Source organism: Furipterus horrens, unplaced genomic scaffold (genome assembly GCF_987537825.1).
Source record: "Furipterus horrens unplaced genomic scaffold, mFurHor1.1.pri manual_scaffold_4, whole genome shotgun sequence".
Lineage (NCBI taxonomy): Eukaryota > Metazoa > Chordata > Mammalia > Chiroptera > Furipteridae > Furipterus > Furipterus horrens.
The window spans coordinates 47,900,015-47,972,103 of record NW_028327174.1 but is presented as its reverse complement, the minus strand read 5'-3'; the positions used below and the strand labels follow the sequence as shown (position 1 = coordinate 47,972,103).

At 38.2% G+C, this 72,089-nt stretch overlaps 1 long non-coding RNA gene and 1 pseudogene across 2 annotated transcripts; one reads left to right on the top strand and one right to left on the bottom strand.

Moving 5' to 3' along the window:
- Window positions 1–16,280: 16,280 nt before the first annotated feature.
- Window positions 16,281–17,024, top strand: LOC150011646 (protein NipSnap homolog 3A pseudogene; annotated as a pseudogene).
- A 17,033-nt stretch (window positions 17,025–34,057) lies between these two features.
- LOC150011645 (uncharacterized) lies at window positions 34,058–60,243 on the bottom strand. Of its 2 annotated transcripts, none has more exons than XR_016510669.1 (4): window positions 59,872–60,243; window positions 51,584–51,718; window positions 35,912–35,944; window positions 34,058–34,267 (listed from the first exon to the last, which is right to left on the bottom strand). It is a non-coding gene; the product is annotated as an uncharacterized LOC150011645 (long non-coding RNA). The 2 variants fall into 2 exon arrangements; XR_016510668.1 differs by having other exon boundaries at window positions 51,584–51,694.
- Between the last annotated feature and the right edge of the window lie 11,846 nt (window positions 60,244–72,089).

Here is a 72,089-nt window from a genome sequence, read left to right as displayed (position 1 = left end):
AACCTAAGGGAAAAGAGGTATTGCATGTTTTAAAAATTCTTGCGGCACACTGGTTGAAAATTGGATTAGAGTCCAAAATATAGAATCCTGAAGTTCTCTAAACATAAATTCTGGCTAAATATAAATTTCTGGTCACAGAAAACACACAGGCAGCAGCCAATAGCCCCACTGCTCCTGTTAAGCAAAATTGAACAATTCAAGTATCCTATGCATGGGTCAAAGAAGCTTTCTTGCCAGACACCATTATGTGACTCTGGCTTAGCTCCAATATTAGCTGAAAGTTAATTTTTTAATAACATGTATTGATATGATTATAAAAATTAAAACTATCAAAGAAAAAATCCTAAATTGTCCCGAGTCAATCCTAGAGGAGCATGTGCTCTGACCACACCCAAAGAGAAGCCAAAATGGCCCCTGAGTTAAATTTGAGTCTAATTAAAACCTCGTTCCCAAAACTACTTAGGGCCCATGGTGGACTGCTTGTCACCAGAGAAATCTAGCTCATTATGTAGAAGAGAAGGATTAATGTGATTCCCAAGCATAGCTAACATTGAAATTCAACCACAGTTACTCAAGTTGATGAATGACCTGGAGCCCAGCACACTGCTGTAAAACACAGTTAACTGTTTAGAAGATAGGAAAGCAATTTCCTTTCTTAAATGTTCTCCTTCAGCATTTCTGGGAAGTTACATTAGGAAGTGGCTGTTTCCCCTGGCAGCCGAGCTCCATATACTACCACTGGCTATGCAGTTCCCTGTGGGACAATCATCTGGAGAGCTTGCTCATATATATAAACCCCTACTTCATAAAAAAAGATTAAAGAACTTACTGTAGACTATGAATTAAGCATGTGTTAATCATTATGAGAAAGGCACAAGTAGAATAGAAGTAGGCTGATGAACTTAAATCCAAACTTTGATGAAGTTTGGTACCTTGGACTCCAGGTCTTGTGCTAACAATGAAGCTATGGGCCCAGCCCCCAGCACACACATGAATGTTAGGAACTTTCTGTTTCCATTATAATTCTAATAATTTATCTGGCTCTGCTAGATTGGACATATTTTCTCTGCTTCCTCATCTAAAATAGTAAGCCTGGCTTACCAATATTAGGGTTGTAGTGAAATTCAGTTGACTGTGCCTAGCACCAAATAAGTTCTGGTGGGAATAGCTCATAAATTAAATACCTTTTTTAAAAAATTATAGGCAAAAATGAGAAAATGGAAGACATGTAGTCTTATCATAAACTTCTATAGCTATAAAAAATCACCTATTCAACTATACCCGCAAATACATGTGTATAAAGTTTTTCTAATTTGCTTGCACATTTTCATTCTTCTCTAACACAAAACAGAAAAAAAAATTATCTCTGGATACTTTCCAAATGTGATGTATTTTTTTTTCTTGCCTGGGCATACAGCCAATAAAGATTAAACTAGGGAGAGAATTGATATGACGTTGGGCAAGCACATTAACCCCTCAGGATGCCAGTTTCCTCCTCTGTAAAAAAGAGAACTGGTCAAATAAGTGCTTCCCAAACTATAGGGTATTTTGGATCACTTGGGGAGCAGGGGTCTTGGCCAATGGAGTAGAGCCTACACATCCATGTTTTTTTAAACAAAATCCCCAAGAGATTCTGATACACACCATGTAGAGAGTATCTAAATCCAATGATCTCTAAAGTTGTTTCCAGCTCTAACAATCATTAATCTTTTTTTAAACATACCTTCTCTGTTTAAATAGATAATTTCATAAAAATGCAAAACTGCAGTGATATACATGCTTTGGGTTTTTTTTTCTCTTTCCTTTTCTTTGTGTGCATGTGTGTGCATGTGCACGTGTGCGTGGGCACTCACGTGTGTGCATGTGGATGCGTGTGTGCGTGTGCACATGTGCATGTGTGTGTGTGTGTGTGTGTGGTTTTTCCATCTGCTACTCATCCTTTTCTACCAACAAGTCACCCCCTCCCACAGGACACCACGTGAACACCCTACCAGTGATCTTCATAAAGCAAGCTGAGGCCTGCCTAGTCTCTTATTCTAGATTTGGGATACTAAATCCCAAACCTCAAATGTACTTCTTAAAAAATTTAACTCAAAATAAGTTATGTACAGATTTTCTGTCTCCTCTCATTGTGTCTCTTTGCTACCATCCAAATGACCTCATGTAAACAGCAATTGCTCCTGCACAATCACAGCTGTTTTTGCCTCTCCATCTCCAGGTTTTAGCTCAATGCTTAGCGAGCACTTGGTATTGTTTGTTGACTGACTAACTGGGTTTGGAAAAGAAGAATGTCAATGTTTGCCTCTGATTGCTTTGTGACTCTTAGTGAGCCATTCCCTTTACTGAACAAATGGGAGTAAGAATGTCAGAGATGAATGAAGGCTGCAAAGGATCCAGAAAGCCAAAACCAGAGTCTTCCATAATTCCAATTCACAGGCAAAAAACCTCTGAAATAGACATGTGTGTATATAAAAATATGAAAAAGAAATAATAGCTCCCTTCAAAATAGGTAAATAGAGTCCTGTAAGAGTTTGTACCCAAGTTTACATAAATACCACGTAGAATCTCAAAGAAGTTTTTTTACACTGGTTCACTTGATTATATTCTGTTAAATTTTTACTTTTGGCAAGAAGTCAATAACTATTTTACTGATAGATGGAAATCTTCATGAAACTGAAATTATATTAAGTTTTCTTACAGGACCAAAACCTTCCTTTGGCAAATCTCTATGGATGAGAAGTTGATACATGGTTTGCCACCCATCTTCTTCACAATGCAACTCCCCGAAGTGGTCCCTCTCCATGTTCTACTTTGTGTCTACACAAATCACCCTGATTTATAACAAGGCACAAGAGCAGATGTAAAATGCATTGCCCATCTCTGAGATGCCAGGAAGGACTGTGCCAAAACCATCAGGAAAATGGATCACGCTGCCTACCTTGGCAACATGAACCCATATATAATAGCTCTCCAGGTCAGGTCACTGTCATAGTGCTGTTAATGTGTACTGAAACTTTAATTAAGAACCCAGCAAAAGACCCAAAGGTCAAAAGAGTGTAACTTGTCACACCCTCAAATCCCTAAAAAATCAATACTCAGCCCAAACATTGACCTATTCTTAAGGACACTTCCGATGTTGAAACATGTGCTAGATATCTCTCCACAGAAAAGACTTTGATCTTCAGGGTTGTAAGGAAAATCTCCTTACACAAGCAGTGCAATAATATTAATACACCTTGGCACCACAAAGTCAGATCTTTGAACAAGCTTGGCACATAATCCAGAATCCCTCAGAACCACACTTTCATACTATGGCCTTCCCATCTCTGTCATGAGCAGTAGTGACCACATCCAGAACTGCGGTGAGAAGCGTCAGTGGAGGCGTCACAGGAAGTGGACTCTTCTATAGCCCTGTCTTAGGTTCCTTCGGTTTGTGTCCATTTCTGCTCCTATTCTTGAGATTCTTCGCATAAAATAGCAAACAATTAGTCACACTTCAGTAATTGTCAGCTTCAGAACTCATCGCACCCTGTACTTATCGCATTTTGACAAGAAAAAAGTTTCAGCACTTGACACTTGCTCGGCACTCGGCACCCCTCTCTTGCAATGAAACAGAGGTCAGTGTGTCTGTCTCACGGTAGCCTGCGAACAGCTCAGTGCTCATCGGTTTCAGCACTCGCACAAGTTCCAGAATGAATTAATGATGAGTACTTACGTACCACTGTACCTTTTTTTTTTTCCACATTGAACCACACTACTCTCAAAACCTAATGTAAATGGTGTGTGTTCACTCCCCACTCCTTTAAGAGGGGCAGAACTTACTGAGAAGTGCAAATTTTGGAAAGTAAGTATGTCTGGAATGTTCCGTATGGCTAACCCATATTGTTTAGGCAAATTTTCCATAGAGTTTTTCAGTTAATGTAAAAGTGCGAACTTGATCTGAGACAAAGCAAGGAACTCAAGCAGTTACTGCATGTGAGATCTGAAGATAAACAGCTAGATTCTATTCTTACTTGCCTCCTGTTGTGGAGGAATAAATCTAATGTAAACTAAAGTCCACCTGTTTTTTAAAGTTTCATAAGAGACATAAATATCTGAAATTGCAAAAAATATATATATTAATTTTTAAAATAAATATTAGTTATAATGTGCTCTATTAACATACATTTTTATGTATGATCTCTAATACTTCCATCAAATCACCCTTTATTCTGTTGCTCAAACCCAAAACTTAATAGTGTCCTTGGTTCCTTGCTTTCTCTCAACCCCACATCCAATCCATTATTAGCTCTAACATAAATTATATTCTATATTTCTACACCTCTCCCAGTTCTCTGGTCACCACTCTAGTCTGAGCCAAAATCATCTCCCTCCTGTGCCACTGCAATACTGCCAAAATTTGTTTCTCTGCCTCTCATCCTGACCCACTCAAAGCCATTCTCCAAGAGCAATAAGGCCAATCATTACAAGTTAAACTTCTCAGGGCTTTCCTTGGCACACAGGACAAAATCCAGACTCCCCAGCCTGGTCTTTCACAGTCAGGCCCATGTCTATATCTCCAACTCCATTTCTCATCACCCTCCCCTCTCTCTCAGCACCCTCCAGCTGCTTAGGCTTTCACTCTGACCCTTCACCCCACCACACTCACTTCTACCCCACTCACTTCCATCAGCTCCCAGAGGGGCTAGGTCCTGCCCATCATTCACTTTTTTTAGGTCTCAATTCAATGTGAGACCATTTCTTGACCCCTTTTCCTAAGGCAGCACTTCTTGAGCACTCTTTCTAAAGTCTCTAAAACCCATTGTCACAACACCCTGGTTATTTCCGCCATAGCAGTAGTCGTTCCTTTGGCTTGGCTGGAGAGAGCCGTCTAACCCAAGGCTACACCTGCTTCTTGAGGTAAGTTTGTATACACTCATTGGTCCATGCTACAGTATAAAGGAGAGCCCATTCTCCACAATGAGAGCATCTCTGAAAAGTCATTACAGTTCCAGAGCTCCCTTGGAGTCAGCTGAGACCTTCCCTGAGACCACACTGCAGCCCAGCTTCCCTCTCTGCCCCATCCTGTTTCTGCCACTTCCCATTTATGGATGGGTGATCCAGAGAGCACTCTCTAATAACTTCCTACCCATTAATGGCTTTCTGCATCAGCTTCCTAGGATCCCAACCTACAATAGGATTGGCCTAAATATGGCTTGAAGGTAGGACCAACAGGATTTGTCAATGGATATGATGTAGGGTATGTGAAAAAGAGGGGAGGCAGAGATAACAACAAGCTTTTTATCTTAGACAACTGAAAGAATCAAGCTGTCATTGAGTACCAGGGGTAATTCTGCAGGAAGAACATGTTGGGGTGGCATTGGACTTGCAGTTTGGTTCTGTGGCAGTTACGATGCCTGTAAGTCACCCAAGAAGAGCTTTGAGTAAACACTTAGATATATGAGCCTGAAGCTCAGGGGACAGGTCAGGGCACAGAGAAATGTGGGAGTTGTTAGCCGGTGGATGGTGAAGGCTTGCAGCTAGATGAAAACACCTTTAGATCAAAAAGCATACCCATTACAATTTGACCAGCCTCCCCAAAGTAGGCTTTTGCATTATTATTACAGTATTTTAATTTCGAAATTTGTTGTGAGATTTACTTTGTCACTAATCATCTATTCTACCTTAAATAAGTCATTTAATTAATTTATTGGGCTCTGGGTTTCTTCATCTGACAGGTAGAGATAAACAGTAATTATAAACTCCAAATTCAGGGATTAATCTAAGAGCCAAATGAGAAGATAAATAGAAAGGCACTTAGAAGAGTTAAAACATTATCCTAATGAGACATTTTTTTCTATTAGTTTTTTTACAGAACTATAGTTTCATTGTTATTAGGAATGAAAATGAGAAAAGAATTAAATTAAACATCCATTGAACTTCATATGAAGAAAATAACAGAAGAATCATCCAAAGGAAAATAAAAGCGAAAGAACGTTAACAAAAATGAAAATAATCACATTATAAAACATTAAAATTCTAGAGCACATAAAACTCAGCTTCTTAATAAGCTAAAACACATTTTAAAAACACTAGCAAATTAATGAAAAACAAAAGATGAGCTTACACTATAAATAACAATTGAATAAAATATAAAATATTTTTTAATAAAAGTGAATATCAAAAATACATGTTAACATATTCATAACTTTCATTAAAATAATTCTTTTTATTCTTAAACAGAAAATTGCAACAAACTAGTTAATCCCAGAAATTAACTGGAGTTCCTGCATACCTAAACAAGATATCATCCTGTGTTGTCATTTTTGTCCCACAAGAATACTTTATTTATTTTTATGTTTATTTTCAGAGAGAGGGGGAGGGAGGGAGAAAGAAAGGGAGAGGAACATCCACATGTGGTTGCCTTTCGTGTGTCCCCAACTGGGACCTGGCCTGCAACCCAGGCATGTGCCCTGACTGGCGATCGAACCGGCGAACTTTCGGTTCGCAGGCCGGTCCACTGAGCTACACCAGCCAGGACCACACCACTACTTTTTAAACTAGGGGATAGAATTTCAATTGTTTATGCAAATATCTTTTTAAAAGTATTTTAAAATGGGGAAATCTCAAAAGAATAACAAAATATAGGGCAGACCCATCTTTCTGATTCCCCATTTCAATCACGCTCATTTTGCTCCACGCACTACTGCATCCTTGCTGGGGTGAAGGCTCCATAGAAACTGTTTTTACTGGTTATGTTGAGGGACATCCAGGCTCTCTCCCAGTGGGAACTACGATCCTGAGGATTGAGCAAGCAGAGGACTTAGGTACAGATATTGTTTTGCTTTTAACATATTAAGATATCAGAGTTGACCAGGGCCATTTCATTCTGAAACACTGCACTGTCTTTGCCGTGACAAGTTGGAAAGAAAGAAGATTTTGGTCATCATCAGTGGTCCTTCAAAAAGTGGAAAGTCTCTTGGATGAAAACCTTCAGATACCTCTTTCCTGACAGTGTCTGTTTCTCCAGACTTGCCTCTCAATCTTGGTGTATCCCTCTAGGACTGGTCTTTTCCTTCCTCCTTTTACACACTCTAGTCCGCGTCTCTCAGAACTGCACTTAGCTCCTGTGTTGAGAGAGTATCACTTATCCTACCGGCTCATGGAGGAAAGTCAGGGCTCACAGAGGCTCTGTCCTAACGCACTGCCATGGGGGAGAAACAATACTGAACTATGTACTAGCACAGGCTACCAGAAAATACCATAGACAGAGTGGCTTAAACAACAGACATTCATTTTCTTACAGTTCTGGAAGCTGGAAGTCCAACAACAGGGTACCAGCATAGTTAGCTACTGGTGAGAGCTCTCTTCTGGCAGCTGCCATTTCACTGTAGGCTCTCATGATCTACTCTTTTTGCTTGTGCAAGAAGAGACAGACAAACAGATGAACTGGGAGAGCACTCTGGTGTTTCTTCTTAAAGGAACGCTAATCCTATCATGTTGGAGCCCCACCTCCTTCAATCTTAATTATCTCCTTATAGCTCTATCTCCAAATACAATCTCAGTTAGGAGTTAGGGCTTCAGCATAAGAATGGGCAACGGGAGTCTGGGAGAGACACAATTCAGTCCATAGTAGACTATGAAAAACTGTAAAGCTAATCTCAGAAACAAGTGTTCTGAGGTTTTATTTAATCCAATATAAATTTACTTTTAATTTCTATTCTTTCCTCCATCTATAGGGATTTTCTCACTAAAATGGGATGAAGTTATGCAGTATTCTCTTCTCAAAAATCAGTAGTATTTTAGAAATAGAATGACTTTCAAATTCAGAGAGAGATATCTACTAAACTATAAACAATGATTATTTCCCAGGTAGAATTGGTAAAAAGATGCAAATGGAGAGAAGGGGCAAATGTGACATTTCTTATTCTAAAAACTTCATGTGTTTCTTAATATTATGAGAATAAATACGTATTCTTTTGCAATTAATATATATAAATCTAAAAAAATAAGTTAAACTAGAAAGCTGAGATATAAGGATATTTTTATGACTATCAAGGCTAAGGAAAAAATGTTGCCTGCTTTTCAGCATATTTTTAAAGCAGCTTTGAAGCAAATTTCTAAAGTTTCCTGTTTGTTTCCCCTTTTAACTTTTTGTCTGATTTTAAAGCTGGAAATGTATTCCTTAAAATTTAAACAAACTATTATTTATTCATAAATAAAACATTTAAAATTTTTAGAAACAAGCTTGCTTTATTTTTTTATTGCATTGCCCGTCTCTTTTGGTATTTGTTTAAAGAATCTCATCATCCTTGGCTGGTGTGGCTCAGTTGATTGAATACTGGCCTGAGAACCAAAGGGTCACTGGTTCAATTCCCAGTCAGGGCAGATACCTGGGTTGTGGGCCAGGTCCCCAGCTGGGGGCATGCAAGAGGAAACCACACATTGCTGTCTCTCTCCTGCTTTTTCTCCCTTCCTTCCCCTCTCTCTAAAAATAAGTAAATAAAATATATTTTTTTTTTAAAGATGAGGTTTCTTTAAAAAAAAAAGAATTTCATCAAACCTGTATCTTTTTAGGGACTCTGTAAAACATATTAAGAATACCTATTTAAAAGAATATTTTAGGTCCATAAGTAGTTTACATTATTCCAAATTATGTAAGCCTGATGTGAAAATGACTCAGGAAGAAGGAACAGGCTGGTTAATACTTCATGTGGCTTGTTCATGGAACTGCAACCAAGTGATTCTTGCCGTAACCACAGGTAACTCATTTTTTCTAGTCAGGTGATCCTTGCCGTAACCACGGGTAATTCATTTTTTTTTTCTCGCTGGAAAGCAGTCATTTTCCACATCTGCAACATGAGGACTAAAAGCGTTCAGGAAAATTTATCCTCGATAAGGTATATACTTTAAAAACTTTGCTCAGGAGAGCCCCACACATAGTAGGCATTCAGTAAATATTCAGTAAATAAATCAACTTGGTAAAATTATTGACAAAACTCACCAACATGTGACATCTTTAGGAATTAAATTTCTAAAACCCATAACAGTTCAAAGATACTAATTCAGAAAGCCACACTTATTGTGAATTGTACTTTTGTCACCAAATTCAAGGATTAGGAGAATAGAAACTAACTCTTAGATTATCAGAATAGAAGTAAAAGAATCAGGAACATCTTAATAGAAAGCAAATTCAATAACTACTTTAAAAAAAAAAAAACTTCACCTGAGGACATTTTTTCATTGCTTTTAGAGAGAAGTGGGAAGAGGGGAGGAGGGAGAGAGGGGGAAGGGGAGAGAGAGAGAGAAGCTTCAATGAAAGAAAGGAACATCAATTGGTTGCCTCCCATATGCTCCCTCATCGGGGTGGAACCTGCCACCCAGGCTTGTACCCTGACTGTGAATTGAACCCACAAGCTTTTGATTGCATAGGCTGACACTCCAACCAACTGGGCCAATAACTGCTTTTTTAAATTGAAGCAAAGAGTCTGGAAGTTGTTTGGATGGCTTAATATCTTTTAATATTCCACAGTTAGATACTGAATGAACAAAATCCAGCTTGTGCTTAGAAAGAAAAGGTTGCTCCTTCCTTGTGAACTCAGCCTACTTTCTCCCAGTATATGTTTATACTGCACAGGAAACACTCAAGACTAATAAAGTAGGAGTGTGACTGACCTTTCACCTGTAATGATATCAGTAACACTGACATTTGCCATGCTAGATAACAAAATGACTTCATTTGACCTGATATCTATCCTGGCAGTTTTGCAATGTCCTATAATTATTTCAGACACCATTGACTTTAAAACAGGACTACCACACTTAATATTTATCACCTACTCTTTTTAAAAAGAAACAATAAGAATGCTATCATAGTTTTGTTATCCTTTATGGAAGATCCAAACAGATTAATGAATCACAATCTAGCAAGCTTGTCCCCAGCATATACACCTAGACCATTCTCCATGCATTGATGCAATACCTCCCTGTGCAAGATATCTTATTAGGATAACCTGAGTAAAATATCTAAATCATCCAGAAAACAACCAACATGTTGGTCACTATTAGGTAACAGTGCCCCATAATTATGCTCTCAAAGTCTTTTACACACAGCCATTAAATAACTGTTGCATATCTTTGGATGCAATTCATAGAAAATGTTGTATTATATCTGCTTCCTTCATAATTGTAAGCCAACAGAAGATGATATCATCTTCCTTTTCTCTTATTTAATTATATGAATCAGAATCAGGCTTTTAATTCACACCAAGTAATAAGGATCCAAATGTGCTGACAGAATTTTGCATATATTAACTGAAATACACAAACTCATTTTATTACCCTAAAATTCCCCAGAGAGGATTCTGGGGTAGCAATCACCAAGTTTTACTGAGGACACCTCCCAAAATGCTTCTCTCTCTTCCCAGTGCCACTACTCCAGTGGTCCAACCTGCTCTTGTCGCTCAGCTGAATTACTCCAACTGCCCACTAACTGCTGTCTCACCCTCCTCTAATGCATTCTCTTTTGCACCAGAGAGAGCTTCCTGAAAAGCAAGTCTGACAATGCCTCTCCCAACATAAAATCCTTCAGTAGATTCCCATTGGTCTAATACAGAATGCTGACTCTTGAAGGTGGTCTAAAAAAATGATTGGATTCCTACTACCTTCTCCAGCCTTTTGTCTCACCCTGTTGTCAAACCATGGAGTGTTCTCATTTTTGGGAGCATTTACTAAAGAAAATTTATGTCGGGTAGTAGCTAGCTTTTGTAATAATAGAGGACAACTTATATACTATTGGGTTGGCCAAAAAAGTTCATTCGGGTTTTTCTGTAAGATGGCTCTAGTTGTCTTTTACTTCCTTCCAAACAATTTTGTTAGATTGTATTGTGACAGCTGTCATATCAGCATGCATTTTTTAAAAAGTATCAAAATTGGTGAATTTTTGTGTAGCCATTTTAATATTGAAGATGAAAGAAAATAAGCAACATTTTCAGCATACTATGCTTTATTATTTCAAGAAAAGTAAAAGCCCAACTGAAATGCCAAAAAGATTCGTGCAATGTATGGAGAAGGTGCTCTGACTGATTGAACACGTCAAAAGTGGTTTGTGAAGTTTCATGCTGAAGATTTCTCGCTGGACGATGCTCCACAGTCGGGTAGACCAGTTGAAGTTGATAGCGATCAAATCAAGACATTTACTGAGAACAATCAATGTTATACCATATGGGAAATAGCCAACATACTCAAAATATCCAAATCAAGCATTAAAAACCATTTGCACCAGCTTGGTTAAGTCAATCACTTTGATGTTTGGGCTCCACATAAGCAAAAAAAAAAAACCTTCTTGACCGTATTTCCATATGCCATTCTCTACTTAAACATAATAAAAAACATTCCATTTTTAACACAAAGTGCGATGGGCAATGAAAAGTGGATACTTTACAGTAATGTGGAATGGAAGAGATCATGGAGCAAGTGAAATAAACTACCACCAACCACACCAAGGGCTGGTCCTCACCCAAAGAAGGTGATGTGTATATGGTGGGATTGGGATTGGAAGGGAGTTGTCCTCTATTATAAGCCCCTTCCAGAAAACCAAACAGTTAATTCCAACAAATACTGCTCCCAATTAGACCAACTGAAAGCAGCACTTGAGGAAAGGCATCTGGAATTAGTCAACAGAAAACACGAAATCTTCCATCAGGATAACACAAGACAGCATGTTTCTTTGGACTAGGCAAAAACTATTATAGGTTGGCTGGGAAGTTCTGATTTATCCACTGTAGTCATCAGACATTGCTGTAAGAATGGAGTCACTCAGATGACCATTAAGAAGCAGTGAGTGGAGAAGCAGAGGTTTACTGGGGAAATCAACAAGTGGGGAGGGAGCCCTGCCATGGGTGGTCAGGACTCTGACCTTCTGGGGGAGAAGGGGGTTGCTTTTATAGGGGGAGAGTGAAGAGGGCAATTTTTTTATGAGCCTTGTTAGCCATCTGGCCTTCTGTCAGCTGTGGGTATGACAGGCCGATCAAGACAGGATGTGGTTTCAGCTTGATACATCCTGTTATCTCACAGACAGCTGCAGGCGGGGTAAGGAGCCATGGCATCTCAGGGTCTGGGGATGTCAATTGCACCTTCAGCTTTCCATTTATTTCGGTCTTTACAAAGTTATCTTAATGGAAAAAAATTTCAATTCCCTGGAAGACTGCAAAAGCACCTGGAAAAGTTCTTTGTTCAAGAAGATAAAAAGTTTTGGGAGGATAGAATTATGAAGTTGCCTGAAAGATGGCAGAAGGCAGTAGAAAAAAATAGTAAATATGTAGTTTAATAAAGTTATTAGTGCAAATGAAAAATGTGTCTTTTATTTGTACTTTAAAACTGAACTATTTAGCCAACCCAATGTTATACAAAAAAAGCCGTCTTAATCAAGTTTATCAATCCCTACCCATTTTGGAGAAAGGTAATGAATGTGGCAAACAGGTATGAAATTTTGAGTAACTAGATGACTTTATAACAGCTACTTTTATTTTATATATATATATATATATATATATATATATATATATATATATATGCTTCAGATATATTAAATTTCATCTAATTCTCCCACTAGCCCTTTAAGGTAGGTAACATACCATTCCATTCTAGAGATGAGATAACTGAGTGCAAAGACTGGATTTGCTCACTCAATGTCCATTCATTCTCATTGCAGAGGCTCCAGAGACAAAACTACATCTCCCAGACTCCCTCACAGCTAGCATTCGGGAAGCAAATTGGGTTCTAAAAGGTAGATACACACAGTGAGACATGGAGATATAGAAAACAGAGATGTTTTTATCCCTTCTTAACTATTTCTGCTGGCAAGTAAGTTAGAACTCCTTAGCATCATGATCCAGGGTCCATTCTATAGTTGATGTCTTGGTGTCCAGAGGCTGTGGCAGCAATAGTAGTAGCAACAAGTTCCTGATTCTGGCAGAGTTCACCTGCTAGCCTCAAAGGTAGTATCTCTCTGGTGAGTCAGTTTTGCAAAGTTTTGTGGTCATTCCTGAACAAATTTAAAACCACCTAAAACCTACTCCTTCAACCTTTCTAATGCTTTTGTAAGGGCCTAATCCTCTGTATTAAATCCCTTCCTTTTTAAAATAAAGTGGTTTTGGACCTCTGACAAAGATGGAGGCATAGGTAGACACGCTTTGCCTCCTTCTACAGCCATAAGAAGGATTACATTCACCTCAAAAACAAACAAACGAACAAAAAAACAACCAGAACTACCAGAAAATAGAACTGCACAGAAGTCCAACAAACAAAGATATAAAGAAGTAATACTCATCTGGACAGGTAGGAGGGAAGGAGATAAGGAACTGGGGTGGAGAAGATGCAGTGTGGTGGCGGCAGTGGCAGCAAGGCAGTGGCCTGCAGCCAGCATATGGAAAGAGCAGCCACACATTATAAAAGCCAGGAGGGACACCTTGGGAGTGATCCTAGTCCCAGAACAGACCACACAGCTCACAGTTCCAGTGCTGGGGAAATAAAGCCTCATTGCTTCTGGCTGTGAAAACCAGTGAGGATTGGGGCAGTGGAAGAAACTTCCTATTCCTGAGGAGAGTACATTTAGAGGGTCCCCACAGTCCTAGAATGAATGCAAGCCCACCCACTCTGTGAACCATCACCAGGGCAACAGGTAGAGGGGTGCCAGTCACTTTCAGGAAGCAGGTGAAGTGACTGGAAAAGGAAGGAGTGCTGAGCAAGCAGCATTGTTTCCTCTCTGACCCATCCCCAACATATAGTGTCATAAGGTGGTGAAAGAAGTCACCCAGCACTGATGAATATGTAAGGGTCTGAAACAGTTCTTCCTAAGACACAGAAGCAAACACAGAAGGTTGTCAAGTTGAGGAGACATAGTATGGCCCAAAAGAGGGAGCAGATCAAGGCTCCAGTGGGAGAACTAAGCAAGGAGGAGATAGCCAACCTAACAGGTACATAGTTCAAAACACTAGTGATAAAGATGTTCACAGACATGATTGAGTATGGCAAACCCATAAAGGAAAAAATGAAAGCTATACTAAGAGAAATGAAGAATAATCCACATGAAACCAATAGTGAAAGAAAAGAAGTCGGGGTTCAAATCAATGATTTAAAACACAAGGAAGAAATAAACAGTCAACCAGTACAGAATGAAGAAACAAGAATTGGTAAAAATGAGGAGAGGATTAGGAACCTCTGGGACAACTTTAAACATGCCAACATCCAAATCACAGGGGTGCCAGAATGAGAAGAGGAAGAGCAAGAAATTGAAAACTTATTTGAAAAAAAAAAAAAAAAGAAAACTTCCCTAATTTGGTGAAAGAAATAGACATACAAGTCCAGGAAGCACAGAGAGTCCCTAACAAACTAGACACAAAGAGGACCACACCAGGACACATCATAATTAAAATGTCAAAAGTTAAAGATAAAGAGAGAATTTTGAAAGCAACAAGAGAAAAGAAGAGTGTTACCTACAAAGGAGTTCCCATAAGGCTGTCAGCTGATTTCTTAAAAGAAACTTTGCCAGCAAGAAGGGACTGGCAAGAAGTATTCAAAGAGATAAAAAGCAAGGACCTACAACCTAGATTACTCTATCCAGCAAAGCTGTCATTTAGAATGGAAGGACATAGTGCTTCCCAGGCAAGGTAAAGCTCAAGGAGTTCATCGTCACCAAGTCATTGTTATATGAAATGTTAAAGGGACACATTTAAGAAAAAGATCAAAATTATGAACATTAAAATAACAACAAATTTACAACTATCAACAACTGAATCTTAAAAAAACAAAAACAAACTAAGCAAACAACTAGAACAGGAACAGAACCATAGATATGGAGATCATATGGAGGGTTATCAGTGGGAGGAGAAAGGAGGAAGATGGGGGAAAAGGTGCAAGGATCAAGAAGCATAACTGGTAGGTATAAAGTAGACAGGGGCATGTTAAGAATAGTAAAGTAAGTGGAGAAGCCAAAGAACTTACATGCATGACCCATGGAATGAACTAAATGGGGGGATTGCTGCAGAGAAGGGAGGTACCAGGCAGAAGGGAGCAAAGGAGGAAAAAATGGGACAACTGTAATAGCATAAATAATAAAATATACTTCAAAAAAGGGAAAAAATAAAGTGATTTCTGTTTTCTGGTATTGAAACTGACAGTGTGCAAAAGCATATGTGTTCATTAGACTACAGGTTAAGACACTTAGTGTTGTTCTTCACTCTGATGGTACATATTCTCCAGAATAAGAAAGCTGACACTTTGTTTCTTATCTTGTTTTAACTTCATCATTCATTTATTCATTTGTTCTAGTAGCCATCATTTACTGAATACTACCACATGCCAGACACTTAGAGAGTAGGAATACAAAGATAACTAAGACAGAATTATCTGGACTCTTTATTCAAGATTTCCTATTTATTTGGATTAGTTACTTAGAAAATTCATCTTCTCTTCTGAACATACCATAAAACCAAAAATGTTTTAAAAAGTAGAGTCAAGCTAAGTACATTTCATTTTCCACTTTCCTCAGTTTTGTAATATTTATATCAATTGGCCTAAGTAACATTTTCAATTTAATGTAAAATGAATCACTTAAGGTACAAAAATCTTGGCAATAAAGATTTTACACTCAATTACATCTACACACTAATTACACCTACTAATCAACTGCTATACTGATACCAGCTTGTCATGAAAAATGAAACTGCAATATGCAAAAGACTTTTTCTTCACTTAGGACCCCCCAATTTGAAATCCTTCTTCTTGTGAATCTAAGAAAACATCAAAACATTCCCCCAAATAAGTGAGACACAAATGAGTATGTACTGTTTTATTACATTTATACCTAAAGTACAAAAACAAAAGAAAGCTAATCTATGCTGTTAGAAGTAAGATAGAGGTAACACTTGCTGGGGGCATGCAGGGTGCTCTGGAATGAAGAAAATGTTCTGCGTCTGGTTCAGGATGCTGATGTCATTGTGTTCAGTGTGGAAATGTCGCTCAACACTCTACACCTTTTTCACCATTCATATAATTTGCAAGGTACCCAAAGAGCTTTATGGGGCGCAAAGCACTGTACCAGCCACTGTGGAGGTTTCCAAGAACATGTAACACATGGTGCTGTGATGGGGGAAAAGATGGGGGATCAGGAACTCTGGCCCTGTGTGTCCAGGCTGATATTCACTTGTCTGAGCAACAATTTTCTGGGCTAAGCTGTAGGAAGAGGAATCTAGTAAAGAATACCAGCTGGCTGTTCTTCTCAGTGCCCCAAGCCATGCGCCATGCTTGTTCTCTGAGGTGGCCTGACTAGGGCTCTTGTCATGTGGATGTTGATGCCACAGGTGTGCTCATCTTTTGCTACAGGACCTAGACAATACGATGGAACATCCTACAAATATTATACCTAATATCGTAAGTCTTCAAAGATAAATGAGTTTCTGGAAAATTTTAAGAAAAAATACATCTTCGGACAGCTCACTCTGAATTGATTGGATACTGGAGTGTAGAACTTGGAGGCAGCATGAATAAAGCATTTCATATTTAGAAGTATGATAATTAATGCTCACTGAACTAAAGCTTGGAAAACCTTGGCTAAAGATAAGGAATGGCAAGAACGATTTCTCATTCCAAATTTGGCTCTTATTGATAAACAAGAGAGTGAGCTTACTTATCTGGTACCATGGTGTAAATTAGAAAAGCCTCCAAAAAAAGGAGTCTATGAACTGATTACTTTTCAGATGAAACCAGGTGGAACAGCTCTGTGGGGTGACGCATTTAAAAGGGCAATTAAAGTCCATGTCAAGCTAGGCTACTCAAAACTAGTTGGAGTTCTCCACATAGAATATGAAGCACTCAACAGAGTTCGTGTTCCTTGGTGGAACAAGAATGCAGACAGTCGTGCAGCTGGGAGACACCAGTCTCGTGAGGATCCCAGAGTCGTGGCAGCTGTTGGGGAAAGTTTCCATTACCTAGTGTCTCAGCAGAATGTGCTCCTGATTCCTACATCATTTTCACCATTGAAATAATTTGCCACCAAAGTACAAAGCATTTCATTAACTGTCTTAAGATGTGTCTGCTCATAGTGCTGCAGTTCCCCCAAGCGAATCTCACTTGTATCTGAAGAAGGTGGTAAGTTAGTTCACTATGTCTCTGCATTTCTAAAGCCATCTCTGCTTTTTGCCATTACCACCTCAGAAAATAGTTCCATTCCTTTTCCCCACGGCATTTCAGTAGCTATTATACAATAGAAATAGTTGGCACCATTCATGATCCTGAGTTTTCCTTACTTGCAAAATATTTCTTATCCTCTATTCTGGTGATTCTTTGCTTTATAGCATTTTCTTGTAGTTCAGTGATGTTTTTACATTTTTGTGCCTGACAATATTTTAAAATTATGTACATGCGATGTCTGTATTTTCAATATGTCTCTTTTTCTGAGATTTAAAATAATTTTTTGCCCAGTTAAGTTTATTTTGTCATATAAGAATATTAGATCAAATATATTTATTTACCCTGTGAAAGTACAGTAACAACTGTGTCAATCTGTACCAATTATGGTTTTCACAATAATTATTAGTCAATTAGGTCTCAATGTTAAAAAAAAACAAAAAAACTTCAGAAGACTTTCATATGCTGAAGTGTGTTCATTTATAGTTAACTTTATTAACTTCTGTTCATTTTGGATCGCTAACAAAGACACTCGAGACATCTATTTGTTTTTAAAGGGATTTTATGCTTATGGAAATGCTTGCCCTAATAAAAGCCTACATAGTCGAAATATTTTTTTTCTGGGCTATATCTGAACCCTAAGGTTCTCAGTTCTGTAAGTCTCTCTTGGTCAAATAGTCATGGCTGTCATTTTCTTCTTTTGATCTAAAGCAGCTTTTTTTGACACTCAGTATGTCAAATTAGGTGACACTGAAAAAAGATGATTGTGTCATAACATATCTACATAGGTCTTTACCAAAGGCAGGACAGAATGGTTGGACATGTCTGGGACCAGGCACCCCTGATTCCTGGTGTACGGCCAAGGCCCAATCACTAGCGTGCTGCATGACCTTAAGCAAAGCCTTGCATTTTTCTGCATCTCAATTTTATCATTTGTGAATCAAGGGACTGGACAGGATCAGCCCCCCAAATCCTTTGGGGCTGAGGTTTCGTTTCTGAGTTAACTTGTTCGAAGCTAAGTAGCAGCAGGACTGAGAGGCTGGTTTTATGACTCAAGCCCAGTATTCTCTCCACCAGTATGAATGTAGAAAAAGCAAACTAAGTTCAGATTTTAAAATTCTTGTTGCCCAGTAGATACTGGACACTGACATCAACAATGTGAGATAGATATGTAGATATGTTGTCCTGCTTTCCAGGTGAGAAAACTGCCCATCAGAAAGTCAGGTGACTGAGCCAGCATGTGTGTCTGGTTGGAGCAGAGGCAGGTGGGAAGCCTGGGCCTGCAGATCCAGGGCCTTCCTCTCCCCATGAGGGCTTGTAACATGACCCAAAATCAACAAATAATCCAAAAATAAATCTCATCCCAAAGCAAAAATAGTCTTTCTTTTTCTAGTTTCCTCTACTTGAGAAAGAAAAACAAGAATTAGGGATTTCATTAGTAAGGATAAAATTTCGTGTCATTTGTTAAAATGATAAAACTATATATAATTACATAAGGTCTCACAATGGCTCCAGAGTCCCAGTATGTTTTAATATGTGATAGATATGGCTTTTTATACTGCAGCTCACATTTATCTGCAAGATATAAATTCTTCTAGGTATAAAAAATATTATGAACCCAGAGTCAAAGACCAAGAAGGATTTTTTTTTCTTTTTTTAAAAATTTTCTTCCCAAAGTAGAAAAGCTTCCAGGTAGACCACTCAACCTGATGTGACATCACTGTCAGGTGTCAGGTACACTAGGAGGGGGTGGCCTCTTGGAAAACAACTCCAGGATGCAAAGGAAAAAAACTCTGGGATGAGGATCTATGGACAATGTTCTTAGTAAACTCACAAATATTTTTCATGGTGTTTCAACCTGGCTGGTGATTGTTTTATGACAAGTCTCCAGTCGTGGCCTGGAACTTGATCTGCAGAATTCCTTAAAAGACACGGGGCCCAGCAGACAGTAATATATCACACGCCTGGGAAGATACGAAATATCCTGAACATTACATAATTCTCAAGGAGTTGTTGGAGTTTACTTAAGTATTTCTAAAAATATGTCCAGATAGTTTCCCGGGCTTGTTTCCTTTAGACACAGATCATCAATCAATAGGCGAGAAACAGCTACTATAAGATAGTTTTGAGGGAAAAAAAAGTACAATATTTAATGAGTCCTTATTGTGTGATTTATCTGTGCTGAATTTCACATTCAATTTTTATCCCCAAATTCTACCCTAAACTGAACACTGAGGTTTTGGGTTAACATTACTCTAATAGGACTATTTTCTAAATCAGGCATTATGAGTTTGCCTATTTCTTTTTTCCTGTACTCGTAAATGTATGAGTATGTTCCCATTAAAGCTGTTTACTCATGTATCCCCCACTTCATTCCCCACCAGCACCGTGACCTTAATGAGTGCCAGGATAGCGACTCTTGGAAACTGCTTACGTCCCATAGCACTTTCTAGTGTTCCATGTATCATTTGTGAAACATATTTTTAGAATCTGTTATGCCAGAGGCCAGGAGTTACAGATATAGCATTAAACACATTGGACACAGTCCTGTCCCCATGGAACTGACTGCCAAGAATGGATATGGCAGGAACCCTGGGGCACCAACTGGGAGAGTAATAGAGGGTCCAGTGAAAACTTTCTGGAACGAGTTCTACCTAGGCTGAGACTGAAAGGGCAAGTAGGAATTCACCAACTGAAGGAGGAGCACAGGAGAAACAGAACCTTCCTGGCAGGAGAGACCGTGTGGCCTGGCTGAGCTTTCAGCACGTCCCAATGCCCCTTTGCCAGTGACAGCCTTGGCTAAGTTATTAATTATGTCTGTAGTAAATGCGTGGAGGCCCACTGTGCTGGGAAAGACTCGCATGTTGCCGCACCTCAAAGAGTGCTCCCCCATAAACAGGAACCTAAATTCTACTTAGTACTCTTGATTTCTTATCAGCATGTGCTGTTCACACTTTTGTTTGGGGTCCCCATAGAGGGAGGGGTGTCTTTACAGCCTGCTCATAGGCAAGCTTGCATTTGGGGAGCACTCACAATGCAGCAGGCCGTCTGATATGTGTTATAAATAGTAAAATCCAACCCTGAGCCAGGTACTAACCTAAGCCTTTTACATATATTTGTGGATTTTTTTTCTTTTAATTCTTACAACCTTTCTCTGAGGCAGTATACACTATGACCCCTAGTCTACAGAGGAAACTGAACCATTGAGAGGCTGAGTAATTTATCCATGGTCACAAAGTTAGTTACTGAGAAGCAGCATTCAAACTCTGACAGCCCAGCTCCAGCCTGAGCTCTTAGCCCTACTCTCTATACCTCTCTGCTCAGCACCAGGATGAGCACCCCTAAGCCCCTCCGCCCTCCAGGAGCTTTTGCTGCACTGAGGAAGGTAGAGATAAACACCTACTCAGGGAATAGGGGCTCTGCTACACACAGGAGTCACATGACTGCAACTTAAAAAACAAACTTCAGGAGGCAAAATCCACAACGTTTACCTATACAAAACAATATATTCTGCCTAAGAAAAATAGCCTCCCTTAGTGAGTGCCACTCAAGCACCTGGCCCTTCATTTAAGTTATCCCATTGCCTTTCTCATCACAATTACACAAGCGAGCTAGCGTTGCCTTGTCATATAAAGAGGAACCTGAGGCTAAATTGTGTCACCAGGTGCAGCTGGTGAAGCAGAGGTCCTTTCTCTACTCGTGTGACCTCCTTAAAACACAGTGTTTTGTCCTTGCTCCTAAAAGTTGACATCTATTTCAGTTAACTTCTCTTTGACGTAGAGAGTTAAGAGGAAGTTTCAGCTCAGGCAGTTACCAGATTCACTTCCCAGACTCTGCAACAGGAAGCTTGTGCAAACACACCAAAACACGGAGCTCACAGCTATCTGCTTAGATAAAACCCTCCAGCTCCAAAGAACTTCACCCGACGCTGACAGGAGCACCTGGCAGGGCACTGTAAGGTCAAAGGGCACCATGTTGGAGTTCTAGATCCACTGGGCCAGGGGAGAAGGTGTTTGAAGAGCATTAAAAATCAGAAAAGGAGAAAAGAAAATTAGGAGAGAATGAATCAGACATAACAGCACAATTAAAGCTTTAATCCTTCCCTCAAGATCTTCCTTCAACAACAAAGAGTTCCTAACCTATGCTGACCAATCCAACCTCTGCTTTGGCAGCAAAGTGTCCTGGAAAAGAAAAGAGAAGGATGGGGCAGAGTTTGTATTCAACATTTTAGCCCTGAAGTACGAGATACATTACTTTGAAGAATAGGAAAAAGATAAAAAATATAGCTTTGTTTTAAAATATATACTAGAATTTTATAACACTTCCTTCCCTCCCTCAACCCCCCAGCCATGTAAAGTAATACCAATTGTGCTAATAAAATCTACAGTCATAGAACCTGAGATGAGTTGATACTAGGTTTTGCTCTTCGTAGGGAACAAAAAAAAAGAGACAACATATTAGACTTTCCCATGAGCAGGGAAAAAAAGAACATAGAGGAGAGGTAAATAAAACTAACCCAGTATTTGAGTACCAATAGTAGCAATGGTTCAGATAAGAGTATGTATAACAAAGAAAGGGATGTGTGACTGAGTCAAAAATATCTTGACTCTTGTGAAAAACAAAGGGAAGTGAATCTTGCCCCTTCTGGCCAGTGAGTGCAGACAGCATGCATGGAGCCTGGAGGCAGCCTGCTTTCCCTTGGGGCTACTTGGGGGGATTAGGTAAATATAAACGTCTTCAAATAACCCAAATGTGAGAAATTGAAAGCATAGCAAGCTGGAATAGTTATCAGATGATATATTTAGGAGAGCTTATTTTGCAAGCTAGAATTACAGAACATCAAGATGTGGTCAATTCAAAGTATTTAAGGATGAGTTTCTACAACTGGGAGTTGCAATCTAAGACAAAGAACCAGAAGAGACCACCATTCTCCAAATATCAGAGGATGAATTTAATAAACTGGCTCGTTCACCATTGCCCTAACAGCCAGTTTCTACATTAAGACTAGTTCAAGATTTCAACAAAAGGAAGTGCTTTACAAAAGAATTACCAAGAACCCACAGTGTTTAATAGGAGGGGGAAAAAACTACACAAGGAAAAGCTTACTCTGTATACTATTTAGGCTACACAAGCTTTTCAAGTGCAGCAGTGAGTTGCTAGCAAAGCGTAGGACATTTAAAAACAGACACTGCTGCAAAATCCTTGTACTCACAGAATTCTTTATAGTCTTTTAAAAAATATTTATTAATATTAGAGAGAAAGGGAGAAAGAGAGAAATAAACATCGATTGGTTAATACACGCCCCAACTGGGGATCGAACCTGCAACATAGGTGTGTGCGCTGACTAGGAATCAAACCCGTAGACTTTTGGTGTATGGGCCAATGCTCCAACCAACTAGCCACACCAGCCAGGGCAAATCCTTTACAGAATTCAGGCACTATCAAATCTACTGGAGCCTCATGGATACCTACTCAGGTTGAGTAAGAATTACGTTCATTCTATAGAGAAGGAAACTGAGGCTCAGGAAGGTTAAATATGTTGCACACAGCTAATAAGTGCAGGACTGAGATATGAACCCAATCTGAATTCAAAGCCCATGCTTTTGTTTCAGTCTAAAGTGATGAATACATCTCTTTCCATATCCTGTCAGGTTTTGCTATTTAATCTTTCTTCTGTATATGACTTGCCTTATCCATCTGACTGGATGCTTTTGGGTGGAAGAACCATACATGAGTTCCTTTCTTTGGGCCACCTGTCTTCCCCCACAATGCCAGGAGCTGTGCTCAACACACAGAAGACACTCACTAAATACATACTGATTTGCAAAGAATTAGTTATTCTATGACTGGTTCTATTCTTCTATGATAAATTGTTTATTGGCATTTAATAATTTGAGCACTGCAATAATTTGTACGATATGCTGTAGGAAATTTATTAATTTCATAAAATATATTTCAGTTGCATGAGGTTCATGCTGCTGACTTTGCTTTAATCAAAAATTTTACCTTAATTTAATTTGCTATTTTACCAGCCTTTGCTTCTCTCATGGGGAACAGTGAAAATAGTTATACTAAGCAATTCTGAAAATAATAGCCAATATTTATTAAATGTCTATAGAGTTCCAAGCACCTGCTAAATTATTTATATTCATTATTTCATTTAATCCTCATAATCACTCTCCTCAATTTATAAATGAAAAAATTGAAGCACAGAGAAGTGAAGCAACTTGCCCAAGGCCACACAGCTAGTAGGTGGCTGATTTAAAATTGCCCCCAGAAGCCACATTTTGAATGTAATTTGATCCAGTTCCAAAAACAATTATTTTGTAGTGTTTTTCTTTAATGGTATTGAGATATAACCATGACTTTACATGACTTTTCTACAGTAATTTTCACAAAAGTAATTTGAGGTTTGTAATATTGTTCCTCTAGGTCCAGCATTTTAATAAACTCAGTAACTTTTTAGAACATTACTGATGCTGAGGCCCCCTGCCTCAGTTATGTCCTCTCTAAAATGAGAACATGAATGGTTATTGTGAGGATAAAACTCTTTTATTCATGGAAAATACTTGTAATTAGCACCAAGTGCCCATGCCAGGGTTCTATTAGTGTAAGCTATTGTCATTGTTGCTGTCATTGGTGGCCAGCCTTCCCAGCATGGTTGAAATCCTAAGTTACAAACATTCATTTATTACATACGAAGGCATATTCATGTCTCTCCTTGTTCAATATGTGCCTTAAAATAAATTGTTTTGCCAAATATAAAAGAAACATGCCTAAATGAAAATCCATGCCTTTATAAAATCTAAATGCACTTAGGATGGTGAATGGCACATATTATGAGGTAATTGATCATTGAATAAATGAATAAATAAGTGAATGGGCTTTTGATAAATAATCAAAAGCTCAAACGAGAAAGTGAGTAATTAATAAACAAAATTATAAAGTCTAAATTCATATTCACAACCTGGGAATAAATGAATCCAAAGAGGAATAAAATGGAAAGCATATTTTATATTTTCCAAGAACTGCATTTCATTTAATTCACTGTAAGCCATGTCTACATTAAAATGCAATTAACTATTTTCCAAAAATAAGTAGTATGAAGTCACATAAAAAGGTAATGAAGTCCACATCCAATTATGAGAGAAACTTATTTAGATTGCTCCCAAGAGTGAGGAAGGAAGTCTATGGTCAGGTTTTTATTTCATCCTAACTTCCCACACTTTTCAAAGAGCCATATTATAACTCTTTCTCAAATATTTGCAAGGAAGTACTGTGATTGTGAAAATAGATACTCCAAATACCTAAGCTAAATATTTACATTCTGCATTTTTAGTTAAACAATTGACTTTGTTCTTTAGCATTTAGGTCAAAATGCCTAAATGTTTTAAAACATCAAACAAGAGGATATGGTTTTTCAGCAGTCTAAACTTACTGTTTTTAGCAAAAGGTTCACAAAAAGGAATTGGGCAATTAAAAAACAGTAATGCACACACACCCTGAAAATAAGAAAAATAGGGGAGAGGATGTTGGCCATTTATTCTTTTTAACACAAAAACACATCTCTTCCACTTCCCAATGTTTATGTAGCTAAGACTTGCTGAGCATTTATATCCACTTACATCACTGTAACAATAACCTCAATTTACTGCCTGTACTTAGGATTTACTTCAAAGGAGTTCTTAAGTTGTCATGCATTGGTCTATTCATTTTTCATAGCATCCCTGTAGATAAGCATGTGACTAGCTATCTTTATCATACAAACTTAAAACTGGAGCTACTCAGGAGATGAAATGACTTGCCCAAATGAGACAGTCTCATAACTATTAATTTATGAAACTTGGCTTAGAACTCGTGTCTTTTTTTAATACAGTAGGGTGTCTTCCCACTGGATTATTCTTCTTTCCATAAATTTAAGCAGTCACAGTGGACAGCTGGGCAGGAGAGACTGACTACCTGGACCAATTCCAAGAGTTCTGGAGGTTGGGTTAACCTGACCCAGCGGTGGCTCTGAGACTGGGAAGAAGGAGAAGCAAGGCTGAGAGAACTGCATGTGTACTTTGTGATATGCAGTGAGTAGCATGTAAATAAATGACTGTTAACAGATAAGCTAAGTGAAGTTTTATAAGAAAAGGTAATAAACAGGAGGGCTTTATAACAAACTTCTTTCTTCATTGGTTTCACTTGACACTCCCACTGCTCTAGCACTGAGTTTTCTGTCTGCCTCTTCATGCCAATCCCCAGTCAGAGCCGACTCGGGCAGATGGCTTTGTGTGCAGAGGCTGCAGAGGGGTATGTCCAGGTGTGCTGATGCAGTCACATTTATGACATTGAAATGTTACAGTGTTCAGAAATGAAGACATTCATAGACCCTTTGCTGCAAAAGTCACAAGGAGGCATTTAGACTCCCATGGTCACCTCTTGCAACTTGGCTTGAGCTGCCAGGACTGAGTCACTTTCTTTTCACAGCGGGTCACATTACTCATAGCAGGTTCCACCTGTTTCAATATTTGGTTGATGACAAAGCGACCCTTGAGAACTGAGTGACAGAGGCAGCTGAACAGGTTTCCAAACCAATTGTTGGAGAGACTAAGATAACCTGTCTCCTACAAAAGGAAATATGAAGACAACTAGGCCAAAAGAGGGTTTTCTTGGGTTAACCAGTGTTGAGTGAGGGGTCATCCTAAATAGTTTAAATTACAATAGAATGGGTGTCAGTCACATATATTAAAGAACTTCTGAACATCTGAGAGCTAACAAGGGAAGAGAAAGAATAGATATGTAGATCTCTAAGGTAGACACCTAGAAGAAGGATCCATTACAAGTCTTTGTAATACAGTTGACCCTTGATCAACAGAGGTTTGAACTTCATTGGTCCATTTATAAGCAGATTGTTTTTCAATAAATACATATAGTACTATAACTGTATTTTCTATTCCTTATGCTTTCCTTTGTAACATTTATTTTCTTTAGCTTCCTCTATTGTAAGAATAGAGTATATAACACACATAACATACAAAATATGTTAATTGACTTTTTATGCTACCAGCAAGGTATTCTGTCAACAGGAGGCTATTAGTAGTTCAGTTTTGGGAATTTAAAAGTTATATGCCACCCAAACTCAGCATTTCCCTGGTTGAGGAAGATGTTATAGCTGGGTTTTTATTAGATGATATTTATGGACTTTTTATAGTCATTAAGCGTCATCATAATATTTTTACTAAATTTTCACCTATAAAACTTTGAGGATGATAACAGCAATGATGGATGCATGCCTTGCTATATCTCCTTGTCAAGTGAAAGAAATAGCATGGGAAAATGAACACATTTACCATAAATCACAAATACATGTTTCTGAGATAAAAAGAGTGAGCAGAATTCCTGCACCCCAGGCATGGACAAAATGACTCCACCTCCACCCTTTCACTGTGACACCCACACCCACAGGGGGACCTAGGGGCCTTTTCCCCATGCCTCACAGGAATCAGCATTAGAGAGGTCACACTGGCCCTTAGCCCCTTGTATTTTACAGTTAACCCCCTGAGACCCAGAGAGTTTAAATGACTGTCCAAGACCACATAGCTAAGCTAAGCTGCAGGTATGAGCCAAATTCTTATCTTTAAAAAAAAAATGTTAGATTCTTCCCTTCCTCCCAGTGGGACGGAAAAAAGATCAAACATCAAAATGAACAGGGACAGAAGTGAGAACAAGCCTTAGAACACAGGCTTTAAAGGTTAGATAGACTCTCCCCTTTACTAATTCTGTGACCTTGGGCTTCTGTATCCTCTGTGTAAAACTGTGAAAAGTCCTCAGAGGTATTTTATGAGGATTAAGTGAGATTGTGTTTATATATTTTTAATTAACATAGTGTCTGGACATAGTAAGGAGCCCACTAAATGGTAGCAATTACCACTACTACTGACTGAATTGGGCTAAGAATGGGAAAAGTACTTATAGTCCCTTTTTCTTCATTCCTCCATCAGACAGCCTCAGAGTGGTCACCTCAGGCCATTTGTAGCACATCAATAGGGAGGAGTATTGGTAAGTTACAAGCGGCCTTTCAAGGTCTCAGTAGGTTCCATCTGCAGGACTTTCTAAACCCCTTTCTCTCTCTCTCTCTCTCTCTCTCTCTCTCTCTCTCTCTCTCTCTCTCTCTCTCTCTCAGGCTGACTTTCTCAGTAAACCATGGCTTTTAAATTCCTTAGAGTTTATGAGTCATCCACCAGTCCAAACTTGTGCACATTCCTGCAAGAAAAAATGCAGAACCTTGCCTCGTAAGTATTTAATAATAAGATATCAGACTAAGATGAGAATTATGTATTGAGAGCTTTCCCCAACACACCCTTTATTCATTGTCTCTATAATTCATTTAATATGGGGTATTACATGGAAAGAAACATGGGGTCTCTATCCCCAAGAACTCCCCTGGAGGAGATAGGGTAAATACCAGTCAACGCCAAGTGACAGACATGGAAACACAAAAGCAGATCAGGCTATATAAAGACAGGCACGTCAGTGTTCGGGAAGGAGAACATCCGTAAGATGCAGGGCTTAGCAGAATGACCATCACAAGTGAAACAAGACAGCACCTGTTTGAAAAGGCTTCCAGGAAAAGAGTTCTGAAGGGCAGTGATGGGCAGACTTCAGAGTTGACAAGACAGAGCAAAGCAAAGATGGTAGGAGATAGAAGAGGGACGAGCACAAGAATGAAGGAATTTGCAGACTTCTCCAGAACACTTTGGAAGCCACACAGTCAAAGGGAGCCGGAGAACAAATGTAAATTAGGTTGCATACTTCTCCCTCTCATGTTTGTCTGTACTAATGAGGTCAGGAATCAGCTTCCTACTTACAATGATCACAAATGGGGATATGAATGCCCTCCACACAAAGCCAAACACTAACTTCACAACCACAGAAGTGAATCATTGGTCTCATACAGATCACTGAAAGGTAGAAACATTTAGGAGCAATGGCAGAACTATTTCTTACTCGTAAAAGTTGCAAGAGGAACTAAAGAACTACAAAACTACTTATATTTTTTAAAAATTGTAATGTTTTTGTTAATGTGTCTTGCCATATATGATTCAAGTTTTTCATGAGTAGAAGGTTTATATTTTTGCTTTTTGGACAATGATATTCAATATAGCAGCCCCGTGTTGTCAGTGGATACTTTTTTTATAAATACTTGTTGACTAAGCCAGTCGTGCTCCTTACTCATGTCATAAGACTCACATGCATATCCCTTTTGAGAAACCTTGATTCAATCCTCCACAAAGGCCATGTGGCTGACAATTTATAGAGGTAAATAATAATTCTCCCTTAATGAGGACATTCGATGGGACAGGCAATATTCTAGTGTTTTACTCATCATTTCCAATCCTTGATGAATAAGGAATCTCACTCCATGATCAAACAGATAGCATTACAGATGAGAAAACAGGAGCTCAGAGGAAATAAAAAAGCAATGTTCCCAAGCCACATAATTAGTAAGTTGCTGAAAGAAGACAATAGTCCAGCTCAGCTCTATCTAACTCTACACTGTGGTCGAGGAGGTCTTTCTCAAGTATCAGACTACACAAAGATCCTCTTAAATCTGTACCTTAACTTATTAAAAAACAACAACAACACTATCTTTGTAGACCTTTAAGTAGTTTTTCAAATAGAAACTTAAATAAACCTCAAGAGTGACCACAGAAGATTGTAACCACATTCTTAAGCCAACAAGAGCTCTTTCCCCAAGAAGCAGTGAGAAAAGGAGGTCAGATTTCTTCAAGCTTCCCAAACACCTCCATCCAAGTGCCAGGAGTTCAGCTGTTGAAGTCTAATACCATCCAGGTTGAAAATAATTGCAAGCTGAGGTCTCATTTCATTGCCACGAACAGGCAAAATAAATCTTGCTAGGAAGATAATCTCATAGGAAACAATCCACGATGTCCTGTGGACAATTGCCACACAGAAAGATGGCTCTTGCACAGCCATCGCCCTGCCCACCCTCAGGCCCGGGCTCCGCTTGCCATGGGAAGTGCCTGTGGGTGGAGAGGAGCCGCCAACTTCAACACCAGCCCGGACTCCTGCAGTACACTGGCTCCATGTTCCTGGGGAGGGTGCCCTGGCTGAGGTGCAGGAATAACATCAGCCTCTACAGAGGCAGTGGGGGAAAGGCCAGGGTGTTCAAACTGTTGTTTCTGGAGCAGTTAGCAAGCTGGGGCTCGGGAAGCATGAGGCCACGCGAGGACTGACAGAGGCCCTTGTTGAAACGGAGCTGCCTCCCTTCTATCCTGCACGACTTTGAGCGTGATGCCCAGGGCTCTGGCGCCCCACTCGTCGTCTTATATGAGCCCCAGGAAAACACCCTGAGAATCCGCTGTGACAACATCACCCTGGAAATAACATTTTCAGCTCAACTGGACACTCAAAGAAACCGGTTAAACACTAAAGTGTAGGTAAGGGAGGGAGTGAGGTGTGAAATGCTACAGAAATGTGACTTCATTACTTGAGAGAGATAAGAGACTGACCAGATTATTTTTTATATGAACAATGAAGACAAAACCATAGTGATGTTCATCACAATAGAAAGGAAGAAATTAAAAATCTAGAAGCAAGGAGAAAAGAAATCATCTCACCCTTCTTAAAGAAGGTACAGCTGTGGAACTCAAATAAATTATACTTTCCAATCCAGAAAATGTTTATCAGACTGCAAATTTATTTGGGGCTCCAATATAGTTTCATTCTTCAGCCCCTCTTTCTACATACCCTTCTTCTATTACTGGATTATTAGATTTGTTAATATTAATAACTTGTGTTTCTGAATCTCTCCCTCTCTCCCAGCTTGAATCCTCAGGAAGGAGAATAAGAATAAGAATAAGAATGAGGAGGCGGAGGAAGAAATGGAGAAGAAGGAGATGGAGAAGAAGAAGAAAGAACAATTTTTAAAAAGGCAGAGGACCTGAAATATCTTTACCTCTGAATTCTGATTTCAGACTTCCCTTTTGAGTACATTTCTTCCTAAAGTGCCTTCATGAACACATGCTCAGTAATGCCTTAATGATCCCTTTGGTTATGGAACACGCTGATTTTCACGACCCACAAGCCTCCCCTCTCTGCTCCACTGGCATTGCTTTGGTTGAATACCCAGTCACTTTTTGCTTCTCTGAAGGAGCTGGCAGCTACTGCTCTCCCTGCCTCCCAGCTCACCCTCTCCAAGCCACCCTCCACTCTGCTACCCACATAGCATTCTAAATGTTAAATCTCTTCGTGTTCTCCTTAAAATCTTTCAGTGGCTACCCATTGCCTAGACAGAGGTTCTTAATGGTTTTTGGACATGTGATTAGATCTTTGAAAGTGAATCCCCATGAATAATAAATCCTTGGTCTCCAAAGGGGTGTGCATGCATTCCAGGGTACATCATGCTATTCATGGTGGTACAGAAAAAGCAATGTTAGCACTTCTGTTTTTATACAAGGTGGGGGAAAACTTGGGTTTACAGTTGTGAGTATGCAAAACACAGTTTGTTCTTGTATTATTATTTATTAATTATTTTATTATTTTCCGGAAAAACAACTGTAAGCCTGCTCTTGCCCAGCCTCATATATTCTTAATAATTTTAAACAAAACTAAAATGAATATAACTAGAAAGTAATTTAAATGTACTGATATTGAATGTACAAAGTGATACCGGTGCCCTCACCTAGTCTGCCCTTCACCTAACCACCGCAAGCTTCTCTAAAGGAAAACAGGGAGCTCCACACTCCAGGGGCCATGTTGGCATCCTCACTTATTTCTTTATCTTCAGTTATATTGGAATGAACTGCATTGTACATGCCAAAGAATGCGACCAATCATAAATGTTATAAAAATTAAGTCTTTCACAAAGCAAATCATTACAACTATTTTAAGTTAGATGAAAAACTTTACACCCATATCAGTTTACTAGTTATTTTGTGTCCAAATACTTCAAAGAATTGTCTAACTAAAAAATGATTTCCACATTTTTTCACTTAGAAAGACAGGACTCCAAAGCTGTCTGACCTCTCCTATGATGACTAATGGCTGCCAGGATTATACAGGTATTTTCAGAAAAATAAATATGCTTAATATGTCTCTTCAAGATAAAGATGATATTTTAATGGTAGGTGAGAAAGTAACTGCTTTTCTAAATTAATTTGTTATTTTGAAAATGGGTGTGTGGTAGGCAGCCTCTGAGATGGCTGTCCCACTCCCCTGACCCTCGCCCCATCCCATTTTCTCTCTCTGGTACCCGTGCTCTTGTATAATCCCCCCCACCCAGCTGAGGTGCACTAGAGTCAGGATTCTCTCCTAACAAATAGAATAGAGCAAAAGCTACTTCTGAGATTATGTTCAAAAAGACTAATTTCAATTTTATTCACCCCCTCTCACTCTCTGTGGAGAAGTCCACTGACAAGAAACGACTGTCTCTGGCCAACAGCCATGGAGGACCTGAGACCTGCCAAGAGGCGTGTGCATGTACTTCATGGCAGCTGCTCTCCAAAGCACCTTGAGCGGACTGGATGACTGGCCCACACCTCAGCTGTAGCTCTGAGACAAAAGAACTAAGCTAAGCCACTCCTAGATTCCTGACCCCCAGAAACTATGAGATAATAAATGCTTGTTGTTTTAGGCCACTAATTTTGGGGTAATTTGTTACAAAGCAAGAAATAGCTCATATGAGGAAATGTTTCCCCATCATTAATGAGTTGATGGTTGAAAATAATGTGAATGTGTATCATTAAAAAAATAAATCTCTCATCTGAACGTTAAAGTATATCAGAAACAGATTTTCCTAGGCTGTTTTTACATATCCATATAAAGACTATCCATGGGTCTGAACCAACTGCTAACAATACAAAAATGCAACACCTTCCAAACAGTTTACAAGAATGATTGAAATCAGGGAAGACGGAAAGCTATTCACTAAATTTCAAGAAAAAACTAAGGATAGTGCTTGAGACTGAAAAAAATAAAATCATGATTTGATTAATTCTGCCAACAAACTTGATCTCTTTGTGAAGTATATTCCTTTCATTAAAACTAGAAATCAAAATAAACTGAACTTAGAACCAACCCTTTAAGTTACCCTATCACAAAGTATTAAACCAAAGTTTTCACAACTATATAACATTTTTAAACACATTCCTCATTCTAATATTTAATAATAATTTTGTGGGATTGTCTATTATATAGACAACCTTTAAATATTATCTATATAATCTATGTGCATTTTGTAAAAGATATTATAGACTATTATTACAGTATATGTATATAAATAAATAATTGTATAAATTATTAAATAACTACATATTTGATGAGTCCATGTCCAAGTTGTTCTTACTGTTAGGTGTATACCACTAAAAATGTTTACATAATCCTGACCTCAAAGATAAGTCCAAATGCTCTTCCTTAGTTTACCCAGTTTCCACCTATCTTTCTAGTCCTGCACTTAGGGCCTCTTGCAATTCTCAAAACACTCTTGAGTGCACTTAGAAGCAGATCCTCCCCAGAAGGCCTTTCTTCCAGCACCACCCCTGGCCTTCCAGCCCCCAAATTCATCCCCAAAGTGTCCACTGAAGAATTCCTACTCATATTTCAATTCTCAGCTTACTTGTAAACCATTTCATGACCTTTCTCACCCTCCTTCCCCTCTCTCTTCCCCTCAGTGCTCTCATAGTATTTGTTTTTTTGTTTGTTTATCTTTACCAAACTGAGGGCTTTCTACAACATTTTCTCAGTAGCATATGATCAGTAAATAACTGTTGAATGGCTAGAAGTATAACAACTTGAGAAGGGAATTTCCCTTCATCTCATCCTGGTCTGATATCTGTATACCACACCACCAAGATTGAATGCAATTTTTTTTTTCAAAAATACTTTAAAATTGATTTAAGTACCAGATTCAGCATTTCTGAGCAGACGTTTCTGTTACAATACTGTATAAGCAGCATTGTTCAGAGGTGAGGAGCCAGACTGCCTCAAGTTAAATCCACCCCTGCCCCTTGCACACATTAATATCCTCATTGCATCTCAGTTTCCTCATCTGATAAATGAGGAAAATAATAACTGATGCCTCTGGGTGTGACACAGAGTAAAGGTCCAATAAATGTTGATTATTTGTGAGGAACCACTCCTTGTGGCTTCGGGAATTGTAGCTCCTTCCGTGAGCCTGACTTGCCGCCCCCCCACCCCACCCCAGCTGTGCTTGTCTTTAAGTCTCAACATAAGGCTGCGTGGGAGACATAACCGAAAGCCACTCAGAGGGTTTCCATGGGAATTGGATTTAAAGAATGCTTATTATGCTTTAGAACTTGCTCTGCTTAGCTTATCTCTTAGTTAAGTATAAACAATCTCTAGCAAGGAATGTATGAAACCTTGCACCTAATGCTAGTGTGGCATCAAGATGTTTAATAGACCCTGACACAGACTGGTCACTGTGCCCTCTGTACTGGTACATGTAATCTGTTATTGTCAACGGTAATCCAAGCGCCTAAAAGCTATTGATGATTCATGAATTTTGACCTTCTATCTCCTGTGTTTATCCTTCTCAATAAAAGGCATGAGGGAAGAAGGTCTAATTGTTGTTCTCCACTAGAGAGAGCAGCCACCTCCCTACCGCCCAGACATAATATAGTGTCCTGGATAGATTTGTTCCACTGTGGTGGTGAAACCTCTGCTGGACAGAGCAGTTTCCAAACGAGCCTAGGGTGTTGGAGGCAACTCCGCCTCAGTTTTTGTCCTGTTACCTTGTACAGAGATACTAAGCACATCAGTAATAAGTGCTAAACAAACTCCCAGACTCAGCCCCCACCCAGCACCTGCAGTGAATACTCACAAGCACCCAGAGAGAAACACCTTAAGGGCAGGGGCTTTGCCCACTTTTATTATCAGTGAACAGCCAAAGTACCTGGTCTATAGTAGGTGCTAAATATATGTTGATTTATTTCAAAATTCCCCATCCATCCCTGCCTTGTACAGATTTGAATTCACATTGTGGTTCAGACCACCCTTTTGAAAGCATTTTCAGGGTAGCTGTTGTAAAAAGCAGGATGTGGGAAAACAGTTCACGTAGCTGATGCTGCAGGAAAAGCTGAGAAAGAGACATGGGAGGAAATTAAAGTTTAATAGGGACCACAGATCTATGGGCAATTTAACTAGAAATGATTCACAAGTGCAGGATTTACACACAAGTACAAAATGTTCCAGTGAACTTCCAAAAGAAGTAAAGCAGATTTACAAGCATTTAAAAACAAACAAGTAACAACCTTGGCAAATTCCAATATAGAATAAAAACTTTAAAAAAATTAAATCAATTCTATTTTCAATTTTTTCAATGGCAAGTGACTAACAAGAGGTCTACTAGTATATGAAGGAATTTTGTGGGGTCACATAAATGGCAAATGTAGAAGTTTATCTACATTGTCATCAGGTGGGTTCATCCATCCATCCATCCATCTCTCTGACTCCTGATCTATCTCTCTAACTTTTGGTTATCTCTTACTGCAGGCAAGTTTTCAACATTTGGCAGAGGGAAAGACAAAAAGCACACAGCCAGTAAAAATCCAGGAACACATCATCTCAGTTCATCAGCTACTAATGGAGTTTCTTTGTTCTCTTGGGTCTATACAGAGTGGGAAGGGATACTGGGTAAGCCAAACAGTCATCTTATCAACCGCATCCAAAAAGGAAAGAACATGCTGAAAACATTCCAAATTCTCCTAGTGCAGCACACAAACCACTTTCCGTCCTCACACCCCACCCTGCCAGTGCTAATGAATAACTTTTATATAGTGTTCTGGCACATACTTTTCATTTGACATTTTGTCATAAGCATTTTACCTGTTGCTACATAGACTTCATAATAATCGCTTTTAAGTGTCTGTATAACATTTAATTATGTCATTAGTCATTATGCAATAACTTATTTAGCATTTTCCTAACAATTAATATTTTGAAATTTCCAAATGTTGCTATAATTTAAAAATATAGCAGTAATTATTTTCTTTTTACCTATAGCATGTCACTTTTAAAAAAAAGTATTTCCTTAAGATAATTCCCAGAAATTGGGTTAATGAGTAAAATGACAAGATCATTTACTTAGATATAGTTCTTAAGATATATAAGCAAATCTGTATTCAAAAAGTTGTACCAATGAATAACAGTTACCAAAGGGGAGTGGGTGGGAAGACAAATAGGGTAAAGGAGATCAAATATACGATGATGGAAGAAAGCTAGACTTTGGGTGGTGAGTACACAATGGAGTATACAGATGTATTATAAAGTTGTACACCTGAAATTTATATAATGTGATTAGCCAGTGCTACCCCAATAAATTTAATTTTTAGAAAAGTTGTACTAATTTTCAGTGTCTCCAGTAATATATACATGTCTTCACGAGCACTCAGTATTATGTGCAGATAAACTTTTCTTAACTCATGGTCCCTAAACATTCTCACCAGTTCATAATGTCTTCATTAATCCTATTACATTTATAGCCTAACCCTCTTACCTGAGAAACCATCTATGAGATTACTTAGCACAGTTCCTAGCACATAATAGGCACTCACTAAAAATTAAGCCAATCTGCAAGTGAATCTATTATGTTCAGATCACCTTCTGAAATGTTGATTTCGCTCATACAAAATATAGAACAAAAATAAGCAAAAATATATCTGTGGGGTCAGTTCTACAAAAACAAACAAACAAAAAAACACTATACAGAAGAAGGACTTACCTGTTTATCTGTCTACTCCCTTGAGCTTCTCACCTGTTTGGGCAAACAAATATATCTGAAGGAATTATTCTCACAGAAGTATAATGCAATTATTATTGGTCCTCTTCAAAAAGTTATTTTTTTAAAGATAACCAAGCCCACCGTTGTTCAACAATGTGGGTCAAAACCCTGGATGGCTGTCAGAATGACCTGCAGAAGGTTTTTAATATCGAGATGTCTCGATCCCATCCCAAATCCTCCAGCTTAGAATCCCCACAGGTAGAGCCAGGTATTGGTAACTTTTTAAATCTCCACAGGTGATTCTGACTCAAGAGTCAGGATTTGGGAACCATATAAATCAACCAGTAATGAGGCATTAGTAGCATTAATGTCAGTTTTTCTTATTCATCCAATTTAAATTGAAAACAAACTTTATTAGAATTTTTTCTTATACCTTTCCCCTATCTCTGGCATCCATGTGGGGAAGTCTCCATGGCAGGTATGCTCCCCACCTGCCTGCCCCGCACTGCCTCTCTGTCCACCCTCTGCGGGCAGCCCCCTGCACCATTCTGCTCTCCCACCAGAGGACTGTGGTCCATTAGGCTGCCTGTGGCTGCAACTGGGGACATCTGGCCCTTGCTGATTGAAGAACTACCAGGTGCCTTGGACTAACAGATTCATGCCACATTTTCCGGAATCCAGGGATACCTGGGACCCTCTCTCAACCTCCTGGTTCCCAACTCAGCCAGGAAAAGGGGTGCTATTTCTTGGGCTCCCTCAAAGCCCACAAGTATTGTCCATCTATCGAATCTTCCTTCGAAGAGCACGTACTTGTTGCAGGCAAGTTCTCACATCTCCCTCTATGGTTCGTAAGGCGTGGAGCTCGGCACCTAACTGACATCAGATAGGCATGTGATGAGCAGAGAGTGAGGGGAGAATGGGCATCCACTCCACACCTACCCTGTGCCAAACTCTTATGTAAAGTCTTTAGTTACGTTACCTCCTGCTACCCACATCACACCCCTGTGAGGTAGGATTTAACATTCCCAGTTTGCAGGCAAGAATAGAAATTATCATCAGATAAAGTTCATTCTGTCAGAGACTGTTTATAGGCAGGAACATTAAAAAGTGAGAATTTATTCCCTCTTTTCTACCTGCTGCCTAGATATTTTTATTGTACGCACACAGTTAAAAGTCCACAGATCCCTTATATGACAGACATAGAATTATCTAGAGATCTGTCCTTGGAAATTATCAAATTGATGAGGTCTAACCCAGACAAGTGCCCTTTCTCTTTCTACATTGTACATTATCATGAGATCTTGGTATTTCAAATAGGATTATGCCATTTGGGCTGGGCACTTAACATTTCCCTAAGGGCCAAGGCTGAGTAATTTTCAGGTAATGAGCTTTAATGTCCAAGGAAGGAGACATCCTGAATCACCTTCTGAACCTGTGCCACGGATCTGTTGTAATACTCAGTATCAATAATTTTAGAACCTTGCATAATTGATCTTGTGACTTGAAACTGAATCACTTTCAGGGTTTCTTCCAAAGTGGCTTTTGCTATCCTGAACTGTACTCCATTATAGCTACACACATCCAGGGAGCCAAAGAAAAAGAAAATGACAACTCCCTGGTGCTTCTACCTTTGTTGAGATTTTAAGTCACCTTGAACCCCCTTTACCCTCAAGGGCCAAGTGTACAGGCAAACTTTTCCCCAAATGTTGAGGGTGAGATGCAGAGGAAAGGGAGATCCTTCTACAGACTCAGGGATTCAGGCTTTTAGTCCTCCAAGGCCTCTGAGCTACTCCCTGAGGAAGTAACCCAAGTTATATGAACCCTTGTGCACATCACCAGAGAGGGAATCTGTATCAGGATGTAATATCAGTGTCTAGTAAAATTCATTAACCCAGACCCTTCAAAGTTCGAGATCATAAAACCTGAAAGCTGGCACTCTCTCATTTTACAGATGAGGAAACAGATGTTCAGAGAGGATAAGTAACTTGCCAGAAATCGCACAGCTGTCAAGTAACAGAACTGTGGTTCTGTTTTCCCTCTATAGACAGAGAGATACATGTTTTCCTGGTTAAAAAAAAATAATTATTAGGCACGAAGAAAAAGTAAGAGATAAAATTAAAAGTTCACTCTTCAATTTACCAGCTGGATAATCTTGGAAAACTTAGTTGAAGTTGACTTTTTTGGATTTTTTCCTTCTATACAATGAACCTACTCACAAGATTATTGTAAGGTTGAAATGAAATGACAGATACACTAGCTGAAACTTACATGCTCACTAAATGTTACTTTCCTTCCTTGAAACAGCTATAAGTTAACTATCATTCTTATACATTTATTAATGTTCTGTTGGCCTGTTAACTGTACTTATGTATTTGCCCAATAGTTTATTTTCTTCCTTCTCCCTCCAAGAGGTAGACTCAAAGAGGACAAGTCTTTTTCCATTCTGTTATCCCATTTTTCCCCAGTTCCCAGTACAGAGCTCAAGTCGTAGGAACAATTAGAAAAAACTGGCAAATGATATGAAAGAAATGCAAACTTCATAGGTAGAAACTGCTTTGCCTCGCCATTATTTTTTTAAGAAAAGGTAATATTTTGCTAATTCTTTTATCTTAAATCTGCCCTATGTAAAGAATATGGCTATATGTATATTTTAATTTATGGGTATATATATACATATATACCCAAAACAATGTATACTAATATAGTTATAATATGTGTATATTAATAAGTATATACTGTTATACATTATAATACTATATTATATAGTTAATGTATACTAATATATGCAATATATATTTTATGTATAATAAACTGTATTTAGCTATCAAAAGAATAAATAATAAACATTAATGACCTATTCTAATAACGTTCAACCAAAAATTGTTATGGCCACACCAAACTAATTTAAATATATTCTCTTAGATCCACAGAGGTTAGTTGTGTAATAATAATACTTTGAGAGAAACAAATGGCATAAGTGCCCAGGCTGGGTTCATTTTGTAATTTTCCCATTATGGGTATTACAGTCTAAGTGGAAAAAAATTCAATTAGAAGTGCCTATGCTTGATATAATGCTCTGTTGTCACCATGTTGACATTCTTAATAGTTTTGAATAAATGACCAGCATTTTCAATTTGCACTGGATGTCACAAATTACGTAGCCCGTCTTACTCAGAATAGGTGTTACCTCTCCTGAACAACTTCTCTGACCCCTTCAGTGAAGTCAGGGCCTCTTCCAGGTGCTCTCATAGAGGTCCTGTGATTGCAGCCCTTGATACCCTGTACCACCAGTTATTTATATATTATCTTCCCTTCTTGTCTGTGGGGTCCTTAAAAGCAGGAACAATGACTAATTTATTATTGTATTTCTTCATCTACTACTCAACAAATATTTGATTACTATTAGACATGGGAGTGGTTTCATAAAATTTCTAATTTTGTGAAATTATTTTCTCCTGCAGAAAAAAGAAACCACTCAGTCTGGCTATATTGTTCTTCCTGTAGTCTTTGCCAAATATTTCCAAGTAAACTAAGAGCAGCTGAGTGCTATCTTAAACAGCTCAGACTGCTGTGACTTTGCCCAGAGGAACACGAGACTCCAGCTGAAACCTCACATCATTAGGATCTGTCCCTCAGATTCACTTTTTTCCTTCCATACAATATAGAAAATCATATGCAGTAGTTCATTAATGTTTAATACCTGAAGTCTCTGGCTACTGCCAAAAGCACAAGCATAGAGACGCACTCTGGGAAAAGAAAAATTAGAAATTTAGAGTACATTTTTATGATCCTATATAGGAATTAAGGAGCTGCTTTCAACTAATAAGGTCATTCTGATGCACAACAAAGATTAAATATAGATAAACTTCAACAAGCCATAAAAGGACCTACATGGCTCTATATGCTCTTATCTTTGAATAAAAATAAACTGGAGCATGTGCCACTTGTGTTAAAAATATTAGGGCAGTCAACCAAGAAACAAATTGGGAAAAATTATCATAACATCAGCTTAGATCATGGTTAAAGCACCCAGGCTTGGAACCCAAATAATACTGAGTTCAAAGCTCCATTCTGCCATTAACTAGTTGTAAGAACTTGTGCCATTTGCTTAAACCTCTCTAAGCCTGTTTCCTTGTTTCTTAAGTATGGATAACATCTGCCACCTAGTAAGGTTCTTAAGGAGAATAATGAGAAAATATACGTAAAGCACTCAGCACAGAGCATGGGAGGGACAGGAAGCCTCAGGACCAGCCTTCACATCCTTCCAGTGACTCTAATGCCCTTACTCCCAAACAGCCCAACACTACCTCCTCCACCTCTACCCATTTGTATTCTGTTTCCCTCATCCCCTCCTCCAAATTAATCTTTAGGCATAAATCAGGTTGATCCTCAACCCACAATAGCCAATAAAATATTATTAAGTGAGAAATACCCTCATTCCCTGGGTTTTGTAGTACAATACCTTCAGGAACAGAACTTCATGTACTTTGAAAAGATATGAATAAATGAGATGCCCTTCCTCTTTGATATCAGGAAGTAACTCAAAGAGGTCAAATATATTAAAAGAATCCTTGCTTTGTCTTATTGAAAAAAAAATAAAAAAAATTTTCTGATAAGAGGCAACTTATTACACATGAGCCTTCTAGACTCAACCCAAAGGAATAGTTCTTGACATTTTTCCTCTCCAGTTGCCCTCACCTTTCTTCATAAATAATATTTGACAAGAAAACAAAACCAAATCATAAAGGTGTAAAAAAATATACATAACTATCTTCAAATATGCATATTTTATGTTTGTTACTGTTTATGTTTCCATGATTTCACTGTCTGACAACTCAGGGAGAAAAACTGATGCATTAAAGCATCAATTATTAGGTACCTGCTTTGATCAAGATAATCAGATAATTACTAAGATCTTGTCTTTACATGGAGTTATGGAGGTAAGTAAATGATAATATTTAACAACACCAGAATTTGCTGCTAAATGGAGTTTAAATATTATCAACCAACATCAATTGAGTACCTACTCTGTATAGACTAAAATACTGTGCTACAGTGATACCAAAATCTGAGACCACAAAGGCCCAGCTACATACTATTTTACTGATCTCTACAGAATCCAATGCATGCAGAGAAGAGTGTCTTCCAGAATGAAGGAGAAAGAGAATCAGATTTAAGGCCAAAGCCAAACTCTCTGTGACAGAGAGACCTTGAACAAATCATTTAAACTCCCAGCTCTCAATTTTCTCAGCTAATAAAAACATATCCCTTGTTTATTTCAGCAGTTTGGGGTGTTTGAATGAAACTTTGTTTAGGAAAGGATTTTGTAAAGTCTTATATAAAGAGGAAGTGATTCTATTTGAAGTGCCTGAGTGAACCAAAGTTCGGAGTCATGTTCAAGTGCTACAGTAGGAGCCTTAACCTAAGATTCACTGATGGACCACCATCATGTCCAACACAGTATACAAAAATATAATGTATCTGCACATGAACATTTTTCTGAGTTGAGGAGCTATAGTTTTCATGAGATTCCTCCAAGGACCCCTGGTTCCTCTCTTCCTTTTCACTCCCCCTAAAAAATGGTAAGTGCAATCATTCTTTTAAAAAATGTTGATATCTTGATTTGTAAATTGAATAGCCACTTCTAATGAATATGCTTATAAGTTCAGATTTTCATTTTGGGACTTTTTTCATAAATACATCAATTACATTTGGAAAATTTTAAGGTTAGAAGGAAAACTTGGCTCTAAACTCCTTGGCTGCAATGCTACTTTGCAAAAAGAACTGGAATTAAATGGTTTGCTAAAATCCCTGCCTATCTTGTCTGCCATAGTTTGAAGTGTACCCTGTGAATCACCTTAGAAATATCCTTGGTCCTGAAATAATAAGGACATAAAAAAACCTTTTATTTATGATGTTCACCACAGTGTTGCTTACAACATCAAGATATTTGAAGAATAAAACCTTAAATATTCAGTGATAATATATCCTAGGGTAGCACACCATACACATATTTTTAAATTATGCTTTCAAAGGATTTTACCAACAGTGTAAATGTTAATAGTAATAAAGCAAGCTTAATAAAAGGGGAATGAAATTATATATAAAGTATAATTATGCTGTAAGATGACATGTGATATGTGTATGTGTGTGTGTGTATATATATACATTTCACATTACATATTTTATTATAACTAGCCTGAAATGATATATACCAAAACATTAATAGTGATTGTCTCTAGATGATGGAATTATGGATATGCTTATTTTACTTTATTTTTATTTCCTTTTTGTTGCTGGTTTTCTATTTTTGTTGCTGTTGTCTTTTTTGGTAACAAAAATACTTTTTATTTCTAATTATAAAAACAACTGAAAAATAGATAGTACAGAAAAAGTAAAAATCAGTCAGAATGGAAGATACCACTGTTAACATTTTGATATAATCCTTCTGAATTTATTTCTACACATCCCCCTACACACACACACATGCAACAAAAAGTTAATCATGAATACATGTTCTTTATAGTCTATTTTTTTAACTAATAAACTTCATTTCTTAGAGCACTTTTACAGAAACACTGAACATAAAGCACAGAGAGTTCATATACACTAATTCCTTCCCTGCCGCCACCCATTCCCCTTATAGTTACGATCTTCCATTGGTGTGGTACATTTGTTGCAATTGTTGAACCAATACTGACATTATTAATAACTAAAGTTCACGTTGGGATTCACTCTTCTGTGGGTTTTACCAAATGCATAATGTCATGCATCCACCATTAAAGTACCTTACAGAACAGTCTCACTGTCCTGAAAGTTCTCTGTGCTCCACCCTCACTTACCCAGCCCCCAGCAATTACTGATTTATTTACTGTCTCCATGGTTTTGCCTTTTCTAGAATGTCATATAGTTGGAATCATACATCATGTAACCTTTCTGACTATCTCTCACTTAGCAATATGCATTTAAGGCTCCTCCATTTCTTTTATGTCTTTTCCTGATGCAATAGTTCATTTCTTTTTATGACGTACCACTTTATTATACTTATCCATTCACCCACTGAAGGACTGATTACATCCAACTTGGGGCAATTATGAATAAAGCTGCTGTAAATACCAATGTGCAGGTTTTTGTATGGACATAAGTTTTCAACTCCTTTGGGCAAATACCTAGAAGTGTTTGATCATATGGTAAGACTACACTTGGCTTTGTAAGAAATTGTCACGCTGTCTTCCAAAATCACTGCTTTTAATTACTTATTGTAGACATCTTTCCATATAAATAAATAATTGCATAGTATTCCATACTCTATATACTCTGGTTTATTTAACCATTTCCCTATTAATGGGCATCAAGATCATTTCCACAGACTGACAGTTGCCAGATGGGAGGAAGGATGGGGACCAGGTGAAAAAGATGAAGGGATTAAGAAGTACAAATTCATCGTCACAAAATCGTCATGAAGATGTAAGTACAGCACAGGGAATACAGTCAATAATACTGTAATAACTTTGTACAGTGCCAGATGGGTATTTAAAATATTGGGGAACCACTTTGTAAAGTATTTGATTGTCTAACCACTCTACTACTATACATCTGAAACTAATACAAAATAATATTGAATGTAAACTGTAATTGAAAATTTTTTAAAGATAATTTTCAGCTTTTTATTGCATACAATGCTGAGATGAGCATTCTCATACATAATCTTTAATCACTAGTTCAATTATATCTGAAAAACTCTGAAAAATTTTAAGAGGCATGAACATGTTTAGTTTTGATGAAAGGCTTTTCAAATTTATACTCCCGTTAGTAATAAATGAGAATGAAAACCCACTCTCTCCACCTCCCGGCTTTGCTCTCATAATTAGTCCTCCTCAACCTTATCAACCCAAGAGGTAAAATATTACATCTCAATGTCGTTTCAGCTTACCTTTCTTTAATTATCAAGAAGTTAAACATATTTTTACTTTTGTTCGTTATTTGTATTTCCCTTTTTGTGAATTGTTTTCTTATTCTTTTTACAGTTGCTATTGGAGTATGTAAAAGATTTTTTTTTCTTCCTATAACTCTTTATATAACTTTATTTCTGGTTTCTAACAGGCAGATTATTAGAATATGTACTATCAATTTAATGGCTTTTACAGGCAAGGGAAATAGACATTACCACATTAAATGTATACACTAATTTCAGAAAGGCTAAAAATTAGAATAAAGAAATACTGTGTTTCTGTGATATGTGTTGTTGTTTTTTTTTTTAAAAAAAAACTTCTGTCGGAGGTTATTTTTATTTATTTTTGTTAGTTTTTGCCACATAAATTTTTTTATGGTCAAATTTGTAAACCAAGTCCTTTATGTTTTCTAGCTCTGTTATCATGCTTTAACAGGCCTGTTCTAGTCAGAGTATAAGCATAAAAATATTTACTTAAATATTCATCTAGAAATGTAATGTGTTTTTTAACATTAAAATCCTTTATTCACTTTAATTTTTGTCTATATAAGATAGAATCTCAGCTTTTTTTCCCCCCACCTAAATGGCTAGTAAGTTATTCCAGCACCATTTATAAATAGTCCATCTTTTGGGCCACTTTATCACATGCTAAATTGTCATATATACTTGGTCCAATCTCTAAACACAATATTTTGTTCCATTTTCCTGTGACTCTTTGAAGCTATAGCTTTTAATATTCCAGATAATCTCATGACTTATCTCCTGCAGGTTTTTACTCAAATACCACCTCTGCAAGATCTTTGTGAGCACCTTATTTACAACTGCAACTTCTGGCATCTCCACTCCTGGCCTGCACCCCTCCACCATCTAGTTTCTTCTTCGCTTTATTCTTCTCCTTAATACACATAACCATCTGGCATCCTACATATTCTCTTTATTTGCATAGTTTGAATCTCTAAACCAGGTCCCATGAGAACAGAGGTTTTGACCTGTTTTATTCACCTTTGTAACCCCAGTGACTAGAACACTGCCAAGCACAAAACAGATCCTCAAAAATATTTGTTGAATGAATGACTATCTGGTAAAGAAAATCATCCTATATATAGCCATTACCTTTTTTCAACAATTCACCAGTTCTTTTTATACAACCATCCTCCCATGAAATACAATTTGACCAATTAAAAAAAAAGATAAGATTTTAATAGGACTACTGCTGAATAAAGAGACTTTTTAGGAAGAATTAACAACTTTATAGCATTGAATACTTACAAGTAAGAACTACTTATTTTTCTATTTTTCAAGTCTTCTTTTATGTCCTTCAGGATAGTTTAATGACTTTCTCCAAAAAGGCCCTACATACGTCATATTTTGATTATTACTAATCATGCTCTGATTTGTTTTTTGTTTTCATGTTTTGTTTTGTTTTTGGTGTATAAGAAAGCTATTGGGGTTTGTACATTTACTTTTAACCTGTCTTCTTCTAAATTCTCTTATTGTTTCTAAAAAGTATTGCAATTAATTTTCTAGTTTTACCAGACAATCATATCACCTGCAGACAGTGATAATTTTGCCATCTCCTTTCCAAAGATATACATATCTAGCTTACTTTCTCTTTTTATCCATTATCACAACAAAATTTTCAAATACAGTCATGTATTTACCCACTCTTCAATTTTTTGAAATTAATTTTATTCTTATAGTCAAAGTGAAAAGTCATAAAATTTTTTTTAATCTTTAGGCCTGTGCAACATGCCAGAAATTTTAATTTAGGTTGATCAAAATACCTGATACAATGCAATTGACCTCAGTTGTATGTAACTGATACAAAAGTCACTTTAAGAAAATACTAATTTTTTTCTCATTGCTGGCAGATTGTTGACATAACATTTATAAAATGAAAAGAAGATTGAAGTTGGTTTATGTTTAGGAGGATAAGTAATTCATTAAATCAACTACTGCTAAATCTAATTAATTTTTAAAATAAAACATAAAACCTTGTTCTTCCATTGAAAATTATAAACATTAGAGGGATCCAGTGAAGATGGTGGAGTAGGCAGACATGGCTCACCTCTTCTCACAAAACGACATCAAAATTACAGCTAAAATATAGAACAACCATCAGGGAGAACCGTCAGAAATTGAGTTGAATGGACGTCTGACAGCTATGGAATTAAAGAAACCACATCCATTCAGAATGGTAGGAGGGGCACAGATGCAGAACAGGCTGGTCTCCCACCTTCATTGGGTGGATAAAAATTCATGAGGGATACTTCAGGAGCAAGGAGTACCAACCCCACATCAGACCCCCTAGCCCAGGGTTCCAGTGCCCGGAAGATAAGCCCTCACAACTTCTGGCAGCAAAAACCAGTGAAGATTGAATCAGTGGAGGAGGCTGCTGGAGCCCCAAGCAGTTCCTTTTAAAGAACCCACACACGGACTCACCTACTCAGACTCACTCCCTCTGAGCTCCAGCAGTGGGGTAGCAGCTTGAAAGCCACCAGTGGTACACAGGGAGGAAATGAAGTGTGTGGCATCAAGCCATTGTCTCTTTTCTAAACCCTCCCCACACAGAGCCAGCAGGCTGGTGCCATGTCTGAGACTCCATGAACCTGGCTAACACTGTTTGATCTGCCTTGGAGATCCCCAGAAACTCCGCCCCACCCAATTTATGGGCCCACCCAAGTTGCTTTTTCATATGAATGGCTGGTCTTGGCTCATGCTTCACAATTTTTCCTAAATCCTACCAAACAAGCAACAACTGGCCTCAGTGAGCTCCAAGCCCAGTACTACCAGCAGACAGCCTATATTCACAGCTTGGCTTTGCCTGGGAATCTCCAAGACCAGCACAAGTAGCAGCCATCTCAGACTGCTTTATAGCTCAGTCAGGGTAGCCCTGGGCAAAACACAGGTGGGGGCTGACCTTGGTCTGCACCACCTGGGAAACCCCAGGGTCAGTGCACCAAGTGGACAGCTACAGACCACATCAGAGCAGGACCACCCTGCCTCTGCCTTGCTGATCTTCCACGCAGAGCTGAGGTTGGTGGTCAGTGGTCATGACCAGTCCTTGCAGCTGACTGGCTTGGGTACATCCCTCCCATTGATCTGCCAACAGCAACAAGAGGAGGGTGTTCACAGCCCACACAAAGGGCACCCTTTGAGTACCCAGCTTGAGTGAAAGAGAAGGCTGTGCCACTGGGCCCTTTAGGATATCTACTAATTTAAGCCATAGTACCAAGACATGGAGTCAAAGTAGCTCTACTTAATACACAGAAACAAACACAGGGAGGCTGCCAAATTGTGGAGGCAGAGAAATATGGCCCAAATGAAAAAAAATAAATAAATAACAGACCAAAACCCCAGAAAAGAGAACTAAATGAAATGGAGATAGGCAACATACCGATGCAGAGTTCAAAACACTTGTGATCAGGATGCTCAGAGAAGTGATTCAGTATGGCCACAAAATAAAGAAAGAAGAGAAGATTATACAAAGTGAAATAAAGAAAAATATACAGGGAACCAACAGGATGGGAAGGAAGCCAGGATTCAAATTAATGATTTGGAACAAAAGAAAGAAATAAAATTCAATCAGAACAGAAAAAAGAAATGAGAATTGAAAAAAATGAGGAGAGGATTAGGAACTTCTGGGACAACTTTAAATGTACGATATCCAAGTCATAGGGATGCCAGAAGCAGAAGAGGAAGAGCAAGTAATTGAAAACTTATTTGAAAAAAATAATGGAGGGAAATTTCCTAATTAGGTGAGGAAATAGACATACAAGTCCAGGAGGCACAGAGTCCCAAACAAGTTGGACCCAAAGAGGACCATACCAAGACACACCATAATTAAAATGCCAAAGGTTAAAGATAAAGAGAGAATCTTAAAAGCAGCAAGAGAAAAGAAGAGAGTTACCTACAAAGGGGTTTCCATAAGATTGTCAGCTGTTTTCTTAAAAGAAACTTTGCAAGCAAGAAGGGACTGGCAAGAAGTACTCAATGTGATGAAAAGCAAGGACTTACAACCTAGATTACTCTATGCAGCAAAGCTATCATTTAGAATGGAAGGGCAGATAAAGTGCTTCCAAGACAAGATAAAGCTAAAGGAGTACATCATCACCAAGCCATTATTATATGCAAAGTTTAAGGGACTTATTTAAGAAAAAAAAGATCAAAACTATGAACATTAAAATGACAACAAACTCACAACTATCAACAACTAAATTAAAAAAATAAAAACAAAATAAACTAAGCAAGCAACCAGAACAGGAACAGCATCATAGGTATGGGGGTCACTGGAAGGTTATCAGCTGGGAGGAAGGGGGAAATGGTGCAGGGATCAAGAAGCTTAATTGGTGGGAATAAAATAGACAGTGGAATGTTGAGAATAGTATAGGAAAGGGTGAAGCCAAAGAACTTATAGGTATGACCCATGCACATGAACAAAGTGGCGGGATTGCTGGATGGAAGTGGGGTACCAGGTGGAGGGGGGGCAGATGGAAAAAATTGTGACAACTGTAATAGCATAATCAATAAAATATACTTAAAAATTAAAAAATAAAAAGAAAGTTAGAAAACATTAAATCTATGTATTTCTTTTATATTATTTTCTATTTGCCAATTACATGTACAGACACTGAAACTGTTAAAGATTTAATTTGCATATTCAACCACATTGAAATAAGGCTGCATGAGTGAAGTTTCATACCACATCTGTAAACTAGGATTTTCTGGGGAAATGATATGGTGGCATTTTTTCAGCTGAGGAAAATGGGACCAAGCAATCCCAAGTGTCTTGCCCATGCTCACATAGTAGGTTGCACAGCCCAGACTCAAACTCGGGTTTTCTACTACACCTAAAATATTATTCCCACAGTGCCCTGCCTTTTATTTGTCTTTATTTATGTAATCAGAAACACTGAAATGTGTGTCTTCACATACCTAGAAAATTTCCTTAATTGTTACCTTTGTATATTATTTTAGTGGAAAATTACTTCTTATAAAATTCACATGTGGCTTTTGATTTTATGGCACCCTTTTCCTGGAGGTTCAAATAATTAATGTATGTTTGAAAAGAGTAAATCCTTACAACAGTCCTGTGTAAGGGGAAGCAGAAATGATGAGACTCCTGTGATATATATCGACACAGTAATCATTAAAATATAGATGCACTCATTCATAAGTGTCACAAAACACTCCAAGCTGAATAGGAAGGAATATCTGAGTGGAACTGATAACAGTGAAGCCTGAAGAGGAAGCACAACAGCCCATTATAAGCTATTGAAAGTTCCATAGGAAAAAAATGACATATGGCAGGAAATTCCTGACCAGTAGTGTAATCTCTTACATAAACGTGTTGGCAGATAAATGGATTTTCATGATTTTGCTTATACCCACTGCTTACTGCCCCTTTAGCTATGTTGCCTTGAAAATGTATTCAAACTTCACTTTGACTATTCAATAAATTCTAGGTTCTTCTTATTGCCCTGCAAATACTCTTGGCCCTTTGCCCAAAAGTTGGGGAAAGAGGTTAGTAACTATAATAACAAATAAATTTGGTATAAGTTAATACCAGGAAGAGTATTATACTGAGGATTCAATATAGTAATACCTTAATTTATATCAGGAATTAGGCAGTAGAAATTTTAAAATACTGATTAAGGCTATAGGTGGAGAACTATCAACATGACACTGAAAGTAAATAGCTAAAAGATAAATGAAGTAAACCTAGACGTTTTACTCATATTATCTCATTTTTATGACAATACCAAAAAATAACTGTTATGTTCATTCTACAGATCAGAAAACTGAGATTTTAAATGATGAAGTTACACGATATAATTCATGCCCTCCCACTTCTGAGGTAGACCTAGATTTAATCATTCCTGGCTCTACCACCTTCTGCCTACACAACCTTGGCAAGTCCTTGAACCACTGGTAAGATGAGTGACGATGCCTCACAAGGTTACTGCAAATACAGTTACTAAACTGCTAAACAAAACACGGTGGTGATTACTACCATTAACACAAACAAACAAATAATTAAACTAATAAGAGAAAGTGATGGGAATTGATTTCCCAACTCTTCCTTCACACGCTTTGTTTTCAAATGCTTGATGACGCAATACTGAGCTGTGTTTTCCAGGCAAGGTCTTAGAGTTGAGTGTCAATGAATCATTTCCTTTATATTATGATGAAAGATAAGCTTGGACTTTCGGTTCCCACCCAGCCTTATCTTAACAATCCATATGTTGCAGGTAACCAAACAATTAGTATTGTTAATAATTTCACTTATAGGAGACTAAGATTCCCTTTCTGTAGATATTTCTAGCACAAAGACAGGGACTGTTGGCCATTGACCTACTGACACTGGGTTTACAATGGCAGGTTCTATGCCAGGAAAGTGAGAGGCAAGAGGAGCAAGTCCAGGATTTTCAATTTTTCTTATCACCTAAACTTAGTTTTCAAATAAAATCTTAGATGAATATACAACATAAAAATAGATAATAAAAGCAATATTTTATTAGGATATTTTATCAGCTCAAAGTTGTTACATGTATTTATTATAAGATTAATAAATGAAAACAATGAGTCTTCAGAAACACAAAAATTTGAAATTGAAGGATATTCATCATAGTGCTGTAACTGTTATCCTCAGAATCCAAATATTTCATTTTTGTTTTGTTTTCACTAAATTGAGACAAGCCTGATCCACAAGCAATTGGATATGAAAACACTTTTTATTGGTTGGTTGGTTGTTTTTGAGGTGACTATAGGTTTGGATGTTTGGTTTGTGTTCATATTTAACAGCTTATTGTGCTTTTTAGTTAAATGCTAGCCAGAGAGGCTTTGTTCAAAAATGTGCACATAAATAAGTTAACGTAGGCATACAACTTAAAATCACTATAATTTAATTTAATATTCTGGACGTCCCAGTTGGTGCGGCTCAGTCAGTTGAGCATCGTCCTGCAATTCACAAGGTCACCAGTTCAATTCCCAGTTGGGGTGCCTATGGAAGACAACCAGCTGATGTTTTTCTCTCACGTCAATGTTTTTCTCCCTCTCTCTAAAATAAAAATAACTATTCTGGAGGTACATGCAGATACAATGATTATTTAGCTAGGGAACTCAAAATAGTCAGCTGGAAAACTATTACAAATATTAAAAAACCCAGTATGGTAAAAACTAACAAAGAAACAAACAACAAAAAGAAAAGTCATAGTATAGAAAAATCAGTTGTCTTCATATATACAAACACCACCAAAAGATGTAATAGAAGGAATCACTCTACCAGAACAAAACAAAACAAACAAACAACAAAAAAAAAAAAACCCACAAACTTCTCAGGATAAATTAAAAGTTATTTTTTAAAAGAGTGAAAAAATGAAACAGCATAACATGTCTTTGGTTTCAAAGACTCAGCACCTTAATGCTCAATTTCACTAATCATCAGAGAAAGACAAATTAAAAACCACAGTGAGATATCACCTCATGCTGTCAGAATGGCCATCATCAATGAATCAACAAACAAGTATTGGTGAGGATGTGGAGAAAAGGGAACCCTAGTGCACTGTGAGTGGGAATGTAGATTTAAGCAGCCACTGTGAAAACAGTATGGAAGTTCCTCAAAGAATTAAAAATGGACCCTGGCCAGTACAGCTTAGTTGGTTAGAACATTTTCCTCTAACCTAAACATTGTGGGTTTGATTCCCAGTCAGGGAACATACCTAGGTTGCAGGGTCCATTCCTACGCCAGGTGCATATGGGAGGCAACCAATCATGCTTCTCTCTCACAGCAATGTTTCTCTTTCTCCTTTCCTTTCTGCCTTCCTCTTTCTCTAAAAGCAATGAAAAAAAATATCCTCAGGTGAGGATAAAAATATTTTTAATTAAAAATGGAACTGTCTATGATCCATTATGTATCCAAAGAAAACCAAAACACTACTTCAAAAACATATTTGTACCTATATGTTTGTTGCAGCATTTTCTTACAATATCTAAGATTTGAAAGAAGCCCAACTGCCCATCAATAGCCAGGTGGGTTAAAAAGTTGTGGTACGTATATGCCAGCAATTTTCAACCTTTTTCATCCCATGGCACATATAAACTAATTACTAAAATTCTGTAGCACACCAAAAAACATATATTACATATTTTGCCAATCTGACCAAAAAAATAGGCATAATTTTGATTTGGTCACACTGGACAGCTATTGTTCTGTGGGTTGTTGTCATATCCTTATTTGACAATCTAAAGGAAAAGCGGTCAGTGCACCTGCCTAACTAGTCAGGTAGTGCATGTTTTAAAAAATTCTTATGACACATCAGTGTGTCTGCCATGGTACATTGGTTGCAAATTGCTGATATATACAATGGAATATTACCCGACCATAAAAAAGAATGAAATCTTACCATTTGTGAACCTAGAGGGTATTATATTAAGTGAAATAAGTTGAACAGAGAAATATAAATATCATATGATTTCACTTATATGTAGAATCTAAAGAACAAAATAAACAAACAAAATAGAAACAGATTCATAGATACAGAGAATGGACTGATGGTTTCCAGAGAGAAGGGGGACTGGGGGTTGGACTGAAAAGGTGAAGGGACTGAGAAGTACAAACTGGATAAGACACAGAGATGTAAAGTATAGCACAGGGAATGTAGTCAATAATATTTTGGTGACTGTGTATGGTGCCAGGTGGGTACTGGAAGTATCAGGGGAACACTTTGTAAAGTATGTGATTATCTAACCACTATGCTGTACACCTAAAACTAATACAATATAATATTGAACATAAACTGCAGTTGAAAAATAAAATTTTAAAAAGGCTCCTCATCTTAAGATGTTAATTCTCCCAAAGTTAATTTATAAATACTGGACACCCCAGTCCCAAATTTATTAGTAGAATTTTTTTCAAACTTTAATTTTAAAGTTCCTTTATAAAACTAAATAAGTAGCAACAGCTAGGAAAAAGCATCTAGGGAAAGTAAAAGTAAGAATGAGGAAGGACCAATCATATCAATTATTAAAACTGAAAGGAGAGAAGGAAGGAAAAAAGGGAGGGGAGAAATGTAAATCTATATAATTGCTGTGTCTGCATTGAATATCTCAGAAGAAACTGGCTACACTGGTTAGCTCTATGGAACAGAATTAGATGACTTTTGTCCTATTTTTAAATTTTATATCATATGCATGTATAATCCCTTCAAAAATTGAAAAATAAAATAATTATAATATATAGATGTTAATTGGATTAATAAATATTATAATAATTTTCTGCTCTATAAAATTAAGGGAAGCTTATCAATTGCATTTAAGTACTATCTGGAATCCATTATAAAGTTTATAATCTTAATCAGGGGTTATTAGTTAATACCTCTGTCATAGAAATTAGCTTATAATGTTGTATATTTTGAAAACTTTATCCTAGATTATAGGACAGTTCAGGCTTCCAAAACCATTTAACAATAAGCCATAATATTCAGTGTAGTCATTTAATAAAAAAGAAAGAAAAGAAGAGAAAAAGAAAACAAGGAAGAAAGGAAAGAAGGAAAGAAGGAAGGAAGGAACTGTTACCTAGGATATATATTAAAATATAATTTTTAATCTAAATATATTACCTTTTTCCTCCTTTCCACCTTACTGATATACAAATGTCTTGTTATAACTTCACTGAAATAAATGAGCAATTATATAATAAATAGTTCTTATTTAAAAATTTAGCAGAATGTCAGTGATACCAGGAGCATAAAGTATACCAAAACCCTTAACATTATCCCTGGTATATTGAGTCACTCAAGAAACATTTGTTGCTACTAGAGATATCTGGTAAATTGTCTTTAAATGGATTTTAAAACTATGCTAATTGGAATTTTAAAAGAAAATTCATATTTTTTATTTTTTAATTATTTATTGTTTTCCTGTTACAGTTGTCCCACTTTTTCCCCCATTTCTTCCCTCCCACCCAGCCCACCCCTTCTCCCACAGTCAATCCCCACCTCATTGTACCATAATTGATATTTTTAATGCAACTTGGGGAAGTTGAAATCACAGGAATTAGGACCAAAATGATTTCAATACAAAAGTAACGAGAAAACAAAACAAAGCCTGTATTTTCAAACAAACATAGCAAAAGTATTCTAATTGTTCTCCTATGCTCACTTGGTCATATAAAATCCCCAAAATGTATTATCACAAAAAGACACATCATTCCTTACAGTGTTATAATAGTAGCAAAAGTCTAAAAACAATCTAAATATCCATTAATAGAGGACTGGTTTGGGACAAATTTTGGTACATTTATGTAACAGAATATTATGTAGCTATTTAAAAGAGTAAAGTAGTTCTCTACGGGCTGATATGAACAACCAAGATAACCGGCTAACTTTTTTCAAAGGACATAACTGAACCAGGGCAGTGGAGCCCACATTATGCGGTTCTAAAGTCAGTGTGTAAGGCTGGAACTGCATAGTCCAAATGTCCCTGGAAGATCCCGAGAGCAACGCTAGTTTGGAGGCTCACAAACCCTTTCCTTGTAAATGCTGCAACAGAGTCAGCATTGCCTTTGGCAATGGAAGTTGCTCATCAGATGAAGCTGGCTTCCATTTAGAGGCAACGTGTAATACAGTCTTTAAAAGCTAGCCTCTCTTCAGCAGTAAAAGAAAAGGAAATTCTGCAATATGCAACAACATGGATGAGCCTCAAGGGCATTATACTAAGGGAAACAAGCCAGTCATAGAGAGACAAATACTGCATGATTCTACCTATATGAGGTATCTAAAATAGTCAAATTCATAGAAGCAAAGAATAGAGAGGTGGTTACCAGGGGCAGAGGAGAGGGAGAAGGAAGAGGAGCTGCTAATGAGCAGGTGTAGTCTCAAGTAATGCAGGATGACTAAGTTCTAGAGATCTGCTGTGCAACACTGTGCCTATAGGTAACAATGTTGTATTGTGCACTTTAAATTCTAAGAGGGTAGATGTCATGTTACATGTTCTTACCACAGTAAAATAAAAAGCTAGCCTCACCCTAGCTCAGGGCTGTGCACACGCTGAGAGTGAGTCCGGCTGAAGGAATAGGAGCTGAGATGTCCGTCTCCTGCTCCGTGCACAGCACTGCTTAAGTAGAATGGAATGCAGGGTCACCAGCACTAATTTTTGCCTGTTTTGGTTTCTTTGTTTTGTTTTTTTTAACATTTTCATTTTGCCAAGGAAAAGCAGTTGGTTTTTTTCACTTCAAATATTTATAGTTGATTTCATAAGTCAAATTCATATATAGCATACTTCCTGTGTAAAATTCTCTCACTTGTGCAAAATAATTGAATAAAAGTACATTTATCCACATATAAGGGGTGACCCAAAAAAAAGGTATTTATAAAAAATTGTATATTTATTCTTATATGTTTAAACTTCAGTCACCTTCAAACTACTCTCCATTCGATGCAATACACCTATTGAGACCTTTTTTTCCACTGCTCAAAATAGTTTTTGAACTCGTCAATTTTGATGCCTTTTAGTGCTTCTGCCATTTTTTGTTTCACCTCTTCCACATCAGCAAAATATTTCCCTTTAAGGACATTTTTCATCCAGGGAAACAAACAAACAAAAAAGTTACTCAGGGCAGAGCAGGTGAAATAGGGATGGTGGGGCACCAGGGTCATGCCATTTTTGGTCAAAAACTGCTGAACACTAAGTGAGGTGTGGGTAGGTGTGCTCATAAATCACTCATCATAAAATCAACAAATGCATTGAATCTTCAAAAAAAAAAAATCACTGAGGCTGAATGCAGCCTCTCACAACAATGCCAGCTGGGACACTGATACAGATGGGTTCCTAGAACACTCATCTAGCAGGGGAAGCCTGTACTACAAGGAGCCTACCTGCACATAGACTATCTGGAGTGAGAATCGGTCCTTATCCTTGGGGCATATGTTCCAGGACCCCCCGTAGATGCCTGAAACCACAGATAGTACCGAACACTATACATACCATGTTTTTCCTGCATATACATACCTTTGATAAACTTTATGGCTTCTCTTTGGCATATCCAAATTGTCAACATGACTGCTTTTGCACTTTGGGGCCATTATTAATCGGGGTTACATGGACACAGTACTGAGTACCTAGACAGTCAACCTGATAACCCAGACAGCCACCGTGTGACTAAGGGAAGGGTGGCATACAGGATGGATATACTGGAAAAAGGATGATTCACGTCTGGGGCAGGATGGAATGGGATGCAAGAGATTTCATCACGCTACTCAGAATGGGGTGCAATTGAAAACTTATAAATTATTTCTGGAATTTTCCATTTAATATATTTTCAAACCATGATTGACCACAGATAACTGAAACTGCAGAAAGTGAAACTGCGGACAAGGGTGGACTACTATACTCAAAAATCTTAAAATGCAGGTTACTTTTGCCAAGGATGGGGGACCACCTGGGGAACTGTGGTCAGAAGGATACTTTTCACTCTGTAATAGTTTTGTATTATTTAAATGTTCTACCATGTATAGCATTATTTTTTTAAAAACCTACAAGTAAAAATACTATATTTTAAAATGCATACAACAACTAATGGATTAAGATTTAAGTGTAAATTGAAACCTATTAACCTCTTGCTAATAGTAACTCACTCCTATCCCCCAATTCTTAATTGTTGGGGGCTCATAGAATCTTTGAAAATTTGATGAAACCTAAAAGCCACCCCCAGTAGAACATAAATAGATATATATACGTAAACTTATGAAGTCCATGAACACTAGATTTAAAGCTATTATACTACAACAACATCTTTCTACTGGATTTTTCCCAAAAATGTTTAGCCTAAATCTATTCATGAAGATATCATCGGATAAATACGAGGCATTTGTCAATATAACCAGCCTTAACTCTTCAAAGATTCATTGTCATGAAACAAAGCAAAACAAAAATATAAATACAAAGAGACTAAGGATACAACAACAGAACACAATGTGTAAATCTTCACCAAATGATGAATTGAGGAAGGAAAAAATATTGAAATATATATTTGGGACAATTCTGGAAATTTGAGTATGGGTTTGATATTAAGTAATATTATAGAACTGTTGTTTAATATAAGGGTGTGATCATGTCTATTAAAGAACTGAGGGGTAGAGTGTCATGAGGTCTGCCACTTACTTTTATAATTCAAAAAAGTACAACAGATAAATACAAATGAATATGATAAAATGTTAACTATTGATAAATCTATGTACAGGGTATATGGGTACTCACTATACTATTTTTCTAACTTTTCCATAAGCCTGGAATTTTGCAATATAAAAAAATTAAAAGGAAAAAATTCCCTTCACTCTCTTATAATTCCAATACAATAGCATCATCAAATTGCCCTTTCCCTCCTACTTATCCACGTGGCTTTCCATCTCCATATTTCTTGTCAAAATGGATTTTTAGTACTACTCAAGAAACCTAGCACTTGATTTGTTTCTTCTAAAAATATTAGGAAGCATAGAAAGTGTCTCAACCTCAGCCCATGCTTCCCTTGCCTTGTCGCTCTTAGCTAACTTATAAGCTTGGTGAGGCCAAGAACTATGCTTTTATCATCTTTATAACCCCAGTGTAGAAGCACTATAAGGAGAGGCAATAAATAGGAACTGAATTGAGCCTTTGGATCAGTTCACTAATCTTTAGTACCTATTGTGTTGCTCTTTAGCAAAGTAGGTACTAGAGTTCTTGGGAGGATTTTTTTAAAAAGCCAAAACCGGCCCTGGCCAGGTGGCCCAGTTGGTTAGAGCATCGTCCCATACACCAGAAGGCTGTGAGTTCGATTTCCAGTGGGGCCACATACCTAGGTTGCGGGTTTGATCCTCATTTGGGGAGTAAATAGGAGGCAACTGGTCGATGTTTCTTTCTCACATCGATGTGTTCCCTCTCTCTCTCAAATCAATAAAAATATATGCTTAGGTGAGAATTTTTTTTTTTTAATGCTGAAATCAAATCACTAAAATGAAATTCTAGGGTTGCCTCTCCCACAAGTACAGATAAACAGCCTTCCCTATATAGTAGCTTTGTGCAACATTAGTGAGAGTATGGAAATATAAGCATGCCTGAAGTGAAATAAAGTTAAGGTCTTGCACTGCCATCTGTGCATGCTGCTGGTTTGCTTTATCTGACTTCCACCTGTTAGCTTTTTATTCTCTAACACTACGCTGACAGCATTTTTTGTGATGATGGAGTACAGAGCCTGTCACTGGCAACATAGCACCATCCTACTTTAGAGTAAATAAAACTATTTCAAATTGAAAACTAAATGACAGAAAGTGTCACAGATGGAACACACTGGGAACAGGAGGGGAACACTGCTTTGTTCATGATCCACACAGCCCAGGAATGGAGTCGACTCAAATGCTGGCAGTGGACTCCAGCTATCACCATGTGTAGGCAGAACAAGCCAACTGAACTGCATTCATCTTTGAGAATAAGAAGCAGCTCCTGTATTCTCCGTTACAACAAAAGGCAACTCTACCCATTGCAATCAGTGTTTCACGTCTTTAAAAATGTTTCCTCTTAACTTGACTCACTGTCCATTATTTTTCCTTCTCTCTTTTCCTGTGTCTCCTTTTCTCTTCAGAGATATCTCTAGGAAGAAAACCACATGACCCTCAACCAGCTGACACAAATTGTGCAGAACTCTTTGAAATTGTTATCTTGTTTACAGTAAGGGTTAGGAGACCCAGTGCAGCCTGTCATGATAATTGGTAAAAAGCACCTTAAGTTTACATAAAAGTATTCTAAGAGTATCACAAATTGCAAAAGTAGGTCCGAGGACTTTTTTCATTCTAAAGAGAAGGTACAATACCTAGGGCTCCCACTATGGTGCCTGACTTTAGGAAATTGCTTACTCTGGCCTAGTTTTGCCTTACTTCCTGTTCTCCTTCTTTCTATTAGTCCAGGAAGACATCAGAAGAGAAGGAAAGAAGAAAAAAAGGTTTATGGAAACAAAAAACGGGAAGCCATTTCTTTCAAAGCAGTGCACAGCAAGAGCCTGACCACTGAATCGCTGGGAGATTTACATTTACCTATGCAGTAGGTCTACCCCAGCCCAGCTCTGGACTAAATATGTTCATTTCCCCCAATTTGATGTATGACCTGTTGCACAGTTACCCCTAATCACACAGTTGACCCCACCTCCTTCACTTCCTCTCCTGGTCATCCCTACCAGTTGTCCGGAGCCCCAGAAGTGAGATACTCAGATGCAACATCTCCGCTCACCTGCTAAGGCCAGAACTCTTGACTGGGTAAAACAGACAAAAACGGTGACTCAATCTTCACTGCCTAAATAGTTTCAGCCCCCACTCTTTCTGATTTGAGAGCCCAATGAAATCAATTCTTTTGATGAAGCTTTAAAGAAAAACAGGTGAACATGTTTGTAGCTGGGATAATGGTAGAGCACATTGACCCAAGATAGGAGCTGGGAACTGAAAGAAGTAATTGGTGATGTAAAATAGGTTCCCTATCCTAGCCTTTGTTTTATCTTCAGTTCATTTCTTCTGCATCTTTCTTCCCTCTCCTTTTCTCCCCCACCCTATGTGGGTGTCAATTAGTGACTGCCAAAGGTACCCAACTTGCTAAAATTAGTCCTGACTCCTACCTATGGGTTCCCTTCTCCTTTCCCCTCGAGTGTCAAGTTAATGGCTAGCAAGAAGGTTCCGCCCAAATTAGTACACAGTGATTCACTAGCTTTACCTGCTCTGATACCTACTGAACAGTGCTCTGTACCAGGTGTGGTGCAAGCAAAGCAAAGGAGGCTGTGTCCTTGCCTGCAAGAAGCCTGCGCTCCAACAGAGGAAAACAAACACGCAAACAACCAAATCTAATGCCAGAGAAAATCACCAAGGTAGAAACACAGAGGGAAAACGACTAAATACAAATAAATGGTGATTTCAACAATCTGTATAAGATTATGCTACAGAAACTTTTTTTCTAAAAACACTTAAAAAGAAAAGATTGCAAAATCAAGACTTACCAGATGTCCCCAAAAGAAATCTTCAACCTCAAGTAGCATCTCTCCTCCCAAGTGTTTACAAGGGGTGGGGAGTTGCACAGTACAAATTCTATTCTTTGGCAAGAAAGCATCTGAATAACTAGAAGACCAGAGTAATTGCTTGTAAGTGTTAGGTTTCCACCTGTGGTGACTCATTCAAGAAGAGCCTCTCCTGCAAGATGCTATTAATGAAGCTATGCAAATTGACAGGGGTGGAATGGCTGAAATATCTAACTGGCAGATTATCCCCCTTCCCTTCTTTTTGTTACCCAGGGAATCAAGGGAGTTCATAGGCAGTTGGCCTGGGTGAATGACCTAACTAAATCTCTTTCTAGAGGTAGGCAAGCATGACAATGGAAAGGGCAACACCACTGGGAGAACACAGAATGCAGCAGGGACAAGCATGTCCATTAGAGGCAGCATCTGAGGCCCCAACTATAAATAACTGCTTTTCTCTATGTCTCTGGCACCTGTTCCCAAAGTTAGAGTTAGATTCCTGGCCAAAGGCTGAACCTCACTCCCATGCCCTCCTTTCCCACAAAGCAACATTCCCTAATGCAACAAAATAGTCAGCTGTCAACGACCAGCAGGGAGCCAGGTGTCTCCTTGCTCGATTCCTGCCTTCCACCTCCCAGCTTTTTGAACCTCTGAGCCTACATTTCTTCATCTGAAAATCAGGGACAATGATGATAACTGTCATAAAATAGGCACTGTGCTAAGTGCTTTACATGAATTATTCACTTAATTGTCAGGGAAAAAATGTAAGGTAGTATTAATAATAATCACTGTTATAAGTATTACTAATACTTCCTCCTTTACAGATGAAGAAATTGCAATTCTGAGAGGAGGTAATTAACTTACCTCACTATCTGAACTCTTGACTTCTTCCACTACTGCCATAATACCTGGATAAACAGGGTATTGAAAGGTCAATATTAATGTATAGGACACCAATTAATGCTATTGTCATTATTTTGGGTGCTGTTGCTGTTGATGGTCATATTGTTTCTTATGCTTTTCTCTCTCCGCAGATGCTGGGAGTACTGTCAAGTCTACACCAATGACTTGGGGATATTCTTGAACACCAAGTAACAAAACCAATATACCTTTTAGATATTTAACTGTTAAAATATACCTGTTGAGAATAAATGAGAGAGCAAGAGGAAGAAAATGGGATTCAGTACTAGTATTTCAACTTAATACCTAAATTGTCCCCAATGCTTATGCTTAAAAGGTCAGAATGACAAAATGTAAGGTGTATTGTTCTTACATGTTTCACTTAGATTTCTTAAATTAAAATTATGTATCATATGCTAACTTTTCACTATCCAACTACACTTTTTCTCTATTCTTATCTTTTAATTCATTTTTCATTGTCATGAAATAACTATGATAAATATTTAAACCTCTGACATGCTAAGATACCAATCAGATTAAATATGGTAAGCATTTGGCACACACCTGGAGACTTCCTTAAGTAAAATAAAATTATTGTTGCATTACATCACTTCTCATTGCCAACTAATGTCCCCACACCAAAGAGGGTCACTTTCAGGCTACGTATCTATTTATATTGTGTTCTCCTGTCTTCCTTCCTCTGGCACCTTGTCTGTGACCTTGACTGTTTTAGGGCTGATAAAAGAGTGCCATCAACATATGTTTATGAAGCTCTAGACATCATGTAAGAGATTTCTTAGTTATTAAAAGTGATAAAGAGTGACAGAAGCAGTTCTATAATATAATAGTGCCTGTCAAGTGAAAAATGTCACCCTTACTGTAATGTACCCAGAGGCATAATTAGGAGGCAGAAAGGGGAATGGTTTTCTGGGCACAGTAATAAGGGGATTGGGCTAAAACACAGCAGCAGTTGAAGGTGCTGAGCAGAACCCCCATCCACACCAGAGGGTCCAGGTAAAAGTGATAATCCTGGGTCCAAAACATGGAGCACCAAAGAATGCCCAGGCTAGAAGCACTCATACAGAGAGGCCAGCAGGAATTTCTGTGAGGAAGTGAGATTTGCTGAATTCTGACTTTTCTTAATAGCATCGATATGAAAACCAAAATAATGAATACCTCCTGGGCACCTAAGCACATTAAAGGAATTTAACATTCACAGTTCCTGAATGCTTGTACCCATAGACACCAATCCGTACATCCCACTTAATAAATCCTGCCCTAAGTTCTCCTTCCTGTTCATGTAATTCTCCACAAAATCTGATAGGATCTCCTCCCTTTTATCCTAACCTTTATCTTTGTCATTCCTGCCTGTCAAGGACAGGAGGTAAAGAAAGACACAAATAAATCGGGTTCCAGGTACCTGCTTGGTAAACTGCCTCACAACACTGAAAAAATCTGCTTTCCTAGGACCAAAGAAAAGGTGCCCCTGTGACCCAGCATTAAGCCTGTGTGATACTTCAGGGCCCTCTCTGTAACATGGGGGAGTTAGTGTACCCCCAGGCATCCTTCCAGCTTGAGAATTTTATGATGCTGGGTGCTCGGCTGCGGAGAAGAAGTCTCAGCAGCAGGCGCACTCAGCTTCCATCCTGTCCTTGGTCCCTTTCAGGTGACAGGGCAGAACCTGGGCAGCTGCAAAGGGCTAGGACTGGGAGGCTGACATGGCTTCCTCTCCTCAGGGTTAGTAGTGTCTTCAAAGATGGAGCAGCTTTCTCCCAAGTAACTTTTTCCACCTTACAGAGAAATATCATATATTCTTCACTTCTACTATCAGTCTAATTAACCCTTCAGCACCAACTCCTATCTAAGCTCCTCCACTTCACAGATGTGTGACAACTTCTCCAGCCTCAGTTTCCTCATCTGTAAAAGGAGGGTAGCAATGGTATCAATTGTTGTTGTGAGGATTAAATTGATTAATGTATGGAAGGTGCTTCAAATGGCCCTGAGAATATGGTAAATACCAGATAATTACTTTGGCTAGTATTATTATTACTGGTAGTAAGTAGTAGTAGTAGTAGTAACAATAGTAGTAGTAAGGGTAGTCTTCTCACCACCAACACAAGGAGTATCAACACTGTTATCTTCCCCTCCCTTATATTAAGTTTACAAGTAGTTCAAAGGCTGTGCCCACATTAAGAGGCTGTGCCAAGAGACAGACTTAGAACAAACGCTGCTGCCAGTGTTCTGGGGACTTTACCGGAAGGTTTTCATTTTCTCTTGACAGGAGGCACTGTATGTTAAAAGCATCCTTGCCACCTCTACAGTATTAATAACTACCAGATATGACTAGAGAATAATAAATGTGTCAGTGGTTTGATTCCATAGGTTTAAGTCATGACTAAAATAGTCCAGGTCATAAGCAATGGGATAAAGGAAAACAGTGGATCTATAAAATGAAGCCCAAGAGTTCTTCAACTTTTCTGTAATGTGTACTCTTTAGGATTTTAGAGTCCTAACTAGTACCTATGTTTGATGGATGGATTCAGTCTTCTCTGATGAATTTTTGTATTTTTAATAACACAATTTATGGATTAAATCAAGGTGATGATATCAAATGGCAGAAAAATAATTGTCAAAATAATTACTACACCCAAACCTCTTCTCTCAGAATGAAGCCTAGAGCTATGGCAGCTAGACTGGCACATTGCTTGATATTTCTGCCCACAGTATGTAGTATTGCTCAAAAGCTGTGGTTTTGAAATGATATCTTACCTTAGGTTTAAAAGAATAATAATAAAAATCCAAAGATCCGATCATTTAAATTCTTTTCTGCTCATCCAATACCTGAAATCTTCATATGCTTTAAAAGGATATGTTCTAATCACTGAAGGTTTTATTTTATGGATTTTATAGGATCCTACGATTTCAACACACGTCATTAATTAATTTATCCTTGTTCACCTTAAATCTAAAGGGACATCCTGGCACAAGTCAAAGTCAAAATTACTGACATAGACTATTTACTTAACATTGTACGCATTCTTCATGGGAGTGGGGAGATATGTTCAGAGATGAGTAATTGAAAAATCAGTATATTACAATATACAATTTTCTTAAAAATTAAACATATCCTTACCTTGAATTGGATGGAATAGTCAGAAGATAAAGTCTCCCTGGTAGTAGTTTGATTCAAAGGCAGCTTGTTCTCAACCCATCATCTCCTCTGAAGGGGTCCACACAACTGCCTGTGGATGGTGAGGGCAGATCATGTCCTACCACCTCCTCAAATCAACACACCCAAACCCAGAAGAGTGTACAATGAATTCTTCACCCAAGTCCAAGTGGTGTAACCTATCTCATGCAATGATGTAACCTATTCAAAGTGTGGTTAAGGATAGAAAGTGGCATCACTAGACTAGTTAACTTATTCCTAGGCACTAACTGTGGGAGTAGGACACAATGCCTTAATTTTGAGAGCCCCACAGGAACACCTCATCAGTCATCAATGAGTGACTCTCCCTTGCCATTCTTTCACACATTCTCTCCTCCTCTCTTCTCCTTTGTCCCTGAAGTTTCCACTCCTCTAGTGTCCTGGCCATTTCAGGTAGGAAAGATTCAATGGTCAGGGATAGGGGAAAGTGGTGAGGAAACCTTCCAGGGCAAAGGTTAATCTGCTGTTAGTAAAATTTTACTACCTTATTAAGTTAAAAGAAGGTAGTCCTTCTTCCTAGCTTTGAGTTATATTCCAAAAGGCTGCCACCAATTACATTACTACCCTAAGGTAGATGTCCCAACCTTCTCTATCCCATTAATAAGACTTATTTTATTCTTGGCATTTAATATTAGGTAAGATCAGTATGAATCTAATCATCTCTCTCCATCTTCCCCCTGCTCCAAACCCACTAGAGTGTGAGCTCCATGGGAACATGGGCATCACCTCTCCTAGGGAAGTCACTGCTTTATAGCCAGCCCTACAAAAGTCCTTGGCACAAAGCACTAAGTTCTAGACATGCATTTCCAATTGTTTATTGGTTTATTACATGAGGACCTAAATTACAACTTGGGAAAAAATTTAATTTTGGAAAGATGCTCCCAGAAAACCCACTCTTCCTCCTATATTTTCTAATAGCCACCATTCTCCCCAGCTAGAAAATTCAGTCATTCTGGAATTAATCACCCTCCACTTCCCCGCATTCCTATCCTCTTCCACCATTTTCCTCCTCCTTCTCCTATATCCATCTCACCCCCTCCCTCATATAATTGGCTTCCAACTCAAGCCAATTCTTCCTCCTCAATTATCCCTCTTCCCCAGCCATATGTGCTAGCACCTCTGGGAAGTCTTACCACTTCAGTTAGCAGTCGTCCTCCCTGTGTAACACACCATTGTGTCTCTTGGTCCATTCAGCACTTTTTAGGTCCTTTTAGATTATCACAGGTTCTCCAGAATCTGATAAAAGTCATGGGCCCAAGAAAATCACATTCTCTCAAGCTTTTATATAAAATGTCAGTACTTTATATTTTAAACCTTTTACTGTAACATGCATTATGCTTTTTTTTTTTTTTACACATTTTTTTTAGATTCTACTTATTTATTTTTAGAGAGATGGTAAGGGAGGGAGAAAGAGAGGGAAAGAAACATCAGTGTGTGGTTGCTTCTCGTGCGTTCCCCACTGGGGACCTGGCCCGCAATCCAGGCATGTACCCTGACCGGGAATCAGACCCACGACCCCTTAATTCACAGGCTGGTGCACTCAATCCACTGAGCCACACTAGTCAGAGATTGGTTATTTTTTATAATTATTTATTTACACACCTGTCTCTCTCACTAGAATAAGGAGTTCTAGGACAAACTTGTATCAAGTTTTATCTTTTTCCTCTAATCCCTTTTTGCATAGTGCTGTGCTTAGTATGTACAAGGTGCTAAAAAAATGTCAATAAACTTACTGTCTAGTGCAATATTTAGATGTTAGGTGAATATTACATCTCCTAAATACCCGTCATTTGAGTAAAAACCTCATAATTTTTGCCATATCTGTTACAATTTGCCCTGTTACTTACCGTTTATGGTAGATTATTTTTTAAATGATTGCCAGATTCCTCCCACCTCCGATCACCAGCCTCCCAAAAAGAGGTGAGGTCTGTTTCTTCTCCCCATGGATCTAGACTTGTCATTTGTTTTGACCAACAAAATTCTCTGGGAGTGATAACCTGTGACTTCTAGGTCTAGGCAGTTAGAGACTTGGCAGCTCTCTTCTTCACTCTTTTGGGATCCACCACAATGTAAAAAGGCCCAGGCCAGACTACTAAGTGATGAAAGACCACGTGGAGAGGGAGAGAGACAGAGACTCAGCCTGTGGGAGCCATTCTGGCCACTCCAACTGGGCTGCCAGACATAGGATTGAAGCCTTCTTGGACCTTCCAGCTCCCACCAAGTTCTCAAGCCACAGAAATAGCCCCACAGACATCACATGGAGAAGGAAAATTGCCCAGCTGAGTCCAGCCAACCCACAGAATCCTAATGTCATTGTTTTTTAAGCCACTATGTTTTGGAATAGTTATATAGCAATAGATAACTGATGCACTACTTTTCTCTAAATCAACTCCCTGTTTTTAACTTAAGTAAATGTTAAAAGAACATTTTTGTCACTTCCATAAATAGAAAATTAGTATCAGTTTCCATAAAACTAAACACAATGAAAGAAAAATAAAGCAATGTTATTCACTTCTAGCCAGATACTGCTGCCTACAGAAGCCTTTATATTAGTTCCAAAGGAAGATCTCCAAATGCCAGGGAGTTATTAGAGACACACCAGAAGTAAACTGGAACTCTCTCCTTGGTGTAAGCTGGTCTGAAAGGAAATGGAATGAAAATAACATGCTCACTCTGAAATATGATATTTAGGTCTCTATCAACAAAAATCACTTCCTTGCAGTAAATAATAATAATGGTGGTAAACAGTTATGGCAAAAGTTGTGAGGCAGTTACTCAAATGACTGACATTTGGAAGATGCTGTATAAACCTAACACTAAACAATGAGAAAGACAGGGAGTAGTCAGTGTTTTCAGTGTCTTCCATACAATAACACAATGCTAAACACAGAGGGGTTTGAGTAAAAAATAAAACATAATGCAATCTTGTCCTAGAAATGTTTATAATCTAGTGGAGGCAACAGAAATGTTAAGTAAATAGTTATAACACATTAACTACAGTATATGTAACTGTATTAGATTTAAACTATACACCCCATGGACTCAGACTCCAGCACTGGATTTGGTCATGTATAGTACTATGATTGGGTCAACTGTTTCTACCTCAAGGCTTTTCCAGATTGCCTGGATGTTCGTTTTTAGTTTCTAATTTTGAAGTCAAAACTCTAACCTTCTCTTTCCTCATTATGGTTTTGTACCTTTCTCGTACAGCTACACAAAAGTTCTCTTAAATTGCCTGATGGCCAGACTCCCTAAAGATGTCTACCACAAATGAAGCTCCTCGGAACTAGAGACAAGTCATATAACTTCCTGCCTTCTACTACCAACAAGCATCTGTTAAATGAAGACTACACCTCCTAGAACTCTCACAAGGAAGTATTTCCTGCTGTCTAGGACTGATTTTAAAAATATGTTTTCTATTACTCAGACTATGAACACTGAATGTGCATTTACTAAAATGTGTGCATAAAATATTTGTGTGTGTGGGGGGGGGGGGAGCATCAGGTTCTTCCTGCAATGTGTTCTATGTGTATACTCATAAATGTATGCTTAGACTGGCATTTTATGTCTATGACTATTTAGGTTAATGTTGAATATTTTAAATGATGTGGGGACTGTGTTTATTGACATACTGCATAAAGCAGCCATTGCAATGTTATTCACAGACAGGGCCTCCAGGCCTCTCCTCGACCTGTAAATCCTGCTGTTGATATCTATGCTTTTCTCCATGTTTCTTCTTTTAGCCTATTCCTCCAACATAGCAATTTTATCTCTCTAGAAGTTAAATTCAGTGAAAAATACAGACCTCTAAAATTTTAGTGCTTTCATCAGAATTTTTTTTTTTAGCCATGTTGTAAACTGAGTTGGCTGAAGTCTCTGCTATTCAAAGTTCTTGAAGGTTTGACATTTAAATTTATTCTAAAATAGTTTTTGCATGAAAAACCAAGAAAGGGAGGATTGTGGTTTGTACCTTGGCATGGAATTTTATATGAGTGGGATAGAAACAGAGTGGTGGTGTTGAAGCTGTCTGCAGGAGTTATTGGCACTGATTAGGGCCAGAGTGGCCCAGCGTCCAAACAAGTACATAATTCATATGACTAATTCTAGCTTTTGCCTAATCCTCCATCTCCACCCCCACATGATCAACATATATGGAAATGTTAGTAAGGCCATCATTTTATTCTCTTCAAAATGACTGATTCTGCTCATACCCAGGCCTGAGCTTTTCCACAGAGGAAGGGGTCTTTCGAGGCAAGATTTTGCAAAGGGCAGCAAATCGAAGTGAGAAGCTCCACGAGACTTTGTGAGGGGATAGAATGAAGCACGAAATATCTTTCTTTCATTCTAAGATGTATTCTAGTGGATATGCTTCTGAGCCATAGGAGCATCGATGCATGGCTCTAAAAATATTTTACTTATACATGCAATTATATTTATATTTATGTATACGTATATATGCAAACTTTATTTTTTCTAAATACTTTTTCACCTAAACTTTAAGGCATGTTTATCATCTAAATATATTCCTTGGTTACATGTGTCCTATTTTCATATTTAAAGCACCCATTTCATTCTTCAATATCTCTGAACTTTTTCAACAACACCTCATTATAGTTTGGAGTTTGAACTGATCAGCCATGACATGACACAATAGTTTATGGAGACTGAATACACATTATGTACGTGTAGTAATAGAAAACACCTGTCACTTGGAATGTACAGCTCACTTAATACAAAGTAACAGATTCTGAGGAAAATGCATCACAAATAGGGTGACAGCCAGAGGCATGATAAAGCCTATGTCCAGTGGCCCCACCTAATGACTGCTATGACAGTCCTTGGCACAGCAGAGAGACTTTTCAGGCTGAACTCTCACACCTTTTGCCTTAGAGCTTCTTCCAAAGGAGAACAAAGCACACGTGTACATGTGTACACACATATCTGTGTGTGTCTTCCTTCATTGAGAGTAGAAAGTTCTAGAAGTAGATGTTAGGTGGCAATTGAGATGCCAACATAGCAGCTGAAGAAAGTGGGGTACATAAGGAGAGAGTTAAACCAGAGGTCCTGGAATGGTTCCTTCCAAGTTCAAAATTCTATTATTCTCTGTTTGGGGCAATTGAATTGGCACAAAACCCTGTTGCTCCCCAGATCTAAAGAGCCATATGAAAAAATGAAGTGTTAGCCAAAAAGTGGTCATGGTCAGAGGATGAGCAGGCAGGAAGGTGCAGTTCAAAAGCAGTTCCACAAAGGCTGGGGTGAAAGGAGCAAGCTCCTGTGTGCTTTAGGCCTCTACTCAGTGAATGGAGTAACAAGAAAATCTGTAAGCTAGATGCACCCAGAGATCCCCTCCACCTGCTGAAGGCACCCATGTGCCTGAATAGATTGTACATTCACAATCAACCCTGTGGTGGCCTCCATGTAGACAAGAGCAGGAGAAGGACATAACATCTCCACGTCTTTGGAAATAAAATATCCCTCTCCTGTTTTCTGAGTCCAACCTGATAACACTGTGGAACAATCCAGAAACACTGAAAATGTCTGAGTTCAGTTCGTCATTCTATCATTTATCAGTGTGTGATCTTATATTAGTGGATAAAGCAGTCTGAACCCAAGTTTTTTAAAACTGCAAAATGGACATAAATGTAGTACTTGCTTTACCAACACAAAATGCGGAGGACAAGACAGGCCTGGAAATAGCACCTGTATGTGTGTGCTTTTGTGGGGAGAGGCAGGGGACTGGCCTTTCATGGAGTGCACTGGGGCACGTGCTACAAAGAAAAGCAGACAGCACCTTAGTCTGTCAAATATACTAACTGCTGGGGAGAGTCCAGCTGAGCCACCCTGAGTGGATGTCTGTGCTCCGACCCATGTAGGTCCCTCTGTGCCCACACCCAAGCCTCCCTCCTGTAGCCCTAACTGAACATTCATACTCCTGCCACCTGTGCCCTGGAGCTCATCCCCTCTCACCTACTCCCAGATATTGTTCTGTCAATTGTCCACTCGTTCTTGCATTGTTGAGCTATTATTATCTACTAGATCATTCTCAGCAAATCAATGCACTATAATAGTTTCTTCCATTTAAAAATAGTTTAACTTTCTTGGTCCTATGTCCTCCTCCAGCTGTCACCCCATTTCTCTTCCTTTTAAGAGTAAAACTTCTCTAAAGAATAACCTATAGACTGCCTCCTGTCCAGCTCCTCCCATTCCTTCTAGAATCCATTCCAAACAGCTTTCATCCCCATGACTTCATTGAAATATGAATAGTTCCTGGCAAAGGCATCACTGATCTCCACATTGCTACACTCAATAGTCAGTTCTCAGCTCTCCTCTCATTCATCCTGTCAGCAACACCTGATCACTCCCTCTTTCTTAAAACACTTGATTCACTTGGCTTCTGGGACTTCATTCTGCCCAGAACCCTAGAATGGCATCCCATTCCACTCAGAATGAAAGTTAAAGCCTTAGAATGGCTTAAAGGTCCACTTTGATTCCTCTTCTGAGGAATACTCTTCTTCCAGATAACCAGAGAACTTACTGCCTCAATTCAACTCAAATATTACCTTATAGTCTGCAGGTCTCTCCCTGGCACTCAAAGTAACTGCATCCCTAACCTCCTATCTCCCTTACCAGAAGCTTAATATTTTAATCTACATTGTACAATTACACTTACTTATTTTCTATAAGCTTGTTTTGTTCACTGCCCTATCCCCAGCACCTACAACAGTGTCTGCACATAGTAAGGATTCAGGTATTTATGGAATTGACTGAGTGAAGGAATTTTAACTCCTAAAAACTGGACAGAAGCTGTGTACATAATAAGCCTTCAGTGTTTATTTGAGTTCAGAGACAGAAAGTTGTCAGAATTCAAGTGGACAGTGCTAGGAACCCTCTTTATACCCTATTTATATTGGGCTGGATAGATAACTCCCTGTCCAAGGGTGAGGCAGGACAAAAGCAACCTGATGCCTTTACAGAGATTCTATAGCACCAAAGAAAATTTTGATGTCCTGTTTGGTATCCTAACCAGAAGTGTTTGAAGACATGACCTCTATGAAATAAGAGGAAAGAAATTCAAGAATACAGTAAATAGACTAACATCAAAGGAGAAGAGTATGAAGCCACTGGAATGAGAAAAAATGCAAACACAAAATGCCATGTCAGAATTAAAGTATTCCTTTGAAGCAATAATGATCATAATTGATACCACAGAAAATCAACTGTAGTGTGGATGAATAACTTGAGCAGCTCTTTCTAGAATGCAGCACAGACCCTGGCCAGGTAACTCAGTTCGTTAGAGCTTCATCTGAATACGTCAAAGATGCAGGTCAACAGTTCGACCCCCACTCAGCACACATACAAGAAGCAACCAATGAGCCCTAGCAGGGTGGATCAGTTGGTTGCAGCATTGTCCCATATATCAAAAGGCTGAGAGTTCAATTCCCAGTCAGGGCACATACCTCGGTTTCAGGTTCAATTCCCAGTGGGGGCCATACAGGAGGCAATTGATCAATGTTTCTTTGTCCCTCTTTCTCTCTCTCCCCCTCCCCACCATCTCCGAGTGAGGATTTTTTTTTTAAAGAAAAAGAAAAAGCAACCAATAAATGCATAAATAAGTGGAACAACAACTTGATATTTCTCCCCCTCTCTAAAATCAGTAAATATAATTTTTTTTAAATAAAACAGAGCACAAAGGTGAAAAATGTATCAATAAAAGAAACTTTCCAATATATTAACAATGTTAAGATCTTCAGTGACTTTTTTTCTTGCTTCTATATACTTTTTTCTATTTCTAAATTTTTCATAATATATGCATAGAATCATAATAATCAGGGGAAAGGTGGGGGGAATTAAATATATATCTCAAATCTTTGTTCAAGCTTTTTTTTGAGAGAACAAGAGATTATTCCCTAACCCACTGTGCCCCTGAAGCCTAGCAATGTTGTTCTTCCCCTTTAGCACTCAACTACCTAATTCAGAAGTTCCCATAAAACTCATTCTATTGGAAATTACCATAGTATTTGGTTTTTTAAATATGATTAGATCTCAAGAAGTTTCCAATACTTTGGGTAAAACTAGGAGCACTGCGAAACAAGGA